The 72089-nt window shown below is 36.7% G+C and overlaps 1 pseudogene; it reads left to right on the top strand.

Annotated features, from left to right (window-relative positions):
- Positions 1-38738: 38738 nt before the first annotated feature.
- Positions 38739-59193, top strand: LOC133762882 (peroxisomal carnitine O-octanoyltransferase-like; annotated as a pseudogene).
- The last annotated feature ends 12896 nt before the right edge of the window (positions 59194-72089 follow it).

Raw genomic sequence — 72089 nt, 5'->3', positions numbered from 1 at the left:
AAAAGTTCATGGCATATGTGTATTATGAAAATATTTGCATGCATTGCAAATTTTTTATCTTTTCTTTCTACTTTACATGAATTTTTGAAGTACCCCTCTATATGCTGACAAATAATCACTAATTAGATAATATATTAAAAATTTTAAAGTATCATCATTTAATAGTAACTACTTTGATATCAATTAAGGGTATTATATCTTACTAATTATGTAATAACTACTGTAGTATGTCCCCCAGTCTTGTGGCGGGACTAATGTATTTATTCCAAGATCTCTGGAAATTGCCTTTGGAGCGATGCCTTGCCAAAATAGCTCTCCCTTCATAGCCTAAATCTAAATACTGCTTGGTATGAGATTGACCCCTCTTTTGCGCTACTTGAAAATCTTTGAAAGGCCACGTGGACTTTAAGGCTCCATATGGATTTTGCCAAGATCTTTTCTGAGGCTGCATTGCCTTCTACTTTTTCCTCTACAAATTACTGCTTCTTTTCATCACACAAGTGATGATTGCAATAAATTGTCTACATGCAGATCTCAATATTATAGTTGCTTCCTAATGAGCTCAAGCTGAAATATGAGTAATGTAATTTAATAAAGGATGCCACAATACTTTTAGATGATGAATTGACATGGTGAGTAGATATACAATGTTAAATAATCTTATTTAGAGCTGAGTTTCTAGAGAAAGCAGATTTAATGAGTTTTATCTTAAAACTTTAGTTATCTTTCTAAAGACTAGGTGGTTCATCTTTAAGAAAAGGCATAAAATTGGTCATGAGCCGACTCTAGTGTGAAGAATATTCTTCAAACAAACCACAGTAGAGGGGAACCTTGGTTTCTCACATTTGTGAATAACGGAAGTCAATTTTAAGATTAACCACACACCTTTTAAATGACGTTATAACGGACAAGAGTTTAGGTAGGCAATTTATTCATTCAGTTAAAACTTATTCAGTATCTATCATGTTTCAGCACATCTGTTAAGAGCTGTGATTTACAAAAAAGTACTAACACATAGTCGCTAACAAGAACACACTTGCTGTGTACAAGAGCTGCTGATTTGAAGAATACTTTGAACAATGAGATGAATATCATATAATCTAGAGCACATTTTCTCAAAATGTGGTCCTCATATGAGCAGTATCAGAATTCAAAATTTTGGAGAACCAGTTCCCAATAGTAATAAAAAGTGAAATTTTGATGGCAGCAATTCAGTCATAATTTCCATTTATGAATAGAAAATCTAAGCAGGATTAAATTCACCCATCACTGTGATATATAACTACATTCTTAGACAACACTGAATAACAAATATAGTTGAAGAGCATAATGATAAACCTGTCATTTACAATTTTTTTAAGATTTTTGTTCATTTATTTGAGAGGCAGAGTTACAGACAGAGAGATCTAGAGAAAGCTCTTCCATCTGCTGGTTCACTCCCCAAAAGGCTTAAATGGCTAGAGGTAGGATATACTGAAGCCAGGAGCCAGGAGATTCTTCCTGGTTTCCCAAGCAGGTGCAGGGGCCCAAGCACTTGGGCCATTTTCCACTGCTTTCCCAGCCCATGGCAGAGAGCTGTATCAGAACAGGAGCAGCCAGGACCTGAACCTGTGCCCATATGGGATGCCGGCCCTTCAGGCAGAGGCTTAGCCCACTACTCCACAGTGCTGGCCCCAACTATGGATCTTTTTGCACAGACTACTTTAATCCCTTTGAGGCAATTTGAGGACCATAATTTGAAATAGATGCTAACTTAAACTCTTTGTGTTACCAAGATCTGAGCCCAGGTTCTGAGCGTACAGCAGGTTTCTGATGAACTTTGAGAATCCGTGGGACACTCTGAAACAGTGCAGTATGTTTTTCTCCTGATATGATCTAGACTGAAAATACAACTTAGATTATTGTCTGAGGCACCCAAACATATTTTAGACAAGAAAGTACCTATGTATATTTTTGTTTTCATTGCAGTAACTCTTGGATATACTACAAATATTAGAATCAAGATATTATTATACTATTCATTTATTAGATTAATATTTTTGGAATGTCTACAATGTATTTTGGGAATATAACAATGTGTAAGACAAAAACCCTCGTATCTGGAACTCACATTTTATTAGATAAAAATTAATGTCAAGGAAGCACAAAATATATGTTCATGACGTGGTGCTATGCTTTATAAGTAAGATGGCATATTGTTTCCTCCATAAAAAAAGAAGGTAACCTAGAATTTAGAGAAAACAAGATTAGGAATTCTTAATGTTTTAGAGTAGATTTACAATGATGCATTTTGATTACATATCATCATAGTCCTTTTAAAAATTTTTGTTTTGAAAGAATGACAGAGAGAGAGAGAGAGAGAGAGAGAGAGAGAGAGAGAGAGAGAGAGAGAATCTTCCATATTCTGGTTCACTCTCCAGATCACATCAGGCTGAAGCCAGGAACCAGGAGCTTTTTGCAGGTTTTCCATGTGGGTGGCAAAGGCTCAAACACTTGGACATTTTTTACTGATTTTCCAGGCCATTAACAGGGAGCTGGATTGGAAGTGGAGTATTTAGGACAAAAACTAGTGTCCATTAGGAATGGTGGTTTAACCCACTATGCCACAATGCTGCCTCTAGTACTCTTTTGTTTAAAGATTTATTTTATTTATTTGAAAGGCAGAGTTACAGATAGAGGTAAAGACAGATAAAGAGGTCTGCCATCCGTTGGTTCACTCCCCAGATGACCGCAACAGCCAGAGCTGCACCGATCCAAAGCCAGAAGCCTGGGGCTTCCTCTGAGTCTCCCACATGGGTGGCAGGGGCCCAAGCTCTTGGACCATCTTCTACTGCTTTCCCAGGTCATAGCAGAGAGCTGGATCATAAGAGGAGCAGCTGGGACACAAACCTGCGCCCATATGAATGCCAGTGCTGCAGGCTGAGGCTTAACCCACTAAGCCACAGCACCAGCCTCTCTCCCTCACTCTTTGTAACTCTTCCGTTAAAATAAATAAATCTTTTTTTTAAAAAAAATTGAAGATTTTAGAGTTCAGGTCATAAGAACCAAATTTTTCTTTAAGACTGGTAGGTAAAGGCATTACACAAGGCTTTATTCAATAATATAATGTAATGCATGTTCTAATTATTAGAAAATTTCCATGAATTAGCTTAGTATGAAAAATTACAAAGACCTAACTCTCACATGCCTAAAGAACAGCTTGTGGAAATCTTACAAACTAGGAAAGATTTTAGCACTGTTAAATTTAATCCTATGGAACATCCTTTTCCAATAGGCAAAGGATTGGATCAACTGTGAGTTCCAGTTCAGAATCAAAATGTGACAATTGACATTTCAGAGAAATTTAGTAACTTAACTTTGATGTTGGATATGGTATATCAGAGCTTCTAAAAATTCTTCAGTTTGGTTACAGTTATCTTAGAAGCAGTATTGGAATGCCCAATTGAACATTAATCAGTGTGTGTGTGTGTATGTTTGTGTGTGTGTGTGTTTATGCTATTATGTTTGTCCTAGTATTGAATTAACTCCTTAAATTTGTGGTTCAATGTGTACAATTTAGAATCTGCACAGGAATCACAACAGCACAGTCACTTCCCAAGGTACTGTTAAGGGTAGTTAATCAGTACATTCCTCCTAGAACTACAAATGTGTTTTTTGATAAAGGAACATAGGACAGGGGCTAGTGCTGTGGCTTAGCAGGTAAAACCTCTGCCTGCAGTGTTGGCATCCCATATGGCTGCAACTTTGAGACTTGGCTGTTCCTCTTCTTTCCAGCTCTACTAGGCTCTAGGAAAGCAGTATAAGATGGCCCAAGTCCTTGGGCCTCTGTGCTCGCCTGGGAGACCCGGAAGAAGCTCCTGGCCCCTGGCTTCAGATTAGCTCAACTCCAGCCTTGGCAGCAAGGAGCCCTGCACTTAATCCAGGTGACCTATGTGAGTGCCTGGCTCAGGCCCTGTTATTGCCGCCATTTGGGGAGTGAAACAGAAGATGGAAGATCTTTCTTTCTCTCTGTAACATTGCCTTTCAAATAACTAAAAAAAGTCTTATTTTAAGAAAAAAGAAGCAGTGAAAACCCCTGTGGAGAGATAGACCATCTAAACAATGGTCTCATGATTAAATTATGGCTTTCATGTAGACTGCATCTTTCATGACTTTAAAAATCCTAATGATAATGGGATGTACAAACAAATAGACCGTTGGAAGTTTATAGCCCAGTGCTGTGTTTTGTTTGTCCTTTTCATGATGTCTGCACAAGGTTTTTTTTTGTTTTTGTTTTTGTTTTTGTTTTAAATCAGTGAATGTAAGTATTTACTATGCTTGCCAGGATACAAGCAACTTCATCTATACACACACATGTGCCTTAGAATCAGCACTAAAGCAGGGCCCATAACCAGTGGCTATCAAACATGCATTCATTTTAATATTGAACAATTGCAAGTCTCCAGAATCATAAAAACCAGTGTCTTTTTAAAGAAGTACAAAAAAAATGAGGAAAAGTTCATCAGGGACTAAATTGTTTGAAATTGAATACATTAATGTTGTAAAAATGGAGTCCATGCTCAAACTCAAGTTATTGTAGTTTAAAAGAATAGAGTTAAAAGGGAAAACAAAGAAGAAAAAAAGAGAGGGCATTTGTTAATGTCTTCTTAAAAACTAAAATAAAATCTTATATCATGAAAGGAAAATGATTGCAAAACTATTTCCAAATTGCCTTAAAATTAATGGAAAAAAAAAAAAAAAAGGAGCGACTCATGCAAATTGAATGAGATGAAACAGCTCCATCCTGACTCAGAGTTACACTCCCAGTGTGAAGTGCTGCAAAAATCTGCTAAATATATTTGGGTTACAGAAAAAAATCAGCAGCTAGTATTATTTCTTCAGAGGGGTAGGTGAGGAGATAGAATAGCCATCTGGGAGCAAAATCTTTTTAAAAGGACGTTTATCATTGGAACAGAAGGACTTTAGTTCTGCAATCTGGTTGCTATGTTTATGGAAAAAGCACCATTTAAAATGTAGACATTTTTCTATTTCATGGGTCTTTTTTTGCATGAAAAAAATAACTCTGGTTAGTGTGTTACTCTAAATAATTATTGTGTCCTTTGTGTCTTATACTAACCCACACTGAACTTTCATGGTAGACATCACTAGGTTGACCTTGGAGGTGAAAAGATATCAGGGGAGTAAAATATTTCATCACAGTGCTGTTCCTCTGCTGTCCATATTGTACATGCTAACATACACCTACCTCCTTTTCTCACACCGCCCCACAATGGCAACTTTCCTCTTCTTCCCTTCCCCCCACCATATGGCTCTAACATTGCTTGCAATTTTTTTCAATATGTTCCTACTCATCCCCTGAAGCGAAGGGTGGTTTGTCTTGCTTCCACTTTCCTTAATGCATCTTGATAATGAAGGCTAACTTTCAAATAAAGAAATTCATCAATAGGTAAAAATTAAATATCAGTATTAAATTCTAAAAGAAAATTTTTAGGATTTTAATATAAGGGATAGTTAGACTAAAAAGTATATTTTGTGTTGCATATCTATAGAAATGAAGACTGCCATGTTCTAAAAGTATAGACATATAGATCAATGAAACAGTGACCAAAATTCAGACTCTTATAATCAACTGGAAAGGGAGGAGATGTGCCATTTGGCACACGTTCCCTCAGACTTACCCCTAAGGGTAAAACTAAAAACTTGTCATGGGACTCCAAATCCCATTAAGTTGGCAGGTACCAGTGCCATCTTACTAGTTAAAGTGATCATTTTAAGTTCATAACTGACCATAAAGATTGGAATAAGTGTCAAAGGGATCCAATAAATAAGACCAAATGTCTGCTAATGATAATAGATAGAATTTAGAAGGAGAGAATGATCAAACATGGGAAGCAGGCCACACAACAGACTCATCGAATGACAAATACTCTAAACAGTACTCTGGTCTCAGAATCAACCCTCAAGGCATTCAGATTTGGCTAAAAAAGCCTATGAGAGCATTGCAGGTATGGAAAGCCAAAACACTGTGACAAAAAATGATCTATGGGAAAGATCTCTGTGAGTGAGATCCCAGTGGAAAGAATGAGCCATCAAAGAAGTAGGTACCTTTCTCTAAATGGAAGAGAGAACTTCCATTTTGATAATGGCCCTGTCTAAATAATGTCATAGTTTGTGGACTTAAGAGGCTTCCATAGCCTTGGCAGCTCATGACAAGAGCCTCAGGTGATCACTGACATCATAAATAAGAGTGTCAATTGTTAAATAAATAACAGGAGTCACTGTGCACTTGTTCCCCATGTAGGACCTCTGTCCTTAATGAGTTGTATTATGAGAATTAACGGTAAAACTAGTATTCAAGCAGTACATTATATTTGTCTGTCAGTGTGGATGTAAACTGTTGAAATTTTTATTTATTATAGTGTTGATCTTCTGTATATAAAGATAACTAAAATGAATCTTAATAAAGAATGAGATGGGAGAGGAAGTAGGAGGAGCGATGGTTTGGGGATGGGAGGGCAGGTATGGGGGGAAGAACTGCTATAATTCAAAAGTTGTACCTATGAAATTTATATTTATTAAATAAAAGCTTTATATAAAATATAATCAACTGATTTTTACAAATGTCAAATACAAGTCAGTGGAGAAAAGAACAGTCTTAAAACAAATGGTGATAGAACAATGGGATACCCATATGCAAAACAAAAAGTCAAAGAAACAAATTTTGCCAAATATTTTACACCTTACCAAAAAAAACTCAAGAGTCTTATGGCTGTATGAAAATTTATGGAATTTCTAGGGGGATGCGTTTGGTCTAGCAGCAACGTCCCATATAGTAGTACTTGGGTTTTATACCTGGCTCTGCTGCTGATTCCAGATTCCAGGTAATGTGCATCGTGGAATACAACAGGTGATGGCTGAAACGGTTGCATCTTTGCCACCCATGTTGGAAACAGATAGACTTCCTTGCTCCCAGCTTTAACTTGGCCCAGCTCCAAACTTTACCAGCATTTGGGGAGCAAACTAATGGATGGGAGTACTCTTCCCGCTGCCATGTGTATGTGTCTTCAGATAGCTTTTTTTTAAAAGGTGTACAACTTGTAGAAGAAAATTCAGGAGTAAAAATTTGTGACTTTGAATTGAGCAAAAGGATTTAGATATGACACCAAAACCACGATTCATTAAAATGTCATGCTAAACTGAACTTTGTAAAAGTTTTTTTAAACTTTTTGGCTTGCAGAAACACTGTCAGTAGAATAAAGAGGTAAGTTTTTCGGTGGAAGAAACTATTTGCAAATCATCTGTTCCCCAAGAATTTATATACATAAAATATTAAGGATGATCAACTTAGTTTTAAAAATGGACAAAAGATCTGAACATGCACTTTACTAAAGAGACATTTAGGTATCTAAAAACCCATGAAAGATGTTCAATAACATTAATCATTAGGAAAATGTACATTAAAACTGAAGTGAGATACCACTGCACATATATTATAATTGTTATAGTAAAATTTTAAAAATGAGCTGACAATAATAAATGTGAGGATGTAGAGCAACTGGAAATTTCATTCCTTGTGAATGAGAATGAAAAATGATGTGCTCATTTTGGATAGCAGTTTGAAAATTTCATGATTCCTTTGATTCTCAGATATGTCAATAATATTAAAAATTCCAGAGCATCTGTCCAGGTGTACATCCATCTGTACTACCCTAAAAAGGCACTGTTTATCCTCCAACTCAGAAGAACATTATAAAACCTAAAAGTGCTGTAGTTTGAAGCACTATCAATCCAATCTCAAGAACTTTTTTTGGCTAAGGAATTTTGTTACTTTTTGTTTGCTTCTGTCACATTGTTTGCTTTTAGGTTTCCTTACCAGGACATGTGGAATGTTGCTACTTTCTGGATCATTTACAAAATATGGAATGAATTGATTGAACACCGAGGAAACCAGTTCAGAAACATATGAGTATTTGAAGTTTGGATGCTCAAGTTGAAGACCAATTTTCTCCTTTCCCAATTTTACCTAGCGTAACTTGTTTCCAATGGGGAAATGGGTGAATCATAAGTGAACCTTGGGTAATATCAAGGGTTATTTGCATCAGGTTAGTCAGGCAACAAATTTTTGTCCAGTTGTTGGTAGTAGTCAATGGGATATTGATCTAAAAAAATCTATATTATGTTGGAGGGGTACCAAATGTTTAATTTTCATCTCAGTCATCTATAACTGGGTACCTTTTAAAATGCTAGTAAAACAATTATATTTCCTAAAGATTTGTACTTTCTTTGCTTACTGTACTAAGCTAGGGTCCAAACTGCTTCACAAAAAATACATAAGGGATAACATCCTAAGCACTTGGGCAAAATTACATATTTTCTAAAGTTCTCTGGGTTTTTATATATATATATATATATGGCTCTTAGTTCATCTTAATTATTCCTTTACCATGTCGGTTTTCACGTGAGATTTTTAACAGCAAATGAAATATTTGATACTGATCTGGGAACCATTGACATTCCTAGATCTATTCTATATTGGTCTGTAAACTTCCTATCTTATCTAGGCTTGGGAGGTCCTTAAAAAAGACTCTAAGCTGACTCAGAGATCAGGGCTTAAAATCAATCACAGTGGACTTGCTATGTTCTGAATGGCATTACCTTTAAGAGACAATTTTCTTTGTGAGTGTCTGGTCAGCATGAATTAAATTTAGTTGAGTCAGAAATAAAGGTATATACAGAGTGTAATGAAAAGTTTTATACTGAGGGTAGGATAAAACTAATATAAAGTCTGTTGGTTAATTGCTATGTGAAAGAATCTAAAACAGAGATAGTGGGTTTAAGTGTTCACAAATTTAACCTGTTAAATCCATAGGAAAATTTAATGATGTGATGTTATCTAAAATATTTTATGTTTCCTCATATCTTTAAAAATAGATATCATTAGGTTTTTGAAAATTTTTCCATATATATTTATTTACCTTAAGAGCAGAAAAGCAGGTCTTTTTGAAAGGCAAAGGGATAGTACACACTCAGACTTGAGTGTGGGCAACCTGAAAAGGAAGATTTGCTAAATTTTCAACTTTAAAGAAATCTCTTCCTAAGTGTGTAATATAATTTTTAATTATAGTTGGTAAAATTATGTCATTAAAGTAATAGGATATAGATTTAAAATGCGAGTTGATGTAAAAAACTAGATTCTGAACTAGCAAAGATATAAACTTAATGTGAATAAAAATCATAGTAGCTTAGCAGTGGTTGACCAATCTGTTGCTGATGTACTTCTCAGCTCTGGCTCCCGCTCTTGTGGCTGGCTGACTGTGATAATAGGTCCAACAAACACAGCACAGAAAAGCTTTGGAGAAAGTAACTGTCCTTGAATCATACTCTCATAGACCAAATACGCAAAAGAAGCCATGGAGAAAAGTTTTCATCCATTTTAAATAGAAGACTAAATTTGTTCTACGAGTACAGCCTACTGAAAAGGGAGAACATGGAACTGAAATAGTTTTAGTGGTTTCTGAGGACAGAGTTTTCAGTACATAATATTTGCAGAGATCTAGAATATGGACTGGAATTGTTTAACATGGATCTTCCAAGGAATGGAGGTAGCTGGGAAGGGGACAATTTGTGATATAGCTGTTTAGTATTGGATCCATCGAATCAATAGTCTTGAAGTGAACCCTTATAAGGAAATTGATGTTTGTTGGTGTTTGAAAAGTAAGTTGTTTTACAAGGTGAGCAATATATTGTCTTGAAAGGACATACTTTTGGCCGGAGGCAAAGTATTTCCTATGATAAATTGGCTTATAGTAATTTTGCAGAGCAAACAGTTAATCTATGTTAATTCTGATGCCTTCAATTCCAGTCCTGATGGCTAAGTGATGTGAATGAGTGAATCTTTTTTTTCTCACATTTTCAGTATGGGGGGAGGGATGCAAAACAAAAGAAACCACAAGCTTTGACACTTCAGCTCACATAACACTTTTTCTACTTTATGAATATCTACCTACCCACACATCAGTATGCTGAGGTCACACATACAATGAATAATATGACACTACCTTGCATGATGTTATCAATATTAACTTTAAAATACATGTAAATAATGTAAACCAGTACCAGTCACATAGAAGTTGTAGAAAGCCTCCTGGAGAGATATAAATTCAAAGAATGAATAGTCAAAATAATATTTCAAGTTCCCTGAAGGTATGGAATAATATAATACATCTCTTTTTATGTTTGCAATGCAACATCTTTATGTATTTTTGAGATATATATCTCATATATATCAATATCATATATATACATATATATATATTTGAGATATTCAACTTGTGTTTACTGATAATTGCTACACAAGAAAATGTATTTGTGAAAAAAGAATATTTGAAGTGTAAATTAAGAACAGTTTTATTGAGTTTTTTTTTATTTTATGGAATTGCATATCATACAATTCACATGTCGCAAAAATATAGTTTGATGAGTTTAGGTAGGCTTACATCATTGTTCAAACATTACTATGTATGAGTTTTAGAACACTTTAATCATCAAAATGACTTTCTTGCCCATTGCAGTCAATCCCTTCTACAACCCCCAGCAACAAGTAACCACTCATATATTTTCTGTGACTGTAAGTTTTGCCATTTCTAGAAATTTCATATAAATTAAGTCATACGGTTTTTGGTAATTTGCATCTGGCTCCTACATGGCATAAAGTTTTCATAAATCACTTATGTATGAGGGCTAAACATCTTTTCATATACTTCTGGCTACTTAGAGGCTACTTTTATTCTCTTTTATGAAAACTTCCTTTTTGTAGGGATGCTTAATATTTTCTGCTTACAAACTGTCAAATTTACTATGCAATTATTTTCTCATAGTTTCTATAACTGTGTGTCCATTTTCTTCTTATTTACTCATTTATTTGAGAGGCAGAGACTCTGAGAAATAGAGACAGACAGAGTGAGCTCCCATCCACTGTTTACTCCCAAAATGCCAACAGCGGCCATAGTTGGGATAGAACTGAAGCCAGGAGCTGAGAACACAATCCAAGTCTCTCATAGGAGTGGTTGAATTAAATTACTTGAGTCATCACTGCTGCCTCATGAGGTCTAGAGTGTCAGTTTGAGGGAATCCAGAGTCAGGAACTCCCTGGTTATAAATGCCAGGCTAAATACTTGCCCTTATCCATTGTCTTACTTGCTTCTTTAAAAGCGCAAAAGTTTTAAATTTGACTACGTTCATTCAGTTGGTCTACTTTTTCTGTGGTTCAAGTTTTGTTGTGTGTACGTGTTCTATTTGAAGAATCTTTCTGATATAAAGTTACATATGTTCTCCAGTTTCCTCTAATAGTTTTATGTTTAACTTTTATATTTGGTTTCGTGACCCATTTTGAGATAAATTTTGTGCATTGTGAGATGAAGTAGTCAAGATTCATAGTTTTCCATACTGATATCCAGTTATTCTAGTATGATTTGTTTTATTAAAAACTATTTTCCTGGCCGGCACCACGGCTCACTAGGCTAATCCTCCGCCTGCGGCGCTGGCATACCGGGTTCTAGTCCCGTTCGGGGCGCCGGATTCTGTCCCGGTTGCTCCTCTTCCAGTCCAGCTCTCTGCTATGGCCCGGGATTGCAGTGGAGGATGGCCCAGGTCCTTGGGCCCTGCACCCGCATGGGAGACCAGGAGAAGTACCTGGCTCCTGGATTCAGATCAGCTTGGAGTGCCGGCCACAGTGGCCATTGGAGGGTGAACCAATGGCAAAGGAAGACCTTTCTCTCTGTCTCTCTCTCTCTCACTGTCCACTCTGCCTGTCAATAAATAAATAAATAAAAACTATATTCTTTATATAAACACTTTGCATATTGGTCAAAAATTTGGCAAGTGAAAGTCTACTTGTGATCGTTCAAATTTGTTCTTTTTAACTATATGTCTTTGCTTGTATCAATATTTTACCATCTGATTACTGTGGCTTTAAATATAAAGTCATATCAATTTCAAGTAGCATAAGTCTTCCAACCTTTGGTTTTAAAAAAAATTATTTTGCTTTGGGGAAGACCTCATGGAGTAGTGGGTTAAGCCACTGTTTAAAACATCTACAAATTTTGTGAGCCTGGCTCACATCCTGGCTACTCTGTGCATCCCGTTCAGCTTCTTCTTGCCTGGAAGGCAGCAGATAATGGCTTAAGAACTTGGGTTCCTTCCAGTAACTTTGGAGACCCAGATGGAGTTCCTGGATTCTGTTAGGCCTGGCCCAATCCAGGCTCTCTGTCTCTCCCTCCCTCTCTTTCAGTCTGCCTTTCAAATAAATAAGTGAATATTTTTTTTAAAAAATGCTTCTTCTGACATTTCTATATAAACTTAAAAATGTTCTGCAAAAATGAATACTGGGATTTTAACAAGATTTTCATTAAATCGATATACTAATTTGACAAGAAATAATAGTCTAGCGAATCTGAATCTCTCAACTGAGAAAAACATGTTTATATATATTTATGTTTATATCTTCTTTAATTGTTGTAAGTTTCAGGATAAGCCTTATATATATATATATATATATATCTTGTATATTTCCAAAATATTTTGATGTTGTTTAAAATGGATTTTTAAATTTCAGCTTATATTTTTATTGCAAAATGTTAGAAATAAAGTTGATTTTTGTATATTGATCTTGTATCCAAAGCCCTTGCTGATATCATTCATTAGTTCGTGAAGCTTTTACTAAACTCAGTATTTTTCTTCATATATAATTATGTCACTGGTGCATAACATGATATTTAGCTTTGTTAGGACTAAGCTTTTTGTTAAACTTAAGAATGGTATTAGGAATGTGATATCCAGATGTATCTAAATGTGCATACTTCCTTTGTTGTATTTAGCTTACAGTCCCTTTGAGAGGATAGAACTAGAAAATATGTAATTGTGTTCATGTAGACACAGAACATATACTATTGCACATAAATTGTATTATATATATATTTGTAAATGAATGGATAAATGGATAAATTTGTTCATTATAAACTGACTTTCTTCAAAAAAGATACTTGGTTTAGAATTATACCAGAAAAGAATAAAAAGATTTTTCTCATAAGTTGACATAGTATTCCAATTTTTTTCAGATCTGATAAATAAGAAATGTTATTAATGTAGTTTTGAATTTTATTCCCCATATTATGCATAAATTTGGATTTCTATGTTTTGGAGTCATTTTTTATTGGATTTTTAAATTAACTTGGGGATAATTCATGTTTTTATAGTGGTCAGTATCTTAGTCCATTAGAGTTGCTTAAACTATCACAGTTTCAGAAGCTAGCAAGTTTAAAATCATGGAGAGGGCCTACTTTCTGGTTCATAAATAGTCTGGCCCTCTCATTAAATGGCAGAAAAAGGAAACAAGCAAACTTACTTGGGACTCTATAGACACTAATCCCATTCATAAGGATTTCATACTCATGACTTAATCTAATGATAATCACCTCATCTCCTAATTCCCTCATTTTTATAATGTTTTAATATATGAATTTTGAAAGGACACAAGCATCCACACCATAACATTCTGTCTTTACATCCCAGGATGTGAGAAGTTGTTCAAATGTCCCCTTGTGTCTTTTTGTAGTGCTTTTAAGGATTTCTTTTTGTAGACTTTTCAAAAAATTGTATATTTACAAATGTTTATTTTTATTACAAATGGAACGATTCTCTTATATTACATTTAAAGGCTATATTTGTTCATAGGAAAGCAGCTGATTTTTTATTCTAACTTCAGATATTTTAGTGTGATTTTTTATAATCATTTGAGTTTTATCATTCCATTTCTTAGCTTATCTAGAAAAACTGTCAAATGATCTGCAAACACTTCTTATTTGATTTCTGCTATGCCTAAAATTTCTTCAGTATATTTTTTCTTTCTCGATATGAATGTATTTCAAGAATGTTAGGTAATGTCTTATATGCTATGCCTAAATTATGTTTGTTTGAGGTTTGTTGTTGAGATTCCTGCATTTTTAGCAAAAATACCACAGTTGTATTCGTGTAATTTTTTCAACCAATTATTCTTGTAAAGAGGCACATGCTGTTCCTTTGGCGGATTACTAGCTTTAACATTATTTTGGGAGTTTATTAACTTTAACATGAACTTTACTTCTTTCTTTAATGTAGTATCTTCTAAAATTTCCTATGTTACAGTCAGAATTTTCCTTGTTATTAGAGTAAAAAAATTAAGGAGATGTACAGTTTTCCACTAACTCAACACTCATGGTTTCAATATGTGAATCAGTTTCCTTTATATTTCTTATTTAATTGGTATTTTTGTTCATAATTATGTCATATATTTTGGTCAACTTACTATACTATTTATGTGATTTTTTGTTTTTTTTTCTTATTTTCTTTTAATCTTATTAATATAAAGAGAACAGATTCTATGAATTTCATAGATACAGTTCAAGGAAGATAACCATATTTAACTCACTGTGTTCTCTCTCAATGACCGATTCTTTCTTTCTTTTTCCTTTAATTTTTGCAATAATACAATATCAATTTACTTTTTAATCACAGACTTAATGTCCCACTAACCATAATGTTCAACAAGTAAAATGTAGAAAGACCACCGTTCCACAGGAATATAGACAAGGGCTATATATTTGTATTTACAAGTACATTTAGATAATTCCCTTTATAATATATTTTATGATGATATTAATACCTTTAGCTATGTTATTCCATAGCTTTAAATCACATCCTTTAATATCAACCTATTGTGTAAAAAATGAACTTATTTTACTTTACCTTACCTCCTTGCTTTTTCATACTACTTGTTTAATTGTGTTATTTCTTCTTTTCCAAAGCATGTGGGATTTATATCCTAAACTGACACTCCTATCTCACTTTTTATATCATCATATAAATGCTCTCATAAGTCATTTGTCATGTTTCCTCTGTCATTTTTGGTTGAAAGATGTCATTTTTCTAACTTAGATCTTAAGTACAGTGATTTAAGTATATTGCTCCCTGAATTTTTATATATCTAAAATTATTTTACAGTAAGATGTGTTCTAAGATGATAGTTGAATTGGGTATATATTGGATTTTCATTTTTAAAGCATTATTTTATTTAAAATTGACAAATAATACATATATAAATTCACAGAGAATAATGTGATGTTTCATAGAAGTTTACATTGTGGAGTATTGGCAGATTGATGATAATTGAATCATTGTTATATCCATAATATAAAATAATATTTAAATAGCAGGTGATTTGTAATATACTCACATCCTTTCTCTTTGGACATAGAAGCAACTGCTTCTTATCTCTAACAAATTGTGTTTTGGTAGTCTCTTATACTTTCTTAGATTAGATTACTTCATTTATTGAATTGGTTAATTAATGCTTCACCTATCTTACTGTTGTGAGAGTAAGAATGAATACAAGTGAAAACTCATTAGAAAATGTGAATTAAAATTAGCCAAGTGATTGATTTCAAGAGAGTGAAAGCTTTAACATAATTTTCCTTAGAGGAAAAGTTTTCATACAACAATTGGAATAATGTTAGTTATCTATGTTTCAACTTCCCACCTTTTTTAGCAATTATATTTTTTTTAAAAAAGAAAACTATCATCTCTGCCAATAAAAAGTAGATTTCAAGTTACATGGTCTCCTCTTGAGATGTAAAGATTCATAAGCATAGTAATATGACAGAGTGTACTTACAATTTGGTTAGAATGGCCTACTTCTTACTTTGCTGTGGTAGTACAGATCTCTTGCAAGACCACTGAGATTTTGTTTGCCTTTGTCATATTCAGTTTGTTAACTTCATTTCATCTTCTTAGCTAAATGGAATATTGTATACTTCCTGTAAGAGCCATGAGACAGAACATCTAGGTCATCCTTTCTTACAGTAAATTAAAAAAAAATGCATCTTACCCACTGAAAAGTTTGCCTGATGGCATGATAGTTATACAGTGAAAAGTTACTTTTCCATATTGCCTTAGTGAATAAGAGGAATATGCAAGAATGTGCAACCTTGTGTCTCCCTAGGTATAAATGAGAAATGACCTTAATTATTTTAATAGCATATTAGTTGATCACTTGATTGATTTATTTTCTATTTTTGTTATCTTCAACAACAGTCATGGACAACAACAGTCATAAATAGCTGGAATTTATAAGCAAGACTAAGTAGCACATCTGTAAACTTGTTCGAAAATGTAGTGCAAACCCATAGACTGTGTAGGAAAAAAATGCAAAAGGGAATTATTTTTGAGCATAGTGGCACTTTGCTATTGTATGCAAGCTGTACTTTTTAGAAAACTGCATTTCCAAGAGCTATATCAGGAGCAGATGGCCATAAAATCAATTGTATTTTTTCAGAAATAGTACTACATGAAAATGGCATGCTCTTCTTCAAAATTTGTTCTTGTGGTAGCTATAGTAGTATCAATATGTCATAAAATTAAAACTCCAAGCCTGGAAATATATGATTATTTGGATCGAAGTTACATGTTATTGTAAATCCATAATTTCAAAGCTACTGATACGTAAAGATCAGAATTCAAGCTCTTAATTTTAACATAAGGGAATTTAAGCTCAATTTACTTATTTGCCCAATATCGAGTATCTAGATGGTGATGAATGTAACAATAGATTCTAAGTCTCTGCTCTCCAAATCTAATTATATTTCAGTTACTTTAGAGAACTCCCCCTTAGAAAAATCTGAAAACTTGCTTTATACTTCTGCATGTGAAATCAAGTTTTCCTAGCACCATTTGTTGAAGAGACACTCCTTGCTCCAGGGATTGGTGTTAGCTCTTTGGTCAAATATAAGTTGGTAATAGAAGCTTGGGTTGTTTTCTGGCATTTCTATTCTGTTCCATTGGTCTATCCATCTGTTTTTGTACCAATGCCAGCCTGTTTTGATTATAACTGCCTTGTAGTATATCTTGAAATCTGGTATTCTGATGCCTCTGACTTTATTTTTGTTGTATAAGATTGTTTTAGATATTTGAAGTCTCCTGTGTTTTCATATGGATTTCAGCATAATTTTTTCTATATCTGAGAAGAATGTCTTTCATGTTTTGATTGGTATTGCATTGAATCTATAAATTGCTTTCATAATAATGGACATTTTGATATTGATTTTTCCAATCCATGAACATGGAAGATTTTTCCATTTTTTTTATCCTCTTCAATTTCTTTTTTTAATGTTTTGTAATTCTCATCATAAAGTTCTTTGAAATCCTTGGTTAAATTTATTCCAATGTATTTTATTGTTTTGTAACTGTTGTAAATGGGATTTAACTTAGAAGTTCATTCTCAGATTTGGCATTGTCTGTGTATACAAAGTCTGCTGATTTTTATATATTGATTATATAACCTGATACTTTACCAAACTCTTCTAATAGTCTACGGCCATACCACCCTGAACACGCCCGATCTCGTCCAATAGTCTCTTAGTGGAGTCTTTTGTATTCCCTATATATAGAATCATGTAATCTGCAAATAAGCCAGTCCCAAAGGGACAAATACCATATATTCTCCCTGAGCTGTGATAACTAATAGAGCATCTAAGAAAATCTGTAGAAGTGAAATTGACACTTTGAGAAGCAATGACTTGAAGAGCACTTGTATTGACTGTCGAGGAACAGTTTTTTTTTTTTTTCTTACTATTTGTTGAACTCTGTACTTAACACAGAGTTAATCATATGTGTATAAAGTCAATTTAAAATAGGTCTCAGTAAAAAATAAGATCTCAGTAAAAAATAAGATCTCAGTAAAAAATAAGAATGGGAATAAGAGAGAGAGGAGGAAGTTTGTAACTGTAAAGCTGTATAGTTCTGCATACATTCCTATGGATTTACTTCTAAGGGATAGTTTTAAAACTTGCCATAGGACCCCAAATTCCCTTAATCTGGGTGGTAAAAATGCCTTCTTAAGTGCTAAAGGGATCATATTAAGTGTTAAAGTGAACATATAGATAGGATTAAGTATTAAATTGATCATATAAATAAGATCAAGTGTTTGATAATAATAATAGATAGAATTAAAAAGGAGAGAATTTTCCAACATTGGAAGTAGTCCACACAGCAGACTCATAGAATGACAATTGCTTTAAATAACTCTGACCTCAGAATCATCCCTTAAGGCATCCTGGTCTGGCTGTAAAGTTCATGTATGCATTTAAGGCATGGAAAGCCAAAACACTGCAGCTAAAAAGGTTCTACATGAAGGATCTCTGTGAGTGAACCCCAGCAGAATAAAGTGGCCATCAAAGAAGAATGTACTTTTCTCTGAAAGAAGGAAAGAACTCCTACTCTGCTTATGGCTTATCTAAATATTGATGGAGTTTGTGGATTAAAAAGGCTTCCATACCCTAGGCAGCTCATGTCAAGAGCCTCAGGCGGTCACTAATGTTATACATAAGAGTGTTCATTGTTAAATTAACAACAGTAGTCACTGGGCACTTTCAATGCAAGACCTCTGTCCTCAATGAGTTGTATTATGAGAGTTAACTGTAAAACTTGTTCTCACTTTTCTCTCTCTCTGTGTGTGTGTGTGTGAACTGTTGAAATCTTTACTTAGCATAGAGTTGGTCTTCTATGTATAAAATAAATTGAATATGAATCTTAATGGAGAATGGGACTGGGAATGGGAGAGGGAGGAAGAGGAGGATTGGGAAAGTGGGTGGGAAGGAAGAATCACTGTATTCCTAAAGTTGTACTTAGGAAATTTGTATTCCTGAAATAAGAGGTTTCTTTGATAAAAATAAATAAATAAATAAAAATCTGAAATCTAAAGCTATTTACAGATGAGTTTGAAGATGTATCATGTCTGGCAGCTGTGCTATTAGATTATGCTCATGTGTAGCTCTGATACATTTGAAAAACTTTATTTACAATGGATTATGACACATGATTTTTAAGGAACTATATCATTATCAAATATAAACAAGTTGCCTCAAAAAAGAAAGTTTATTACTTTTATTACTGATTTTTCTAGAAAAGAATGGTAGGAATAAGGCTTTCACTCATTTAACCCAATATATATATATTTATAAAACTTTCACATATGATAGACTTTGGGTTAATCTTAGGAATAAAAATGTTTATCAAAACTTAGTGAACATCCACATGAAAGACATTTAAGAAAATATAGTGAGCCCAGCAGTCAGCTGCTTTTTCGTCTTTTGTGTGAAAAATCGGTTGTTGCTGTGGCCTTTCTTACAATACAGACCTAGAACATTCAAAGAGAAAGAAAAAAGAGATTAATATTTGAGGTTGATTTGAGGTAGTTGTTTTATTCTCTTTTCCTTCTAAAAAGCCCTTTAATGTGGTTATTTAGTAGTACACATAAACTGAGATCCATTTTTGCCACCTTTTCTTAGAAGACCTATATAGGGAACACAGTTACTTTTAAATAAGCAGGATTGGTGAAGATCTATTCTGATCACATGTGTTAGGCGTTCTATGTGCTCTTTGTACTTGGATGTACCTATCTTTTTCCAAATTAGGGAAGTTTTCTACTGTTATCTCACTGAATGGGCCTTCCAATACATTCTCTTTCCAACCTACAGGGACTCCTAAGGTTGTTTAATAGTATTCCCAAAATTTAGAACACTATTTTTAATTTTTCTAGTATCTTCTCCTTCTCCTCCTCCTTTTTTTGTCTGACTGAGGTATTTCCAAGGATGTGTCTTTTGGCTTGGACAATCTTTCTTCTGCCTCACCATGTCTATTGTTAGGGCTTTCCCCTGTATTTTTTAATCAACATATTGAATTCTTCACTTCTAGTATTTCAGTTTGATTTCTCTTCAAAATCTCAATCTCATACGAAATTTTTTCATCTATGTCATGTATGGATTGCTTTACCTCATGAATTTGCTTCTCATTATTTCTGAGCAATCCTATAATCATTCTTCTAGATTCCTTTTTCAGACACTTCATCAATCTCTTCATCTTTACATTATAATATTGAAGTGTTTGTTACTTTTGGAAAGTCATATTTTCTTCCTTTTTTCATGTTCATTGTATTTCCATATTTATTTTTAGACATTTGTGGAAATGTTTGTAGGTTTCTCCTCTGATGGCTTTTAACTTTGAACTATACCTCTTTGGCTTAGTAAATTGTCTGCTGCATCAGTAGATATCCAGGGACATGTGCTGGCTGGGGCCAGAGAACTCTGGTCAGCACCTGAGGTTAAGACAAGAATTCTAGGTGACACTCACGTTGTGTGTAGTAGATATTCTCTATTGTCAACAGTAGGGAGAGTATGATCATTTCAGTTGGTGTATTCACAGCCTCACCTCTTCTCTGCCAAAGTGATCAATTCAGAGCAATCGAAAAAGAGGGAATCCTCCCAAATTCTTTCTATGAAGCCACCATCACCTTAATTCCTAAGCCAGAAAGAGACGCAACATTGAAAGAGAATTACAGACCAATATCCCTGATGAACATAGATGCAAAAATTCTCAATAAAATTCTGGCCAATAGAATGCAACAACACATCAGAAAGATCATCCACCCAGACCAAGTGGGATTCATCCCCGGTATGCAGGGATGGTTCAACATTCGCAAAACAATCAACGTAATACACTACATTAACAGACTGCAGAAGAAAAACCATATGATTCTCTCAATAGACGCAGAGAAAGCATTTGATAAAATACAACACCCTTTCATGATGAAAACTCTAAGCAAACTGGGTATGGAAGGAACATTCCTTAATACAATCAAAGCAATATATGAAAAACCCACGGCCAACATCCTATTGAATGGGGAAAAGTTGGAAGCATTTCCACTGAAATCTGGTACCAGACAGGGGTGCCCTCTCTCACCACTGCTATTCAATATAGTTCTGGAAGTTTTGGCCAGAGGTATTAGGCAAGAAAAAGAAATTAAAGGGATACAAATCGGGAAGGACGAACTCAAACTATCCCTCTTTGCAGATGATATGATTCTTTATTTAGGGGACCCAAAGAACTCTAGTAAGAGACTGCTGGAACTCATCGAAGAGTTTGGCAAAGTAGCAGGATATAAAATCAATGCACAAAAATCAACAGCCTTTGTATACACAGGCAATGCCACGGCTGAGGAAGAACTTCTAAAATCAATCCCATTCACAATAGCTACAAAAACAATCAAATACCTTGGAATAAACTTAACCAAAGACGTTAAAGATCTCTACGATGAAAACTACAAAACCTTACAGAAAGAAATAGAAGAGGATACCAAAAAATGGAGAAATCTTCCATGCTCATGGATTGGAAGAATCAATATCATCAAAATGTCTATCCTCCCAAAAGCAATTTATACATTCAATGCAATACCCATCAAGATCCCGAAGACCTTCTTCTCAGATCTAGAAAAAATGATGCTGAAATTCATATGGAGACACAGAAGACCTCGAATAGCCAAAGCAATCCTGTACAACAAAAACAAAGCCGGAGGCATCACAATACCTGATTTTAGGACATACTACAGGGCAGTTGTTATCCTTCTCTGTTTGTATAATTCTGACTTTCAAATAAATAAATCAATATTATAAAAAATAAAATAATCATGACTGATAATGTCAAATCAGGACAAACTTTTATACATTCCCATATAAATGTAATTTAAAACATATGATTTTATAATTTGACAGTACTTTCAATAAAATCCAAGTAAGCCAAACTAGTTAATCTCTCTAGGAGAGCTAAAATTCATGAGGATCTCCAGAAACTCAGCTGGAAATCCCAAGGCCAAAGGATTTATTTTGAAACTTTGAGGTGCTGGCACTGTGGCATAGCAGGTAAAGCCACCGCCTGCTGTGCTGGCATTCCATAGGAGTGCTCGTTCAAGTCCTGGCTGCTCTACTTATGATCCAGCTCTCTGCTATAGCCTGGGAAAGCACTACAGGATGGCCCAAGTTCTTGGACCGCTGAATTTGTGTGGAAGACCCAGGGGAAGCACCTGGCTCCTGGCTTCTGGCTCAGATCAGCGAAGCTTTGGCTACTGCAGCCAACTGGGGAGTGAACCAGCAGATGGAAGACCTCTCTGTCTCTCTCTCTCTCTCTCTGTCTCTGTCTCTCTGTCTCTCTCTGTTTCTGTCTCTCTCTCTGTCTCTGTCTCTCTCTGTCTCTGTCTCTCTGTCTCTGTCTCTGTCTCTCTCTGTCTCTCTGTCTCTCTGTCTCTGTCTCTCTCTCTGTCTCTCTCTCTCTCTCTGTCTCTCCTCTCTGTCTCTCCTCTCTGTCTCTCCTCTCTGTGTAACTCTGACTTTCAAATAAATAAATAAAATTTTAAAAAGAACTTTGATTCTGAGAGAATCTGCCTTTACCTCTCTGTAAATCTTTCAAATCAATAATAAATCTTTAAAAAATGCAGATGTCCAACCTCTATTTTAAAAATTAAAAATCAACCTAAATAGTCATACAAATTAATAGCTAAAAGTGTACTATAATGTTTTACATCTCAGATTTAGAATAATTTAAGCTAGTTTTGGCAATATTTTAAAGTACACAAGAGTATAGATTGGCTTAATATTTTTAAATGGCAATTTGGCAGTATCTAGCAATACTGAGACATTCTGTTCCACCAGTTCCATTGATCTGAAGATGTACTCACACATGTAAATAGGTTAAGTGCTAATGCTTCTATATCAGTTCAAAATTAAATCAAATTTTGAATCTATTTTATGGCTAAATACTATGGAAGACACTGACTCTGACACAAAGTAGTTACTGTAATTATACTAGTTAATATCATGACTGGTATCTGTGTTGACTAGTTTCCATTTTTCCTCCAGATTCACTCTTCATCCATCTCATCCTGCTGTGGATCTGGAGAGCTATGGACTACAACCACAGACCTCTTCTTGACATTTGCTTCCATTTGGATAACACCAGTAATTGATTTGAATGGTAAATTTAAAAAAACTTGGATATTTGTTATACTGACTCCCTCCATGCCAAACTGTCATGGTTTAGAATGCTCTTTCTAATCATGGCTACAGTTTCAACCAGACCCCTCTCTGGTTTCTGGTAACTATTTCCATTTCATGTTTCTTGAGACCTAGAGGTTGTAAGAACTCTTTGCTGCTGAGAGCCACAGGTACTGCATTATTCCTTATCTGTTTATATGTTTTTAAACTTATTTATTTTTATTTATTTGAAAGTAAGGCAGGGCACAGAAAGAGAATCTTCTATTTGCTCATTCACTCATCCAATACCTGTAACAGCTTGGGCTGGGCCAAGAGAAAGCCAACAACCTGAAACTCTATCCAATCTCCCACATGGGTGACAGGGACTCAAGTTCTTGAGCCACCATTTGTTGCCTTCCAGGGTGCACATTAAGGGAAAGCTGGCTCTAAGTGGAGGCGGGACTTAATCCCAGGCACTGTGATACAGGATGCTGGCACCCTAAATTTCACCTTAAGTTACTATACTACAGTATTCACCCCTCTTATCTGTTTTCTTAATTCCCATTCATGTCTTCGTAAATAGTCATATGGCTAACTTCTTCAAATTACCTTGTTTGAGTGAACCCAATACCTTGTTCCTGACAATATCCTTAACAATATTTAAGTTTCCATTATTGTTGGCTACAATGGACTGAATGATTGTGCCCTCCCAAAATTAATATTTTGAAATCTTAGCCTCTAAATTGATGGCATTAGAAGGTTGGATCTTTCTGAGAAAACTAGGTCCTCAGTGTGGGACACTCATGAGTGGCGTTAGTGCCTCTATGAACAAACCACAGAGGGCTCTGTCACTTTTTTCCCCCTTGCCATGTGAAAGCACAACAAAAAAGCTGTCTATAACCTAGATGAGGGCTTTCACCAAATTCTCACATGCTATCACTCTGATCTCAGATTTCCAATCTCTAGAGCTATGAGAAATGTTAGGGCCAGTGCTGTGGCATAGCGGGCGAAGCCACTGCCTGCAATGCTGGCATCCCTTATGGGCTCCAGTTCAAGTCCCGGCTGCTTCACTTCAGATCCAGCTCTCTGCCATGGCCTGGGAGAGCAGTGGAAGATGTCCCAGGTCTTTGGGCTCACGTGGGAGACCTGGAAGAAGCTCCTGTCTCCTGGCTTCAGATCAGTGCCGCTCTGGCTTTTGCAGCCATCTGGAGAGTGAACCAGCAGATAGAAAACTCTCTCTCTGCCTCTGCCTCTCTGTAACTCTGCATTTCAAATAAATAAATAAATATTTTAAAATAAGAAACACATTTCCATTTCTTATAACCTACATAGTCTTTGGCACTTCATCACCAACAATCCTAACTGCCCAAGACACTGGCTGAGCTCAGTTTTTAATCAATAATCCACCTTGTTACCCCTTACATATTTTTGTTCAGGGAACAATATAATGGTTTCTTGAATATTTGATCAATCTTGATTTTTCTGAATTAAAAATGGTAGTTCTATTAACTGTGAGAGCAGTTGGCATAGGAGTACTTAATGAGATGGAAGGGAGTTCTAATCAGAGACTTCTAGAAAAAGCTGTTTTGACATAAGAAAGAAGTATATAAGCAAACCAATTTTTGAAAAAAAATGTGTTTAAAGAAATTTATGTTGGGGTAATTTTATTTGAAATCCATGCATAATTTTCATAAAAAATATTCCATAACTTGTTTGAGAACTCTTTACATAAGAAGAATAGTATTGTGGTAGACCTTATCCAGTGTGGGTGTGATGTCTGACAACATCTTGTAATCATTACTAAAGCTGCATTATGGACCACACTATCATGCTAACATGGCTAAGCAGGTAAGTGGAAACAATGTGGGTTTTTAAATATGTAGATCAGCTGATAAATTAATCAATCTTAGGATTGTCTTATCTTGTATGTCATCTATGAAATGATGTATCTCTTCTTTTTTAATTCTTAAATTTTGAAGTGTTAAATGCAATACACATTTTATGGGGTACAATGTAATACTTTGACACAGATACTCTGCATAAACCAATCAAACTAGGCAACTGGGATTTCCATTCCTATGTCTGTGTTTGGAGCTTACTAGATCCCCTTTTGCAGTTCTTTATGCTGTATATTATATTTTTTTAAATGAAGTATTTATTTATTTGATAGTTAAGAGTTACATAGAGAGAAGTGGAGAGGGAGGGAGAGAGGGATGGAAGGAGAGAGAGAGGAGAGAGAGAGAGAGCAAGCACTCTTCCATCTACTGTTCGCTCCCCAGATGGCTGCAATGGCCTGGGGGCTGAGACTGGACAAAGCCTGGAGCCAGGAGCTTCTCCTAGGTCTCCCACTGGGGTGGCAGAGGGCCAAGCACTTGGGCCATCTTCTGTTGCTTTCTCCAGGCCATTTAGCAAGGAACTGAATCAGAAGTGAAGCAACCAACATTTGAACTTGTACCCAAATGAGATGTCATCATCACAGATGGTAGTTTTACCTGCCACACCTCAGTGCCAGCCCCTGAATATTATCTTGTTGTAAACTATATTTACCTCATTGTACTGCAGAACACCAGAAATTGTTACTCATTTCTGACTGTGCTTGGGTACCTGTTATCCAGCCTTCCTGTATCCGCTTCTCCCTACCTTTGCCACCTTATACTAATAACCAAGTACATGTATATATTTTTTTTCTCCCACATATGAAACAGAACATGTGCTTTGTCTTTCTGTTTCCGGCTTGTATCACTTAACAAATGACACCAATGCCTTTCTTTTTGATAAAAATCTCAGGATTTCAATCATTTTTACCTAAATAATATTCTGTTTATATGTATATATACATTATAAATGTGCTAGATTTTCTTTATTCATTTATCCGTTTGTGGGACCTATTTGATTCCATGTATTAGCTATTATGAATAGTGATGCAAAAAACATGGGGATGGAGGTATCTTTTATATAGTGATTTCATTTCTTTCAGATATATACTGAATCTGGACAACTAAGTCATATGGTATATCTATTTCTATGTTTTGAAGAAATATCTATACAGCTCTGCATAATGGCTACAGTAATTTGCATTCCCGTTGACAGTGTGTTAGGTTTCCTTTTTTCTCCACAGTCTCCAAACATCTGCTATGTTTTGACTTTTTAAAAATTTTAATTAGCTTTAACAGATTCAGCATGGCTTGTAGATAGAATTCTAAGAACATAATGATATTCCATTCATCCCGCCCTTGCTCCCTTATGCTTCCCTCTCCAATATAGTGTCATCTATTTGTGTCCATTTTGCTGCAAATGGTAGAATTTCATTCTTTTTTATAGCTGAATAATATTCCACTGTATATATACCACATTTTACTTATCCATCATCTGATGATGAACACCATGATTGATTCCAACTTTTGACTATTATTGATAGTTGTTATGCTGTATTGTTTAAGGAATGATGACAAGAAAAAAAAGTCTGCACATGTTAAGCACAGATGCAGATTTTCTATGAAAATTTTCAGACTGCAGTTGGCAGAACACAACAGTGTGGAACCCATGAGTAGAAAAAGTTGATTGTATATCAAAGCCTGCTAAGAATTCACTAGGTTTAGGAATTTCTTTAGAAGGAGATTTGATGGACTGTGGCTTGTTTTGTTCTCTTTTATAGAGGAGCAAGAAAGGATGGCCACCTGCCACCTAATGGACAAGTCAATCATTCAGCTTATAAAGTCACTCACTTTGCAGATGGCCTAAGAGTTAAACTAATAATGTGTTGTCAGTCACCACTTCATTAAAACAGTCTTCAGACAACCATGACTGGGTCTCCATTTAAAATAGTAGATGTAGAAAATTCCATTTTAACATCTTTTTCCTGGAAATGGATATGTAAGTGGTGGACTAACACTGAGTATACCAAAATGGTATAGTAGATAATTTAGGAGAAGGGGAGTATACGGGATGGGCAGTAGGTGAAAACAGGGGAACCATCTGGATTTGTACTGTATTTTTGTTCAGAATTTAAAATGACTATTCATTTGTTAAAAAATAAGCATCATTTGTGTACCTGTTAACAACAATCATAAATAATGAAATTAAAACTGTTGTAAAATTGCTGTATCATAAATTGCTTAACAATGGGAATTCTGCAATTTTGTATTATGAATTTCTTTTGCCTATGCTCATACTATATCCTATAAAAGTATTTCTATACTGTATACATATAAACCAAAAGCAAAATGACATACTTTGAGATCATAGTCATGGAGAATTTCATGCTTTAGACACATTGAGGGCAACTGTCATACCAACTAGACAGAAAACAAGGGCATACCACACCTCATTCCTCTAGGGTGTGTGTACAGGGCAGGGGAACATGTATCGTTTATCCCCAACTCTATGTGATTCATGTTCAATTAATTTTGGATCTCTTGAGAAATGAAAATGAACACCTGACCTTTGGCATGCTTAATATAGCATTGTGCAATTCTACAGATTTTAATGAAATGTTTTATCTAAGAAATCCTATAGTAAATTGAAAAAATCTTCCAAATCCTCACAGATGTGTGGGTGGATTAGATTATAGCAGTATTAACATGTAGAGTTTTATAGTTCTGTTTGAAATAAATACAAAATACAGTAAAATATTAATTATATAAGGTCTTCCCATTTATGAAAATATTAGTATCCATAAAATAAAACCATATCATAAAATTAAACCATATAAGGCAATCTACTGATCCCCAGATTTTTAAAATGTATTACTGAATCTTAGAATTTCAAAGGAATTTCTGGAATATTTTCAAAATCTATTAAAGAAAGAAAAAATATCAGAAAAGATTGCATTGTTATAAAGCAAGCTGACCTATTTTAAGTTATTGTTTTGAAAGCTTATTTGAATAATAATCCCTGCAGCAATCTAAATATTTAAAAGCAACACTAAAAATCATAATTGTGGTAAATTAGAGAAAGCTGTTATCTCTCACCATGTGGATCTGTTGATCATGACCTTTCCTACCCTGTTCTTTTCTGTTCTCCTCCGTGTTGAGAGGCAGAAGGGGGAAGATGTGATGATTTGTGTATTGCCAGCATGATTGCCAGCATGACCAGCACTGTGAGATAAAGGCAGAATATGGCAGCCGTCACCCTTTACTACAATGAAGGGGTGGCATAAGGATGGATAATGGACTAATTGGCCTTAGAATTTTACACCAGCTGTGGAAGCCCTTTTCTTGATCTTTATTGTGAGTCACTGACTGTAAGGGGCTCTGCTATAGAAACCTGAAAAGTGAAGTAGAACTGAGAAGTGACAATGTTGGAATACCATACCTAGAGGGGAAATTTGGCTGATGCAACAGAGTGCATATTTAGGACAGCCAAAGATACCTTTCTTGATGTTGAGACTTTCTCCTTGCCTCAGAGTTCCTTAGAAAGCACAGGGGTTTATCATTCTGCTGTTACTGTCACAGAAATAGCAAGGACTTTGAGACTTTGTACTGAACGTCACAGATGTTGGCAGGGCATTTATGTGGTCTTTAGCGATAAATGTGTAACACCAGACTTACATAAACACTATTAGGATGAATACAGCTTTTCAGCTACTTTTCTCTCTTTAGTGTCTCTGAGTTTGCAAATATTGCTTCTGAAATGTAAATGGGACTTCCTTATTCTCATACTGAGGCAGAGACTCTCAATTCTAATATTGAAACAAAAGATTATTCAGTTATGCAGCTGAGGTCCCATATTACAGATCATATAATGATCCTTTGTATGCTAAAAATTTTGACAGAGAAGTCTGAGAGGTATAAGGAACAATAGAAAGTCATTTCATGTACAGAATCCCCAGGCATTCTGGCATTTATAATAGGATTTTAAGGCGTAACATCTTACAGGAACACATCTGCACAGGAACAGTAGTGTTTCAATTCTAGTCTTTTATCATCAGCAAGAAACTAGAAATACTGCTTCCTATGCAAGGGAAAATTTGCTGGTGATTACAGTTTTATAGTTGAGCTCCTTATAGATGATTTCTCCCTACTTGTAAAGAAAGCAGTAGTAACTGTCTTGTATTTTAATGAGAGAAGTAGAAGGAAAGAGACCCAGTTGCATCACATTGCATTGTGTTGAGCTTGGGAAGATACTCCTCAGCTTTGATTATGTTTGCAAAGATAACTGTAATATGTTTGGCAATAGTGTGAGTAGCCCTAGTTCACAAGCCTTTGAAACTGAAGAACTTGATCATGTTCCTCAGATGCATCAGGGCAACTATTCCAGGAAGGCTTTCCCTTCTCTTTGCTCTTCATTTAAATTGGTGGGTAATGAATATTTTCAAATGGGTAAAGCAGTAATTATATTATAAAGTTTAAGCTGATATCAGTAATATTTTGCTAATATTTGATTGCCACAAAGAACAAAAGCAGGTGATATGCACATACATTCATACACACACATGGAGAGAGGCAGAAGGAGAGGGGGAGAGAAAAATGGAGAGGGAAATAGGGAGAGAGACAGAGAGAGAGAGAGCATTATAGAGCTTCCATCCACTGATTCATTCCCCAAATGCCTACACAGGCCAGGGTGGAACAAAGAAAGGAGCCAGGAACTCAATATGGATCTTTCATGTGGGTAACAGGTACTCTTGAGCTGTCACCACTGCTTCCCATGGCCTGCATTTGCAGGAAGCTGGGTTCAGAGTGAAGCTGTGACTTAACTCAGGTGGACCAATGTAATGAATATAATGCCCTTACCTTTTAAAATCTTGACATATAAACAACCATGTAGGTGATGATCAATTAAATACCACTTAAAATCATATAAGATTATTTTCAAAAATTTCTTAATTATCTCAAACAGTATTTTCCTATGGTAATTAAAACAGCATAGTATTGGCATAAAAGCGTATCCATTGATCAGTGGAACTGAACAGAGATCTTGGAAGCAAACTCATACATCTATAGGCAATTGATATTTGAGAAAGAGTTTAAGAACATGAATTGGAAAAATACAGTCTTTTTAATAAATTGTTCTGGGAAAAGTGACTATCCACATATAGAAGAATGATGCTAGATCTCTGTCACTATGTAGGAACATCAACTCAACATGGATTAAAGACCTAAATATAATACCTAAAACTTAGAAATTCCCAGAAGAAGACATGAGACATATACCTCTGTACTTTGGCAAGGGCAAGAAATTTTTGGATCACAGCACAAAAACAGAGCAAACAAAAGCAAAAATAGACAAATTAGATTTCATCAAACTAAGAACTTCTGGATGTGGGCATCTTAACTGTCCCTGAAAACCTTGCCATTTTATTTTATTTTATTTCATTTTAGTGCAGAACAGTAGAGAGGAGACGACAGAGAGAGAGAGAGAGAGAGAGAGAGAGAGAGATATTCCAACTGCTAGTTCATTCTCTTAATGGCTACAAAAGCCAGGTCTAGACCAGGCTTAAACCAGGAACTCCATTTTGGACTCCCACATAGGTGGCAGGGGCCCGTACTTATGGCCATCTTCCACTGCTTTTCCAGGCACATCAGCAGGGAGTTTGGTCTGAAACAAAGCACCTAGGACTCAAAATGGCACTCTGACGTGGATGTTGGCGTAACGGGCTGGGGCTTAATTCACTGTGCCACAATGCAGATCCTCAAAACACTATCTTTGTTTTAATCTTTTATTTAATGAATATAAATTTCCAAAGTATAGCTTATGGATTACAATGGCTTCCCCCAACCCCATAACTTCCCTCCTACCTGCAACCCTCCCCTTTCCTGCTCACTCTCCCCTTCCATTCACATCAAGATTCATTTTCAATTCTCTTTATATACAGAAAATCAGTTTAGTATATATAAAGTAAAGATTTCAACAGTTTGTCCTCACATAGCAACACAAAGTGAAAAATACTGTTGGAGTACTAGTTATAGCATTAAATAACAGTGTACAGCACATTAATGGCAGAGATCCTACATGATTTTTTTTTTAAAATTTGATTAATTTTCTATGTAATTTCCAATTTAACCCCGTTTGTTTGTTTTTTTTTCATTTTCAATTATCTTTATATACAGAAGATCAATTCAGTATATACTAAGTAACGATTTCATCAGTTTGCACCCACGCAGAAACACAAAGTGTAAATATACTGTTTCAGTACTAGCTATATCATTACTTCACGTTGGACAACCCATTAAGGACAGATCCCACATGGGACGTAAGTACACAGTGACTCTTGATGTTGATTTAACAATTTAACACTCTTGTTTATGGCGTCAGTAATCTCCGTAGGCTCTAGTCATGAGTTGCCAGGGCTATGGAAGCCTTTAGAGTTTGCCAACTTCGATCTTATTCCGACAGGGTCATAGTCAAAGTGGAAGTTCTCTCCTCCCTTCAGAGAAAGTTACCTCCTTCTTTGATGGCCCCATTCTTTGTACTGGGTTCTCACTCACTGAGATCCTTCATTTAGGTCCCTTTTTTTTTTTTTTCCCCCCAGAGTGTCTTGGCTTTCCATGCCTAAAATACTCTCATGGGCTCTTCAGCCATATCCGAATGCCTTAAGGGCTGATTCTGAGGCCAGACTGCTATTTAGGACATCTGCCATTCTATGAGTCTGCTGTGTCTCCCACTTCCCATGTTGGATCGTTCTCTCCCTTTTTGATTTTATCAGTATTAGCAGACACTTGTCTTGTTTGTGTGATCCCTTTGACTCTTAGACCTATCAGAGCCATCAATTGTGAGCTGAAATTGATCACTTGGACTAATGAGATGGCATTGGTACATGCCACCTTGATGGGATTGTATTGGAATACCCTGGCACGTTTCTAACTCCATCATTTGGGGCAAGTCCGATTGAGCATGTCCCCAATTGTACATCTCCTCCCTCTCTTTTTCTCATTCTTATATTTAACCGAAAAACCTATCTTAAACTGAAATAGGGGCCTTGCCAAAATTGAAGAGTCAACACTGATATCACAGGAAATATTAACTGCCTTTGATTGATGAAGGGCAGTACACAGAATTTTTTTAGTAAAAATATACATGTAAATTATTTTACTAAGGATGCACTCAGTTTAATCATGATGAAAATAAAAAGGAAATTGACCACTATTATAAAACATCAAGGGCTCTTTATACTTCAGATACTATAAGGAATACTTTACATACATTTCATTTATCCCTAAGCCAATTTAATGAAGTATGTAATTTTATTCAATTTACTATAATATAAAGAAAAATTTTAACACTAATAAGCAGTAAAGTTGGAAGTGAATACTAGTTCTCTGATCCATAGCCAGTAAATATTTTTGATTGTGAGGGGATACATGACATACCAATGCACCAAGTGGGCAAGTAGGTGATTCTTTGTGCATCTCTTGTGCACAAGGTCTCATGCTGAAGTAATCACAGAAGATTTCTCAATCACTGGTTTGCCTCTTGTCCAGGACCTTCGTGCAGGGTTTCTTCATGTAGCTTGGGTTTTCTCAAAGCAGGGCTGCTGGATACCAAAGATAAGTCTCCCAAAAGGAAGAATCTGGAGGCCTTCAAACAAACAAACAAAAAAAAATCATGTCCACAGCATTGTACATATTAGAAGTGTTCATGAGGGCCAGAATATTGCTGGGTAGAAGGCAACATGCTCTATGTTTTACTGGAATCAGAACCAAAGAATTTGTATATATCTTTAATTCACTTATTTTCAATTGCAGAAAAACATGCATAATGTATAAAATAAAAATGGACACATTAACCATTTTTAAGTGTATAATTTAGTGGAATTAAGTAAGCTCATTTTTTTAAATTTATTTTTTATTTATTTATTTTTTTGACAGGCAGAGTGGACAGTGAGAGAGAGAGACAGAGAGAAAGGTCTTCCTTTTGCCATTGGTTCACCCTCCAATGGCACACTGTGGCCTGCGCATCGCGCTGATCAGAAGCCAGGAGGCAGGTACTTCTCCTGGTCTCCCATGTGGGTGCAGGGCCCAAGCACTTGGGCCATCCTCCACTGCACTCCCGGGCCATAGCAGAGAGCTGGCCTGGAAGAGGGGCAACCAGGATAGAATCCGGCGCCTCAACCGGGACTAGAACCCCATGTTGCCAGCACCACAGGTGGAGGATCAGCCTTTTGAGCTGCGACGCCGGCCAAGTAGGCTCATGTTGTTAATAGCCATCACCACTGTCCATCTCCAGAACTTTTTCATTTTCCAAAACTGAAGCTTGGTAGCTGTTAAACAATAGCTCCTTGTTCTCCCAGCATGGAAATTATTGTCTTATTTTTTGTCTTAATAAACTTGACAACTCCATGCACCTCATAGAAGTGGAATCATATTGGCTTATTTCACTTAGTGTGATATATTGAAAGTTCAGACATATTATAGAATATTTCTAAAAATTTTAAGGCTATATAATATTTGATTATAATATTGTACTGTATTTTATTTATCCTCTCATTTGTTGGTGGATGTTTAGGTTGTATTTCACCTTTTGACTATTGTGAATAGTACTGTGTTTTAAAAATGGGTGTTCAGTAATTTCTTGAAGGAGTGGAAGTGCTGAGTCATATGGTAATTCTATCTACATGGTTTTAGAAACAGTCATTGTTTTCTACAGCACTTTTACTGGTTTATATTCCCAGCAACAGTATACAAATTTTCCAATTTATCCTTATCCTTGTCAATATTGATTTTCTGTTTTATTTTCTTTTTTTTTTAAGATTATTTATTTATTGAGAGGTAGAGTTACAGACAATGAGAGGGAGAGACAGAAAGGTCTTCCATCCACTTGGTCACTCCCCAGTAGGCCGCAACGGCCGGAGCTGTGCCGTTTTGAAGCCAGCAGCCAGGTGCTTCTTCCCGGTCTCCCATGCAGGTGCAGGGGCCCAAGGACTTGGGCCATCTTCTACAGCTTTCCCAGGCCATAGCAGAGCGCTAGACTGGAAGAAGAGCTGCAGGGACTAGAACCGGTGTCCATATGGGATGCCAGCACTGCAGGCAGAGGATTAACCTACTGCTCTACGGTGCCGCCCGCTATTTTATTTTCTTAAAGTAGCTGTCCTAATGTGTATGAGGTATTGTTTCACTCTGGTTTTCATTTTATCTCCCTGATCAGAGATGTTGAGTTTTTTTATTATTAAAAATTTCCTATAACTTCATAAATACATGTCTACTCAAATTCTTTTGTATTTTCAAATCAGCTTATTTGGTTTTGTTGCATCACAGCATTTCTTAATATATTCTGATATCAATTGTTTAATATACATGTGTGAGTATCAGTAGATTGCATCCTTTGAACCACAAAATTTTATATTTTAGTACAGTTCAGTTTATCTATTTTTTATTTGTTGCTTGTGTTTTCAGAGTCATATCCAGAAAAGTATTGCCAAATATAATATCATAAATATTTTGCAGTTTTCTTCTAGGAATTTTCTAATTTAAGTCCTACCTTTAGGTCTTTGATTCATTTATGTATGTGGGGAAAAGTAAACATCCAACTTTATTGTTTTCCCATTAGCATTTGATGAACAAACTGTCTTTTTCCTGTTTTATGGTCTTAACACCCTTTTGAAGAGTATATATCCTTACATATGAGTGATTATTTCTGGGACCTCTATGTTTCACTAGCCTGTGTGTCTGTTGTTAACACCTGTACTACCTTGTTTTGATTAATGTTCATTTTTTTTTAAATTTGGTGTCCCTTGAGTTTCCATAGGAGTTTTAGAATTTTTCATTTTTGTTTTAGAAATGTGACTGGGATTGTAATATTAACTTTCCTGTGAGAAACTGTTAGTACATGGAAATTCACTGATCTTTGTGCTTATTTTGCATTTTATAACCTTACTGAGTTAATCTAGGAGATCTACCAGAGTTTTTTGTTTTTGGATCTGCAGGGCTTTTGATGTGTAAGATTGTACTATCTTTGAGCAGTGATAATTTTACCCCGTCTTTACAATCTACTGCCTTTTATTTCATTTTTTTTTTTGCCTTTATTTCTCTGATTAGAACTTGTGGTACTACAGTTAATAGAAGTGACAAAAGTAAGCACCTTGACATTTTTCTGATCATGGAGGAAAGTTTTCAGTCTTCCACCACAGAGTATGATGTTCAGTGTTGTGTCTATCTCTTAAATAACCACATTACCTTTTGATATTTTGCTTAAATAGCATTCTCTTTTCACATGAAGACATTATGTTTGAGCCTCAGTGCATCAAGAAGTGTAACTTTTGGCAATTATGCCATGAGGCAAGGTAAAGAAAACAGTCCAAAGATACCTCAGACAATGATAAAAATGCTAGCCAGCTAACCAGTTTGTCAGAAGTGGAAATGTAAAAATAAAGTTAGTATTATTTTACTAAGGGAACACTAAGTTACTGATAATTATTTTAAATCTCCCCAATATTAGAGCTACTTCCTGGGGCCAGCACTGTGGTGCAGCGGGTTAAAGTCCCGACCTAAGGCTCTGGCATCCCATATGGGCAACAGTTCTAGTCCTGGCTGCTCCTTTTCTGATCTAGCTCTCTGCTATAGCCTGAGAAAGCAGTGGAAGATAGCCTAAGTCCTTGGGCCCCTAAACCCACTTGGGAGACCTGGAAGAAGCTCCAGGTTCCTGGCTTCAGATCGGCTCAGATCTGGCTGCAGCAGCCATTTGGGGAGTGAACCAGCAGATGGAAGACCTCTCTTTGTCTCAAACTCCCTCTGTGACTCTGTCTTTCAAATTAATAAAAGTAAAATCTTAAAAATATAGGAGACCTACGTGGAGTTCTTGGATCATGGCTTCACATTGGCCCAGTGTTGGCTTTTGCAAACATCTCTCTCCCTGCCTTTTCCCCTCTCTCTGTCACTATGCATTTCAGTAAAAGAGTAATTAAATAAATAAATATATATATATATATATATATATATTTGGACAGGCAGAGTGGACAGTGAGAGAGAGAGACAGGGAGAAAGGTCTTCCTTTTCTGTTGGTTCATCCTCCAATGGCCGCCGCGGCCGTCACACCACTCTGATCCGAAGCCAGGAGCCAGGTGCTTCTCCTGGTCTCCCATGCGGGTGCAGGGCCCAAGCACTTGGGCCATCCTCCACTGTACTCCTGGGCCACAGCAGAGAGCTGGACTGGAAGAGGAGCAACCGGGACAGAATCCAGTGCCCCGACCGGAACTAGAACCCGGTGTGCTGGCGCCACAGGCAGAGGATTAGCCTACTGAGCCGTGGTGCCGGCCAGTAAATCTTTAAAAAATGAACACAGTTAGCAGTTTAAGATGACCCTTTAAAATATCCTTTACAAATGGCAATGGGAGCAATTCAAATAAGTGAGAAAAGAACAGATAATGGAACATACTATGTTGTGAAAACAGGATATTGATTTGTAAAAAAACTTAATTCACATCTTTAGCTAACACTGCCCCTAAATCTATTCCAAAAGAGCTAAAATATTAAAATGGAACACTGCAGCCATCAACATACAAAAAAAAAAAAAAAACCAGATAACAGTTTTTATAATGCCAGGGTTCAGAAGACCTATCAAAGAGGATGATAGTAAAGATTGACAGGCTTCCATAGCCCTGGCAACTCACGACTAGAGCCTAGGGAGATTACTGACGCCATGAACAGGAGTGTCAAATTGTTAAGTCAGCAACAGGAGTCACTGTGTACTTACATCCCATGTGGGATCTGTCCTTAATGTGTTGTCTAATGTGAAGTGATGCTATAACTAGTACTGAAACAGTATTTTTACACTTTGTGTTTCTGTGTGGGTGCAAACTGATGAAATCTTTACTAATTATATACTGAATCGATCTTCTGTATATAAAGATAATTGGAAATGAAAAAAAAAAAAACAACCTGGTGTTAAATTGGAAATGGCCTAGAAAATTAATTAATTTAAAAAATATTATGTAGGATCTCTGTCATTAATGTGCTGTACACTGTTATTTAATGCTATAACTAGTACTCCAACAGTATTTTTTTCACTTTGTGTTGCTATATGAGGGCAAACTGTTGAAATCTTTACCTAATATATACTAAACTGATCTTCTGTATATAAAGAAAATTGAAAATGAATCTTGATGTGAATGGAAGGGGAGAGTGAGTGGGAAAGGGGAGGGTTGTGGGTGGGAGGGAAGTTATGGGAGGGGGGAAGCCATTGTAACCCATAAGCTGTACTTTGGAGATTTATATTCATTAAATAAAAGATTAATAAATGAAAAAAAATTAAAACTTATAAATGGAAATTGCACAAAATTGAAAGAGAAAATTATCACATATTTAACGAATGGTTGTCCACAAATAGACAAAGAAACTGTGCCAAAAATAAGGAAGAGTCCATGAACAACAAAAAATAATGAATTAAAAATAAAATAAGCAGACAACTTAGAACAAAAACACACAAATAACCAAAGGACATTGTTAATTGTCTGACCCAACTTAAATTAAAGGAAAACAAACATTATTTATTTTCATATTGAAGTAACATATATTTATCAATGGATTTCAGTATTTTTAAATAAAAGTAAGCTTATGTTTTCATTCTATTTTCTTTATGTTGAAAGCTTTGAGGAGCTTTAGCACTGAAGTGTGTTGGTTGTCTGTTTCCTCGTTGATCCATTCTTTTCTCTCTGTTGTATTCTTCATTGTAGGAGGACTGGTTCTTACAGATTGCAATATGCAGAATCCCTTGTCAGTTGCCTTCTGGCTGAGTTTGACCCAAGAATGTATTGAGTTGGTAGAGACTAATGGTTTGACAGAGGACAGAGGTTATTTCTCCCCCTATCTCCCTCAGGTACTGGCTTTGACCTAGAACACTGGTCTTTGGCTCTACTTGCTAACTCTGGCTTCCTGGCTCTAAAAACACCTCTTCCTCCCACTGTCTCTCCACCTACTCAGCACAAAGCACTGGCACCAGTGGGTGCTGGCAATAAGAGGGTGCATTTTGTGGAGAGAAATGAAAAATCATATCAAAATCAATGAAATCCTAGTCTGTCTTTGCTAGAATAATGTGCCAGGAATTCTAAACAATATCAATGATAAGTAATTCTCTACCAAGACCACCACTTTCAATTTACCCACTTCTACCTCCAGCTTGTTTTGCTACTGTTCTCGTCCTAGGAATGACAGCAGACTTTCCTGCTGTTACTAATCATAGGGTTACCTCACCATCTTTGGGTTGTTTCTTAACTATGCCATTATCCATGCCACAAGTCAACAATTTTCCATTAGAAATTTAGAAGTTACTTTTTTCCTGTTTGAACCCTAACAAATGTAGTCAATATATGTGGAAACTTCGTTGTTGTGTTTGTGAAATAGATATAAATTCTTTAGGTGCAAATTTGCTAATATTTATCTCATTTTTAATGCAGATTTTCTTACTGTAGAAGTAAGAGTGAGAGGCAGAAAGGCTTTTGGTTTCAAGATTAAATTCTTTTATATTAATTACTTGAATTACTATGTAAGTAAAACTATTTGTTTTTTAATTTGATAAGGGAAATGAAGTCCTCTACTTTAAGTGTATATTGTACTCCATCAGGCTGAGGGAATAAATGTGCATCTCTTGTTATTGGGGTGTATCCAGATAGAAAACAGTCTAAATATCTTTTAAAAATTAGTTAAAAACAAGCATGACTAGAATAAATCAGAGAGAAGTAGAAGGAGAGTTATAATCAATGGTGTGGGATGGACCTGCTGCTAGGATGCAATTTTCCAGCAAAAGACATAATGACTTGAAGTGTTACAAGATATGTTCTACAACCTGATATAAAGAAATCAAATGCAAGTAATGTACTAGCTAGGAAGGAATACCTTCTGGTTTTGTAAAAGTCCAAGTGCAGGCAGGCTTTCAAGGATTACATTTGTGTGGCTCCAGGAAGTCAATGAATTGGGGGCCATGTGTGTTATTCTAGAGTTGATATGGATAATTCACAGCCAGACAAGGCACGTGGTGCTGAGTAGTGCAAAACATCAGTTCTCAGAGTGCATGACAAAAATGCTAGCGAATGCAGCTATTGCAAGGGTTCTACACAGGTAAAATGGTTTGGTTGTGGACTTAATAGTACATCTTACACATAACCATAATATAACATTTTTAAAAAATTAATTTACTTATTTGAAAGGCAGAATTAAGGAGAGAGGATAGGAGGAAGGAAGGGAAAGAGAGACAGAGAGGGAGAGAGAGAGAGAATAAGAATAAGAATGGCTACAAGTGTAGCTACAGTGGCCAGGGCCAATCCAGGCTGAAGCCAGGAGCCTGGAACACCATCTAGGTCTCCCATATGGGTGGCTGGGTATAAGCACTTGGACCATTTTCTGTTACTTTTCCAGTCTTATTAGCAGGGAGCTTAATGGGAGGTGGGGCAGCCAGAACCTGAACCAACATCCATATTGTATGCCAGTATTGCAAACCATGGCTTAACCCACTATGCTACAACTTCGGCCACAGAAACAACGTATTAATGACTCTGGAATCAGGCAGACCTGAGTGAATCTGTACACTAACAAGCAGTGAAGCAGTGAGCCCCTGGACATATGACTTAGGTTCCCTTCACAACCTGCTTTGCCACAGCTCTGGCCCCAGGAGCACTTATTATAATTACCAAATACTCTTCAATTATCCAGATACTCACTTTTTTATTAATAAATAAAAAAAATCATTAATGTGATCCTGTATTTAAAATTGCTTTGTTGTGATTCTGAAATTTTTCAGTAATTGTGGAAAGTATGACTAGTATTTTTTTCCTTTTTTTTTTTTTTTGTTAACAGGCAGAGTTAGACAGTGAGAGAGAGACACAGAGAGAAAGGTCTTCCTTCTGTTGGTTCACCCTCAAATGGCTGCTACGGCCGGCGCTGCGCTGATCCGAAGCCAGGAGCCAGGTGCTTCTCCTGGTCTCCCATGCGGGTGCAGGGCCCAAGGACTTTGGCCATCCTCCACTGCCTTCCTGGGCCACAGCGGAGAGCTGGACTGGAAGAGGGGCAAGGGGGACAGAATCCAGTGCCCCAGCCGGGACTAGAACCCGATGTGCCGGCGCCGCAGGCGGAGGATTAGCCAAGTGAGCCACGGCGCTGGCCAGTATGAGTATTATTAAGTTATGTTCTACAGAAATATATTTTTTTTGCAGTTCAGACAAATTGGAATCAATTAGATGTAAATATTATGAATATATAGTGGTGATACTAATATTTTATTTAGCAGATCCACATAGTACAATAAATAAAAGCAGTCATTTTAGATGAAAACAAATGAGATGAGAAAAATCTCAATGAAGTAACCATTTAGAGAGAGAGAAAAATGTTGGCAATCTGACTGATAGTGGGTGTTCATATTCAAGTTCTGTGATATGAAAGGACATTATCAGTTTCACTGAAGAATTATTGTATTATTCATAATAAGTAATGCACAAAGCACCTACTATGTAGTAAGTGCTAATCTAAGCTTCTCATGTAAATCAACTCATTTCACCCTTACAAAAATCTCTGTGATTACTATCATTATTCCCATTATACAGATGAGGAAAAGGAACCAGAGTCTAAAAGCTACTTCAAAAAGTTCACATGAAAATGAAGTTAAAAGATAAAGTTTATTTGAGTTGAATAATTTTAAATTTATGCAAATTTTTTCATATCATGAGTTGTTGAAATCAAGAACGTCTAGAGGTACAAGTATTTTTTATTTGAATTGTTAGCTTAAGAATAAATGAGCACAATAGAAATATACAAAGCAAAACTGTGAGGCCTGGTGGAGTCTATTTCCAGTGTTGTATTTCTGTCATTAGCATTTGAATTCAAAATGATATCACTATAGCAACTCTATTTTGGTGTGTCTGTGCCTGTGCAAGTTTTTCAGGATTCCTTTTTCCAGAATAAGGACGCTCCCATTAATTACCACTTTTCTGATAGTCATTAAATAGTTTTACTGCATTTATTAAATTACTTGCAAGGTTTTTCCCTATTCTATTATGACAAATTATATTGATTGGTTTTCAAAGTGTTTTAACACTTTCATTCCTGGGAAATATCTCAGTTGGTTATTGTGTGTTACCCTTTCAAAACTATATACAGTACTATATTTGATTCACTAATACGTTGCTGTGGATGCTTGTGTTTTTGAGGGATATTGGCAGTCTGTAGAATTACGTATTTAAAAGTTTTTTTTTTTTTTTCTGGCAATGTCACCATTATAAAATTCACTGTAAAATATTTCTCTGCCTTTCTATCTTCTGAGTTTGTATGGAATTAGTATTATTTCTTTCTTAAATATTTGGTAGAATTTGCCAGTGAATCATTTTAGCCTAGATCTTTCTTCATAATTTTCTGTTTTGAATTTAACTTCTTCAGTAGAGGCAGAGATATTCAAGATATCCGTTTCCTCTTCTCAATTTCAAATAGTGGTTTTATGTAGCTTAATTATTGATGGCATAAAGTAGTCCATGATGTTCTCTTACAATTTTTTAAAAGATTTTATTTGAGGGGTGGAGTTACAGTGAGAGGGAGAGACAGAGAGAAAGGTCTTCTGTCTGTTGGTTCACTCCCCAAATGACCGCAACATCTGGAATTGCTGATCCTAAGCCAGGAGCCTGGAGCTTCTTCCTGGTCTCCCACGTAGGTGCAGGGGCCAAAGGACTCGAACCATCTTCTGCTTTCCCAGGCCATAGTAGAGAGTTGGACTGGAAGAGGAGCCACCGGGACTAGAACCGGCATCCATATGGGATGCCAGTGCTGCATCAAAGGATTAACCTACTGCACCACCATGCTGGCCCCACTCTTATAATTTTTTAATTTATAAGATCTTTTAATACAACCTCTTTAATAATTTGTGTTTTCTGTTTTTTATTGATTTTTCCAACTAATTGTTTATCAATTTTGTTGATTATTTTTCAAAGAACTAGGTTTCAACAAGAATAACTTTCTTTACTGTCTTCTAGTTAATTTGTTTCTTTTTTTAACTTTTATTTAGTAAATATAGATTTCCAAAGTATAGTTTATGGATTACAATGGCTTTTTCCCCCCCATAACTTCCTTCCCACCCACAACCCTCCTATCGCCTGCTCCCTCTCCCATTCCATTCACATTAAGATTTATTTTCAATTATCTTTATATACAGAAGATCAATTTAGTATATATTAAGATTTCATCAGTTTGCACCCACACAGAACATAAAGTGTAAAATACTGTTTGAGTACTAGTTATAACATTAATTCATACTGAACAACACATTAAGGACAGAGATCCTACATGAGGAGTAAGTGCACAGTGACTCCTGTTGTTGACTTAACAAATTGACACTCCTGTTTATGGCGTCAATAATCTCCCTAGGCTCTTGTCATGAGTTGCCAAGGCTATGGAAGTCTTTTGAGTTTGCTGACTTCCATCGTATTTAGACAAGGTCATAGTCAAAGTGGAAGTTCTCTCCTCCCTTCAGAGAAAGGTACCTCCTTCTTTGGTGGCCCATTCTTTCTACTGGGATCTCACTCGCAGAGATCTTTCATTTAGGTCCTCTTAGGTGGCATGTACCAATGCCATCACACTAGTCCAAGTGATCAATTTCAGTTCACAATTGATCATACTGATAGGTCTTAGAGTCAAAGGGATCACATAAACAAGACTAGTGTCTGATAATACTGAGAGAATTAAAAAGGGAGAGAATGATCCAACTTGGGAAGCGGGATACACAGCAGACTCATAGGATGGTAGATGTCTTAAACAGCAGTCTGGCCTCAGAATCAGCCCTTAAGGCATTCGAGTCTGGCTGAAGAGCCCATGAGAGTATTTTAGGCATGGAAAGCCAAGGCACTCCTTTTGTTTTTATTATCTTTCCTTCTACTTGATATGGATTTACTATGCTTTTTTCCCTCTGGTCTCTGGAAGTAGAAACTTAGATTGTGATATTAGACTTTTCTTAACTTAAAAATAAAGTGACACTAATACATTTCTTCTACATACTATTTTACCTTTATCCCACAAAGTTTGATATACTTTGTTTTGATTACTTATTTGTCTTGACATATTTTCTATTCAGTAAGTTTTGTTCCTTTGACCATTGTGTTATTTAAAATAGTATGGTTAATTTATAAATCTTTGTTGATTTTCTAAGCATCCTATTATTCTTTGTTATCAATATAATACCAGTGTGATCTGATAATATATTTTATAGTATTTGAATCATTATAAATTGAGACTTATTTTATGATCTAGCTTCTTAACATACATTTGTAAAACGTGTAAACAAAATTTTTAAATCTGATATTTTGTAATATCAATTAAATTGTGTTAAATTGTAATATCAATTAAATTATGTTTCATAGAGTCCTCTATGTCCTTATAAGTTTTTATTTTTAATTTTATTCTTTTTTCTAATTGTGCATCATGAAATCTGCATCCTGTGATTTAGAATTTGTATTTCTTCCCTTAATTTTGTGAATTTTAGGTCATGCATTTGAGGTTCTCACTAGGAGTATTAATATTGGGTATGGTTACATCTTCCTGATGAATTGACACTCCCCCCTGACTTTATGATTCTGAAATTTGCCTCTTTGACTTGAAATCCATTTTACCTGATATTAACAAAACAATTCAGTCTTCTTATTATTTCCAAGGCATATGTTTTTTTCTTTCCATGGACTTTCTTTTTTAAATTTTTTTATTAAGTTATACAAGTTTCATGTATTTCATATATACAGATTCAGGAACATAGTGATACTTCCCATCGTACTATCCTTCCTGCCTAAGATCCCATCCTTCTTCCTCCTCCCTCTCCTATTCCCACTCTTAATTTTTACAAAGATCTATTTTCAGTTAACTTTATATTCATAAGATTAACCCTACACTAAGTAAAGAGTTCAAGAAAGAAAAAAAAAAAAAAGCACTGTTCTTCGACAGTAGACAAAGGCTGTAAATGACTATCAAATCTGAAAATGTCAACTTCATTCTTATACATTACCTATAAGGTACTCTATTAGTTACCACAGATCAGAAAAACCATATGGTATTTGTCTTTTTGGGACTGACTTATTTTCACGGACTTTTGACCACCTCTGTATCTATTTGCAAAGTGCACCCCTTGTTGACTACAGACAGGTGGGTCATGCATTTATTCAATCTTATCCTTTGGTTTTCAACTGGTGTTTTTAATCCATTAGCATATGATGTGATAATTATCATGGCTGGATGTATGTCTAAAATTTCACTATTTGTTTTTGTTTTATCTTTTTCATACTCCATTTCCATTTTCTGTCTTCTATTTAATAAATTAAAAATACCTTTCCAGTATTTTTGGTATTGTAGCTGTATCTTATTTTTCACTGATTAGTCTAAGAATCACACATCCTAATTTTTTCACAACTCAAATTAGAGTTAGCATTTTTTTAGTTTCCAAAAGTGTAGAAACTTGAATCTAGGCCTTTGAAACACTTGCTTACAAGCCTTTATATTCCTTTTTCATATATATTATTCTTACATTTATTATAAACTATGAAAAATATTAATAATTGTATGATATGTATTTCAAAGTACCTAAGAGCAAATGTATTTTTATTTTTTACTATTTTAATGTTCATTATTTAATATCCAAGTGTCTTCTACAATTACTTTCCTTTAATCTCTCACATTTCCTTCAGCATTTTTTTCTGTAAGACATGGTAGAAGCAACAGTGTTTAATTTTCCTTTACATGAAAAATGCAGAAGCCATTGTATACTGTTTTGTTTGTTCTATTTTTTAATGATATTAGTACTTTGTCATTAGAAAAAATTCCCACAGCCTTCAGGTAGTTTCATGTATTTCACTTATAGTTTGTGATTCATATGCATGAGTATTGGTTCAGAGTTACAAGTGATACTTGTGGGAAGAGCCATTACTCTCCCAAATTGGAGGCAGAACTTTCTCTTATACTTCTTTTAATTAAAATTTGCAGTGGAAGAATTAAAGGTAGTGAAAGATGTGACGTTTACCTATTCAGGCTGGAGCCCATACTTCCAGAGTAGAGACTGATACCTGAGCTCTGAGGTGGAAACTATGTGAAATGCTGATCCTACTATTCAGTGGGTCCATCTATTAGAAAGGAAATTATATAAATAACTCTATTCTAAAAAAATGCAAACCCATCCTTTGTCATTGTCTGTACATTGAATAATTCAAGGTTATGAACAGTATTCTCACCTCATTCCTGAACTAGAAGTGGAGTCATTATGAAGTATTATAAAGAAATGGAACTGAAGAAAGAAATGACATTATTCTCAGTTTCTACTACTGCAAGTTTCCCTATCCACCACTCTGTATGATTCCAGAATTCCTTGGGCATGTTTTCTTTTCAACTTACATGCAGTTTCCTGGTGTTCTGGGTTTTTGTATTTCTGCCCTCCAGATCCATTCTTCAATCTGCCTCTTTTCTCTCTTGCTCATACTGTTTAAATAGTTGCTTCATTAAACTGGGATCATTTTCTACTTAGATTGCAGCATTTATTTCTTGCACAACCCTACCCAATATGCCTACTTTTGTATTTCTCATCTAAAATGCTGAGTTCTTTGGGAATGGGTTAATTAGATTTATATTTCATGGCCTATCATACTTCCTGACTCATGAAATGACTGGAACAATGAGTGGACTTCACAGTACATTAAACTTTTAGTAATTATTTTTTTTTGCACAATACATATTTAGTTCATACTGACTGATCATTTCAGTATTTGTCATTTACAATATACATTGTTCTGAACTGTAAAAGAATAGAAAACAGTTGTCTTCTTTGTGCATTAGAAATCTAGTTAGAACAATATATCAAATCTGCAGTCAGTATGTCTTTTCATTATGGTGCCTATCTCTCAGGATGTTTCCAAAAGACCATTTGAGATTAAATTTAAAAAGTTGATAGAGTTTGTTGTTTAATGATGAGTTGCATTGAGGGGTGAGGAGCTGAGATATCAGACTGGATTTTCTGTGATATTATGAGATGATGAAGCAAATGAAGATACAACAAGTAAACATTAGGAAAGAGAACAAGAAGTAAAACCAAATTATCAGATTATAAACTGAGCTAGAAATGCCAGGATTAAATATTTATCGTGATATATTAACTCGTGTCCTCTAATTTTGAAATAAATTATATTTCCTACTTTTTCATGAGTAAATACATTTTATTCCCTTTCACCATCATCCCATGCTCTACAGCACATGCTTCAAAATGTTTGTAAATGTAATTTGGAGTTAGAAGTTGGTATTAATATATATTCTTGTGTATCATTATGTTAGATTCTTGTGCTTGCAAATTGTATATACTATTTGATCACCAATATGTCCATCCTCTCAGCTCATGAAATAAAGCTTTATAAAAACAAATGATGGCCACAAAAGTTAATTTCTATTTTGAACTTAGGTTTATCTTTCTCTGCATTGTAAAAAAGTTACTACATTTACACTTTGCCATCCATAAATATGTGTTTCTGTACATACACAAACTGTATAGGTTTTGCATAACATGTTATTCCTGTACTTTGCACAATGCTTATTTCACTCAAAATTGTTTTAGAGATTATTATATTGATATGTGTGCCTTCATTTAAATAATTTGAATAATGTGTTTATTTATTCATACTTTCTAGTCTCAATTATCTGTTAGGCCTATATTTCTAAAGTGAGATCATGTAGTTTACTCACATAAATGCTGTAATGTGACTTCATGCAGGGAGGCATCAGCAAGAGAAACAATGTACATTGCGATGAGTATCTCTGTAAAAGTTATAATGGCCCTTTGAGAGAATATATACAGTTTGGGTACTCCTAAGCAGATCTACTAGGAAAAGGAGTAACTGTGATACTTACAGATAAATCCAACAGCACTGCTGATCTAACAAGTTAACTGGAACATCCAACTATTCCTTATCTGAAAATGCCCCCTATAAAATTATGAATATGATTCATATAAAACAGTTTCGTTTGAAGGAAAAGACATTTTAACATTAGAGAAAAATTATTCTAGTTTGTCTGAAGAAAACAAAAGATGATTAGTCAATCCATAGTACCACAGATTTGTTCCCATGATAAGTGGAAACTTTTACTTATAAATAAAAATTGGAAAATAGTTTGGTACTTAAAGCATGTAACCCTTTTCTCCTCCTTTCTCTCTTCAGCTTATTGTTATTATTTAAGAAATGCTGTAGTATTCCATGTGACATATCGGCTTTTATGACCTGGAGAGCATTTCCCCCATCTAATTGAACACCTGTGTGTTCTCCTGGATTGAACCAGGTCTGGTAGCCTCATGGAGTGAGCCTACATTTCATGTAAGAGACAGAACATGCAATTCTGATTGAGGAATTCACTCATCAAGCTATCTCACCACAACATGTTAGCATGTTTCTAAACAGAAAAATTATTTATCTTAAATATTCAGCATTCCTTTTGTTCCCTGGGAAATGAAGGAATTTCTGATTCCAATATCATGAAAAGCTAAATTAGAACTGTAACAGCTCAGCTGCATAAAGTGTAATATGTAATGAAGTTGCTATGTTAAAATAGAGATCTAATGATACCTTCATTAACTTAATCATTGAAATGGCAAGCCCTTTTCCAACATAACAGTTTCTATAGATACCACATGCTTATGATCAGAATTGCTTCTCTGAATGTGTTTTGCTCCCCTACTTGATTGTATTTTACATCTTCTTTCTGGCTGTAAGTTACAATTAAACATAAGGAAAAATAGTGCAAGGCAAAATATACTTTGCATCTATTTTACTGCTCAAATAAATACACAATCTGTACAAAACAGACTTTCCTAGTGGGCAAATTGCAAATGACTCCCTGGATAGATTCTAGACTTTTTAATACCATTAGGTTCCTAACGAGTGTTGTTGAAAAAACTTCCTTGTAATCTAGCTACCTACCACACGGCATTTTTGTTTTTCATTTGTTAAACTTTTATTTAATGAATATAAATTTCCAAAGTACAGCTTATGGGTTACAATGGCTTCCCCCAACCCCATAACTTCCCTCCCACCCGCAACCCTCCCCTTTCCCACTCACTCTCCCCTTCCATTCACATCAAGATTCATTTTCAATTCTCTTTATATACAGAAGATCAGTTTAGTATATATTAGGTAGAGATTTCAACAGTTTGCCCCCATATAGCAACACAAAGTGAAAAAAATACTGTTGGAGTACTAGTTATAGCATTAAATAACAGTGTACAGCACATTAAAGACCGAGATCTCTGTGAGTGAGATCCCAGTGGAAACACGGCATATTTTTTAAAAAATCCTGTTTAAGCTGTCAAAATAATTTGGTAACATAAAAGACGGAGCATGCCTAATAAATGTATTTTCATATAAATCAATTTCCTTATTACCTGTGTCTTTGAAACTTTGAGGCTTGAAAACATTTCTTTTAAGATTTTATTATTTGAAAGTCAGAGTTACACAAAGAGAGGGAGAGAAAGTGTGATCTTCATCTGCTGGTTCACTCCCTAGATGGCTGCACTGGCCAAAGCTGGGCCAGGATGAAGCCAGGAACCATAAACTTTTTCAGGGTCTCCCACATGGGTGGCAGGGGTCCAAACACTTGGGCCATCTTCCTCTGCTTTTCCTGGGCCATTAGCAGGGAGATGGAATGGAAATGGAGCAGCCAGGACACAAACCAGCACCCATATGGAATGCTGGCATTGCTGGTGGTGACCCACTATGCCACAACACCAGCCTGAAACCTTTTTAAAATTAATGCTGAAAAATAAGGCTTCAATCAGCAGGACAGCTTGACAATCTTCAAAACAGCCATTAATTATCTTCTCCACTATATAAAGCCAACCAACTGCCTCCCAATGCCAGTAGGAACCAAGAGGTTTGCTCTCCGAAGATGAACCAGAGAAGTCAGAATCATGGATTCCAGCCCATATTCATCTGAAGAGTGAAGCCTTTCGTAAATGAGGAAGAATATAAGAAAACTGAAGAAATAGTTTGTGAAAATTTCAAAATGGAATTGGAGCAATATTGCACCAGAAATTATTTGAAAGAGCAAAAAGGAAAATAAATGGACTGGAGGGATGGTGGCTGAATGTTGCCAACATGGGTGTTCATAATCCATCACAACTGAATGTCAACTATGTAGGTCCTTTCCCCCATCTTGAATACTTCCAAAAGAAGGTACTCAATTAGAAAGTGGCAGTACAATTTTTTGGCATAACTTGAACTGCTGGCAGATATTAAGGCAAGAAAAAGCACCCTTTATAAGATGAAAACAGTCCTCTAAATATACATCAATTCTGAATGCTGTTTTCTACCTGTAAGTTCCAAGAATTACTAGAGATTCAGTTATGAATAATTTTAGGACTGAAAATGAAGAGCCTTCCCCAAGTCAACTTGCAGTGCTGTGTCATGATTGAGTTTTGTCCTTGATGTATTACATGAAGGATGTGTGGTCACCCTACCAGAGTTTCTCAGACAACTGATGCACATCTACATGAAGTGCTACAGTACACCTGATGGACCTGGCATAGCAGTGCTAACTAGTGAGGAACAGACCCAGTGGGTTAACGCATAAGACAATCTGATTGCTCCTGATCCGGAGAACTTGACTTTGCTAGAAAAAATTCAGGACAAGCCATATGTAATACCAAAGGGTTATTCTCAGATAATTGCAATGTTCTTTGGTGGAGAGCCTATGGTGTGCTGGGGTGAAAAATCCTATAACTTGATTTTTTTTTCTAATGATGTCTTTGCAATTGTTATCATGCTCCATATGAGGCAATGGTACTTGTGCACATTGCCAATTCACTGATGAGAAAATTGTACAAAGTAAAAGAAGACGGGAAGACTTAGAGAAAGTGTGGAAATTGCCACTTCCAGAGGAAGTCTTCAGGGTGGATGAGAAAATATATAATGGCATCAACCAAGCCAAAGCTTAATATCTGTCTCAAGGAGGCATGTGATCTGCAGATTGCAGCGTATGACTTCACGTTTTTGGCAAAAAGCTAAGACACTTCTCAACGATACATTTGTTCCACTTGCACTTCAGCTGGCCTATTACAGACTTCATGGATGCCCTGTTTGCTCTTTTGAAATAGCTATAATGAGATTATTTTTTTCATGGCCATATGAAGACTTTGTGATCATGTAGGATAGACTCAGTAAGGAGGTGTCAATCCATATGGAATCCTTCTACTTGCCTGCCTGAGCAGCAGCAAAGCATAATAAAATGATGGAAGAGTGCTTGGCTGAAAAAGGATGTGACCATCACCTTTTAGGGCTCTTACTTTTAGGTCATAGTAAAAGAGGAAGGTCTTCCTGCTCCAGAACTCTTCTCAGATCCACTTTTTTCCAGACGTGGCAGAGGTGGAAATTTTGTTCTCCCAATCAGTCTGGTTAGTTGTTTGTGAATCTAGGAAGCGGTGGTTCCCATGATTTGCAGTGGATATAGATTCTTCTTCCACATCAGAGACAGATGCTTTGTTGTGGGTTATACAGCTTGAAATCATGTCTGAAGACAGATGCAAAATGCTAGTTCAGCTAATTTATCATATTTTCAATGATATGATACAACTGATGAACACCATTCATCTTTGGAGACTTGTATTTGTTAAGCACTTGCCAAAATATACTAAACTAGGTGCTGAAAGTAGGTTGGTGATGTGAGATTGGAAGGAACGTTGACTTGAAAAGGGAATATGCCAAATGCAAAAATTAACAACATTTTCCTGGACTTATTCTGCATTAAAAGGTAGAAATATCTGTATGCTTTCTCTGATGCAGCAACAGTAGAAATTATGATATAGTGAATATAAAATTTGTGCAGTATTACAGAAAAGCCTTAACAGTGCAAATCTACAAATTTTAACAATACAAGCTTTACTGTAATTTTTTTTTTTTTAATTTTTGACAGGCAGAGTGGACAGCGAGAGAGAGACAGAGAGAAAGGTCTTCCTTTTGCCGTTGGTTCACCCTCCAATGGCCGCCACGGTAGGCGCGCTGCAGCTGGCGCACCGCGCTGATCCGATGGCAGGAGCCAGGTGCTTCTCCTGGTCTCCCATGGGGTGCAGGGCCCAAGGACTTGGACCATCCTCCATTGCACTCCCTGGCTACAGCAGAGAGCTGGCCTGGAAGAGGGACAACCGGGACAGGATCGGTGCCCCGACCGGGACTAGAACCCGTTGTGCTGGCGCCGCAAGGCGGAGGATTAGCCTAGTGAGCCGCGGCGCCAGCACTTTACTGTAATTTTTAAATATTTATGTTGGCACTTATATGCTATAAACCTTCTCTAAACATCAGTGTAGAGTCCATATTTCATGCACTTTAACATTTTCTAATTGCCAACGTTTATGGAATTCATGATTGGATGTTAATTCCCATGAAATCAATGTCTTCCATATTCACCACAGGAATATATACTATTAGGTTGGATGGGAGAGTCCATTCTGATTTATTTGTGATCTAAATTGATTTATTTACAACAGAAAGGGAGATTTACACACTTCAACACCTAAAAAATCTTAAAAACCTTAATAAAATCCAGTATACCATGTTTCTGTAGTTTTGTCACTTTAGTAACTTTAATAATTATAGTTTGTGGTTTTTGAATTCAGTGTTGAATCAGATCCTCAGGATTTTAAGAGTTCGCTTTTCCTCCCTGTTCAATTTTGTAGTTTCTATTTTCAGAAAATAAAATCTTCAAAATCATATAAAAAATAATGAGAAAATTGTAAACCAGACCAATCATGAAGAACTCAACAAGATTTTGTGCTACTTATGAACCGGCAAGTTTTATGTTTCAAATTTTGTACATACAATTTCCACCTAAGTTATGGAGAAAATTATGGCAAAGACCCATGGAGTGATGAACTGCATTAGAGCCTAAGGCAAGAAAAGAAAATTCAGTAATACTGAATCTATTTTAATGAAAATTTTGATATTTTGTTCATCACAGATTTTTGCATTAATTTTAGGTTTTTTGAAAAGATTGCATTAAAAATGATTTCTTTTGATTACTGACTTTTTGTCATCCCCTTGAATTTTGCGCCTAAGGCAAGTGTCTCACTCACCTCACTCTCCTCACTAAAGTCACAGTTTTGCCAAGAATGATACATTGTAGTAATTAAAATTATTAAATTATAATAAATTATAATTTAAATGGAAAAGTACTATGAAATTTCACAATTCTGGTTCATTTTGATTTGGGTATTATAATGCTGCTGGTCACTTTACCCCTAAATGTCTTTAAACAATTTGCCTTGTGTTTTTGGCAGAAATTATATCATGAGACTTACATTTTGTGTACTATAGTAAACTATATACATTATAATTTATGAAATGCAAAACTAAACACATTGATTTATTTAATAAATAAGAATGTTTCTAACTGACTTATTCTTCAGTTAGAATTTTTTTTTATACTGTGACTCAAGGCACATTCAAATCTTTTATGATATTAAAAGTTCTTAGAGAAGCATACATTTTGTCTGGCAGTTAAGATACAGATATTAATCCTCACATCTCATGAATTTGCCTGGGTCAGCCCCAGCTGTGCTTCTGATTCAGGCTTCTTGCTAATGTATACCCTGGGAGACAGTAGTGATGTTTGGAGCAATTCCACCCACAGAGACTTGGACTAAATTCCAGAATCCTGGCTTCTGCCTCTTAAAAAAAAAAAAAAAATGGTCGGCACTGTGGTATAGTGGGAAAAGCCACCACCTGCAGCACTGCCAGCCCACACGGGGACTGGTTTGAGACCTGGCTGCTCCACTTCCTATTTATATCCCTGCTTATATGCATGGGAAAAGCAGCAGAAAGGTGGCACAAATACTTTGGCCCCTGTACTCACCTGGGAGAACTGGATAATACTGCAGGCTCCTGGCTTCCACCTGGTTCAGCCCTGGCCATTGGGGCCATTTGAGTAGTGAACCAGAGGATGGGAGATCTCTCTTGCTGTCTCTCTCTCCTCTCTCTCTCTCTGTGTAACTCTGCCTTCCAAATAAAGAAAATAAATCTTTGAAAAAAAATAAAAATTTTTCCAAAAATATTTTCCATGCTCAAACGATATTTTGAAGAGTTACACAGGACATTCTTCATTAAAAGTTTTATAAAAAAAAGTTTTATAAAAATACTTTTTAAACCTTGATTAATTAGTCTTTTCCCAAATTGTAGACTCTGAAATCTTCTAGTGCCCTTATAGTGTTATGTAACCTGTTAACCTCTATAAGTAGTACTTATAATTTTACAGAACACAGTTTAGGAAATGCAGCTCAGTAGAAATTATTGTCATTAGTTGTATTTTTGTATGGCAGCATTTTTGGTTTTTTCTTAGCCTTGACATTATTAGATTTCAGATATGTATATATTTGGCAATACTTGACCTGCTTATCACCTTATTTTATAGCTTTGAACACTAAACAGGGCAAACATTGATAAAATACTAAATTAAGTGTTCTATATCCTTCAGGTATATATTAATTTAACAGAAAATGATCTTTTGAAAAACACAAAACCTGTCAAATATTGAATACTTGATGTGAAATGTATACTGTCTTGTATGCTCTTAGTTCTACTTTACATAATTTTTAACATCTTCAGATATCTAGACTTCAGATATCTAGACTTTCTAATAAATATCCTGTACTTTATAAGGTGATTTAAAAAATCTCCCATGCTTTCCTATCCATTTTCAACTTTTTCTTGTCTTACTGCTTATGTTTATTTCTCAGAGAAGTGTTTTAGGGATGATAGGAGCCCTGTAAATATCTCACATTGCAACATAGTTCCCTCAAATCGTGATTTCCTCAAAGGTACAGGTTACTCTTACTCGGACAAATAACCTACCCTAAATGCATACACCTAAATAAACAATAAGTGCACTATAAAAATTTCTGAGCCAATTAAAGTAGAAAAATAGTGTGTATGTGTGTGTGTGTGTGTGTTTTAATATTAATGGTATTCTCCATTAGGAAGGAATTTTACATATCTTTTTTTAATTTATTTTGAGCAGTTATCAGATGATGTAACAGTGGGACACTGCCAAGCGTAGAGGATAGTGTCTGCACTGAAATGGCAGTGCACCAGAGTTGAGTCCATGCTCTTCTATTTACGTGTGGCAAGAAGTTGTGAAATACTGCCATTGCATATTCCTATAAAATGGAGATGTTACTGCACGTATAAGAAGATCAAATGGCACTATTTGAAAGAGCCTAATAACGCCTGTCAGTTCAATTCTCGTGAATTTTCTAATAAAGAATGTGCCATTTCCAAATGTTGCACTTGAGCGTAAAGATTAATTTGAGCTACAGGAACTTGAGAAACAACAGGTGCAAGAAGGACAATCTAATTTCCAGTTTACTTCCTGAAAACATGAGATTAAAAAGTCCTATGTGAAAGACCCTCCTGCCACCCTTTGTATACAAGGAGAAAAGAAACGTTTTTGACAATGAGTCATAGCTGAAAGAACTTTGTATAAACAGATCTTGTTAAAATATTTCATATCTTCTTTCAGCCTCCTCACATAATAGAGTTACCTTTCCACAATAGCTTCTTTCTGTTCATCCTAATATAAAAGTATTTACCTTTTGACTCTTCTTCAGGTCTTCATTTCTTTATGAAGATTTCTTTGCTGTGTGCAACTTATACAATTTTTTATGCTGTTTCACCTGTTACTAAGTCTCGTGTCAGTGTAATTCTCCGACTGAGAATAATGTTCACATATCACTCTCCATTATGTAAAGTCAAGCTTCAAGGTGTTCCCAGTTGTGGTACTTGGCTAAGGCTGCCATAAACCGGTACCAGACTGGGTGGCTTAGACACCAGAAGTAGACTCCCCCACAGTTCTTCAGGCTATAAAGCCTTGGCCACAGCAATGACAGTGTTGGTTTCTTCTGGGGCTTCTTGGCTTACAAAATCGCTCTTTGCTTCTAGTATCCTCATATGGTTACTCTCTCTCTCTGTGTGTGTGTGTGTCTGTGTACAAACAACCTTTTTAAAATAATTTATCATCGTGATTTAGGTTTTTAATAATTTCAGTTAGTCTTAATTTCCTTTTTAAAGACCTCATTTCCAAATACAGTTATATTCTGATTAAATGGGGTTGGGAATTCAGCAAATGAATTTGGGGAGTTGTGGAATATAACATAGCTAATAACACCAGTGACTTACAATCTGTCCCTTTCTTCTCTTCTTTTCCTCTTCTTCTGCTTTTCCCTCTTTTCTCTCCCTCTATCTTTTTTTCCATCATTATCTACTTGGCTAGCCATAGCATACATATTGTATATTTAAACTTCTCAGGTCTCTGTCAAAACCAGGATTCTGTATCCTGCAAACAGCAGGAAATACATATTAAGCTTTTTGAGTTTCCTCCTGGTCATTTCTCCTGCTTTTCTTCAAGAGAAAAGAGGAAAGTGTCCAAGGCAGTCCGAAATTATGTTCAAGGAAGTTCTCTTCTTTGAACTTGTTTTTCAGTTGTCTATTTACCACATTTGTGGTTATTAGGCCAAGATTTGCAAAAACCAGTTTTTTCAAGCCCTAAATAAGTGGTCTAATAAGTCAGATTGAAATATATCTCACCGATTATTTTGTTACCATACATTTAAAGATTCCACTACATCGATGAAAAACATATTGAGTAGATAATGTTTTGGGGTGGAGGTATTTCAGAAACACTTGACCAGCTTCAAAACTTTTGTTTCTGGTTTAAACAGAAAGATAAAGAAATACACAGACAAAGGTTTTTCTGTTTACAAAGATTTCATGATGCTCCAATAACATTTTGTTTTCCTCTACACGATTTTTGTTCTTGGTCTTGGACATTACGAGGATCTCACAGTTTGCTAAAATCTTAGAGTTTGTATTTTTCTAAACATTATGGAAGACTTTAAGTTCTTTAAGATTATTTTGTTTTGCAGCTACTCATCCTCTGGATAAGCCAGGGAGATTGATTGAATATAGGCAGAAATATGAGCAGAATCCACCAGTTGCAGCTCCCTCTCTCAGATATATACCTTTATGTGTATATATATAAACATATGTATATATTTGTGTTAGGGGGTATGTATATATAAATATATGTATATATAAATATATATGTTTACATATGTAAGGATATATATATTTACACACATGCACACACATACAGGATATGTATCTCCTAACACAAACTTGATGTTGCAGATGCACTTTTTTCTGGAGACTTGGAAAAGAGAAAATAGTGACAAAAATGATCAATAATATTTATCAGTTTAATACCTATACATATTGCCCTGATGGTGAGCACATGATTCTTTGATTTGGAACACTTTTGGATAGAGGATTGTTATTAGCAATATATACATTATAACTTAAGTGTTTCTTCAGAGTATTTTCCATAAACATCAATATAAATAATTTATTTGAGAGGGATAGAGATAGATGATGGATAGAGAGAGACAGAGAAACTGTTCATCTACTGATTCATTCCCCAAATATCTACAACAACCAAGGCTTAGACCTGTCCAAAACTGGGAGCCCGAATAGTTATCCAGGTCTCCCTGGCAGGGATTCAATTACTTTACCTATCATTTGCCACTTACCAGAGTGCCCGTTACTGGGAACTTAGAATTGGGAATGAAGCCAGGACACAAGTACAAGATTTAATTGTTTATAGTTGAATTAATTGACATATCTGGGGAGATAAGGGTTTTATTTCATATTTTTACTTGTGGATGTGCAATTATCTCAACACCATTTATTGAAAAGATTGTCCTTCTTACAAATGCCATCTTGGTACCTTGTGAAAAATCAATTGAGGGCAAATGGATTTTTTTCAGCGTGTTCTGTTCTATTTCATTCATTGTTGTGTTGATTTTATGTCAGTACTGTGATGGCTTTGCTCCTATTGCTTTGTAGTATACTTTTGTTGGACCCTCGAGGGTCCAACACAATCACGACACAGTCACTGTTCATCGGTTCTCAAGGAACTTTCACCCTTTCTCGGTTCTCAAGGAACTTTATATATGTGGGGAGAGAAGGAAAGTGGGGAGAGGAGAAAAGAAGAGGAGGGGCCGCGGCAGCAGCCACCAGCAGCGGAGGCCGCACCAGCCCCCCCAGATCCCAATGTCCCTTTATGCTGATATCGTCCAATCAGATGAAAGGGCGTGTATAGCCTCAGGTCGAAAGTTCATCTGTTTCACCTGGTTCTTCCTAGTTGTTTATGCAGAGTCCATTCTGTTTCATCTGTTTCACCTGGCCGTTTTCATAGGACTTGTGGTCGACCGATTGCTGCAAACCATGTAGAGGAGGTTCCCACAGGTGGCAAGCCTGTGGTTCCCCACAGCTCCCCCTTTTTATGTATGGCACAGAGTTGTGCCTGTCTTAGGTTCCCAGGGACGCGCCACCTGTAGGAAATTTGAAATTCAAGTCCTCAGGACAGCAAAAGTGATTAAGCAAGACCTCAAGTAACAATGTTAATGCCATTTACAAAGGAAAAAACTGATGCAAAAACATTCTTATTTACATTACACAAAGCTTAGGTGTTAGCCTTAAATGTAACTTTCAAAATACCTTCAAATATATCCAACTCAGGTCACTTTGCTGATTTACTGCAGTACAAATCACGTGCAACGTCTTTTTTCCTTAAGACAAAACAATTATTCAAACAATACTGCAAGTACATCACTAAACACCATGAACTCACTAAACACCATGAACTCACTAAACACCAGGTACTCACTAAACACCATGAACTCACTAAACACCATGAACTCAGGAGTTTTGCCACACTTTTTCCTATTCAAAAAATTTATAGAGCTATAGTCAATGCATCGCAATTAGCTACCACATATTCTATTCCCCCTTTTTGTTTATTAAAGTGTTTAAGTACAGGTGAGTCTGTTCAATTATTGCCTGCCCTTGGGGATTATAGGGCACACCCTTAACGTGCTTTATACCGAATTCTTTTAAGAATGTAGCAAAATGGGCTGAGGTGTACGCCGGCCCGTTATCTGTTTTGATAATTTTGGGGACCCCCAAGCGGCAAAGGACTGTAGACAGTGTTGAATAACCTGTTGAGTTCCTTCTTTGTTTAGAGCCGTGGTTGACACAATTCCAGAGAAAGTGTCCACCAACACGTGCAAACAGCTCTGGCGTCTTTGCATCTGCGTGTTTTTAAGGCGTTCTTCAACCTTCTGCAAGATTGCAGCTGTACAAGGTGAGGGGAGCTGTGAATTGCCTTCCAAAATGTTAAACAATGGGCGCATTTCATCAGTGCTTAGTTTACAATAAGGCCGTATCCAGTTTAAGTTACCACATAATTTTTGGAAGTCATTTAAGGTTTTAAGTCCTGCGGTGGATGTGACAAAATCTAAAGGAGCCACAGTGGTTGGTGTTAACCTTAGCCCTAGGTACTGGACCACGGTACCCTTTTGAATCTTCTCTGGTGCAATTTGTAACCCTGCCGTCTGCAAGCATGAGGTTAGCATGGTAAACACTCTTTCTAGGGTGTCCTCTCTCGCAGCTTCCAACAACAGGTCTGCAAATGAAGTTGCTCTAAGACATCCCACCCCCATAAAGTTACAGGGATAGCACACACGTAAGGTTGTACTTTGCCTGTGGTGCCTTCTTGATCTTTCCAGTCTAGCACTTGCACTCTTTGAGATGGGGCAACAGTGGTGCCTAATCCTACCAAGGTGTTATCTCCTTCCTGGAGGGGCCATGAAGGAGGCCAGTCTTGTTTGGAGATAATACTAACATCTGCGCCCGTGTCTAACAGCCCCTTGATTGCCTTTCCTTTGATAATAAGAGTCCATAGTGGGCGCTCTCCAAGAGTCATAGTGAGGGCTGCAAAATGCTTTCCTTGATTACCTCTAGTATCCTTTACAGGACTTATTATTAGCAGCTGAGCGATGGGCTGCAATGGCAACAGCTGCACTGTCCCCTTAGTAGATTGGAACATTACATCGAGCTGTGAGCAAGGCAACTGAATAAGCCCCGTTAATGAATTTGTAGCCCTTCCTATAGTAACGCCTAAACCGTTGATATCATCCATGGGCTCCCGAGGTTCCACATTTATTGCCTGGATTCCCATTTGAGGTGTTAATACTAAATAGTTGGTGGCTCACAGCTCTGTGCAGTAAACGCTTGGCCATTTAATCTGGTGGGCGATAGGAGTGAATTGCCTGCCTTATCTTGCTTGGAATAGCACTCCTTTGCCCAATGGTTGCCTTTACCGCATCGAGGGCACAGTCCTGGTTGGCGTCCCGATTGTCTTTTCTGTACATTCCTTTTTCATGTGACATTTTCCACACTTAAAACATTTTCGTCCTAGCCTGTTATCGCGTTAATTTTGGCCCTGGCAACTGCTGCGTGCTCTCCCGAGGCTACTTCATCCATGACATCCCTACAGATGTTTTTTAGAAGGTGGGAATGTCCTTGTGCTGCCAAGGTCTTAGAGCCTCAAGGCAGGTTTTGTTTGCTTGTTCATAGGCTAACCTTCGGACTAAAGGCATAGCCTCATCCATGGTCTCAAAGATATTGCCAGCAGCCTCCATTAATCTGTTCACAAAATCAGCATAGGGCTCTGTTAGGCCTTGTATAATCTTGGATAAACTGTGTCTGATCTCCCCTTTCCTTGGGATGACCTTCCACGCCCTCCGAGCTGGTTCTCTCACTTGCATCAAAACTTCATTAGGGCAACTAGCCTGGGCATGTTCCTCATTAAAAGCTCCTTCCCCGGGGGTGGAGCCAAGATGGTGGATAGTGAGGACGTGCGCCGATAGTCTGGAAAATAAAGTTTCATAAAAGTGGAATTACTGTAGCCTCAGGAAAAGATTCAAGAAAAAAACTGCAGAGGAAACGCTTCCAGGTCTAGTGGATGTGACACAGAGGACCTACAAGGAGCCCACCACGTGGAAACCCAACCGCGGGAGCTAAGCCACAGAATCTCCCCAGCGAGGGAATGAACAGGAGGTAAGACAAAAGCCTCAGAAACGCGAGACATTAGCGGGGAAAGGCAGAGGCCCCTCCCTCCACTTGAGCAAAACAAAGAGCAGGCACCATTTTACATATGTAAAGTGGCAATGAGTACACAATCTCAGTAACTTTGGGTCTAAGGTGAAACTTGAGAACACAGTGAGGGCTGCATAAACTCTTTGTGTGGTCTCAGGAGTAGATCAAACGAATATTCACAGAGGCCAGATTTCAACTACCCTCAATTCCACTCAGCCATTCGGAATTACTTCCCAACTGAGTCAAAAAAAAAAAAAAAAAGAGAGAGAGAGAGAGAGAGAGAGAAAGAGATCCAGCAAGGAGCAAGGTGAGTCACTTTTTGCACAGCCTTAAACCTGAAGAATCAAGCAGAGCTTTCTGGCCACACCCATCACAGCCTCTAAGGATCCATCAAAGCAGACAGCCTACTTAGAGGCATAGTATAACGAGAAAAAATCACCACAGCAAAAAAAAACAAAAAACAAAAAACAAAAACAAAAACCATAAATTATCTCCAACATGCCAAACAACAAACGTAGAAGCCGAGGTAACAAGACCAAGGAAGACACTATGATGCCTCCAAAAGAACAAGACACCCCAATCCAAGATTATGAAGATGAAGAGATAGAGGAAATGCAAGAAGTGGATCTCAAAAAACTGATAAGAACATTAAGAAGTTCTCAAAAACAAATTCTTGAACTACAGAAATCCTTAATGGACAAGATAGAAAATCTCTCTCGTGAAAATGAAATATTAAGGAGGAATCAAAATGAAATGAAACAACTAGTACAACATGAAACTGTGATAGTGACAAGAAACCATAATGAAATGAAGAACTCAATAGATCAAATGACAAACACATTAGAAAGCCTTAAAAACAGCATGGGTGAAGCAGAAGAGAGAATATCGGAATTAGAAGACAGAGAACAGTAAAGGAAACAGGCAAATCAAAGAAAAGAAGAAGAAATCAGAAATCTAAAAAATATTGTCAGGAATCTACAGGATACTATTAAAACACCCAACATTCGGGTTCTAGGAGTTCCTGAAGGCATGGAGAGGGAGAAAGTATTAGAAGGCCTTTTTAGTGAGATACTAGCAGAAAATTTCCCAGGTTTGGAGAAGGACAGAGACATCCTAGTACAGGAAGCTCATAGAACCCCTAATAAACATGACCAAAAGAGATCCTCACCATGACACATCGTAATCAAACTCACCACAGTGAAACATAAAGAAAAGATCCTAAAATGTGCAAGAGAGAAACGCCAGATTACTCTCAGAGGATCCCCAATTAGACTCACAGCTGACTTCTCATCAGAAACTCTACAAGCTAGGAGAGAATGGCGAGATATAGCCCAGGTACTAAGAGAGAAAAACTGCCAGCCCAGAATATTATATCCTGCAAAGCTCTCATTTATGAATGAAGGTGAAATAAAGACCTTTCACAGCAAACAGAAATTGAAAGAATTTGTCACCACTTGTCCAGCCCTGCAAAAGATGCTTAAAGATGTGTTACATACAGAAACACAGAAACACGGTCACCAATATGAGAGAAGGTAAAGGAAGGAAACCTCATAGCAAAAGATCACAGGAATCTCAAACCATATATTAGAAAATATCTTTGGCAAATGGCAGGGCAAAGTTATTCCTTCTCAATAGTCACATTGAATGTTAATGGCTTGAACTGTCCAGTTAAAAGACACCGATTGGCTGATTGGGTTAAAGAACAAAACCCATCTTTTTGCTGCTTACTAGAAACTCATCTTTCCAACAATGATCCATACAGGCTGAAAGTGAAAGGCTGGAAAAAGATATACCATGCCAACAGAAATGAAAAAAGAGCGGGCGTAGCCATCTTAATATCGGACAACATAAACTTTACCACAAAAACTGTTAGGAGAGACAAAGAGGGGCACTATTTAATGATTAAGGGATCCATTCAACAGGAAGATATAACGATTATCAATGTATATGCACCTAATTACAGGGCACCAGCTTATTTAAAAGACTTTTTAAGGGTCTTAAAGGGAGACTTAGACACCAATACAGTAGTTCTGGGGGACTTCAATACTCCACTCTCAGAGATAGACAAACCAACAGGACAGAAGATCAACAAGGAGATAGTAGATTTAAATGACACTATAGCCCAAATGGATCTAACAGATATCTACAGAACATTTCATCCTACATCTAAAGACTTTACATTCTTCTCAGCAGTACATGGAACCTTCTCTAGGATTGACCACATACTAGGCCATAAATCAAGTCTCAGCAAATTCAAAATAATTAGAATCATACCATGCAGCTTCTCAGACCACAAAGGAATGAAATTGGAAATTAGCAACTCAGGAATCCCTGGAGCACATGCAAACACATGGAGATTAAACAACATGCTCCTGAATGAACAATGGGTCATAGAAGAAATTAAAAGAGAAATCAAAAATTTTCTGGAAGTAAATGAGGATAACAGCACAACATACCAAAACCTATGGGATACAATAAAAGCAGTGTTAAGAGGAAAGTTTATATCAATAGGTGCCTACATCAAGAAATTGGAAAGGCACCAAATAGATGAGCTTTCAAGTCATCTCAAGGATCTAGAAAATCTGCAGCAAACCAAACCCAAACCCAGTAGGAGAAGAGAAATAATTAAAATCAAAGAAGAAATCAACCGGATTGAATCCAAAAAAAAAAAAATTACAAAAAATCAGCCAAACGAGGAGCTGGTTTTTTGAAAAAATAAACAAAATTGACACCCCGTTGGCCCAACTCACTAAAAAAAGAAGAGAAAAGACCCAAATCAATAGGATCAGAGATGAAAAGGGAAACGTAACAACAGACACCACAGAAATAAAAAGAATCATCAGAAATTACTACAAGGACTTGTATGCCAGCAAACAGGGAAATCTATCAGAAATGGACAGATTCTTGGACACATACAACCTACCTAAATTGAGCCAGGAAGACATAGAAAACCTAAACAGACCAATAACTGACACAGAAATTGAAACAGTAATAAAGGCCCTCCCAACAAAGAAAAGCCCAGGGCCAGATGGATTCACTGCTGAGTTCTACCAGACATTTAGAGAAGAACTAACTCCAATTCTTCTCAAACTATTCAAAACAATTGAAAAAGAGGGAATCCTCCCAAATTCTTTCTATGAAGCCAGCATCACCTTAATTCCTAAGCCAGAAAAAGATGCAGCATTGAAAGAGAATTACAGACCAATATCCCTGATGAACATAGATGCAAAAATACTCAATAAAATTCTGGCCAATAGAATGCAACAACACATCAGAAAGATCATCCACCCAGACCAAGTGGGATTTATCCCTGGCATGCAGGAATGGTTCAACATTCGCAAAACAATCAACGTAATACACTACATTAACAGACTGCAGAAGAAAAACCGTATGATTCTCTCAATAGACGCAGAGAAAGCATTTGATAAAATACAACACCCTTTCATGATGAAAACTCTAAGCAAACTGGGTATGGAAGGAACATTCCTCAATACAATCAAAGCAATATATGAAAAACCCACGGCCAACATCCTATTAAATGGGGAAAAGTTGGAAGCATTTCCACTGAGATCTGGTACCAGACAGGGATGCCCACTCTCACCACTGCTATTCAATATAGTTCTGGAAGTTTTGGCCAGAGCTATTAGGCAAGAAAAAGAAATTAAAGGGATACAAATTGGGAAGGAAGAACTCAAACTATCCCTCTTTGCAGATGATATGATTCTTTATTTAGGGGACCCAAAGAACTCTACTAAGAGACTGCTGGAACTCATCGAAGAGGTTGGCAAAATAGCAGGATATAAAATCAATGCACAAAAATCAACAGCCTTTGTATACACAGGCACTGCCACAGATGAGGAAGAACTTCTAAGATCAATCCCATTCACAATAGCTACAAAAACAATCAAATACCTTGGAATAAACTTAACCAAGGATGTTAAAGATCTCTACGATGAAAACTACAAAACCTTACAGAAAGAAATAGAAGAGGATACCAAAAAATGGAGAAATCTTCCATGCTCATGGATTGGAAGAATCAATATCATCAAAATGTCTATTCTCCCAAAAGCAATTTATACATTCAATGCAATACCAATCAAGATACCAAAGACATTCTTCTCAGATCTGGAAAAAAATGATGCTGAAATTCATATGGAGACACAGATGACCTCGAATAGCCAAAGCAATCTTGTACAACAAAAACAAACCCGGCCAGCGCCGCGGCTCAATAGGCTAATCCTCTGCCTAGCGGCGCCGGCACACCGGGTTCTAGTCCCGGTCGGGGCACCGATCCTGTCCCGGCTGCACCTCTTCCAGTCCAGCTCTCTGCTGTGGCCAGGGAGTGCAGTGGAGGATGGCCCAATTGCTTGGGCCCTGCACCTCATGGGAGACCAGGAGAAGCACCTGGCTCCTGCCATCGGATCAGCGCGGTGCGCCGGCTGCAGCGCGCCTACCGCGGCGGCCATTGGAGGGTGAACCAATGGCAAAAAAGGAAGACCTTTCTCTCTGTCTCTCTCTCTACTGTCCAGTCTGCCTGTCAAAAATAAAATATAAAAAATAAATAAATAAATAATAATAAAAAAACAAAGCCGGAGGCATCACAATACCAGATTTCAGGACATACTACAGGGCAGTTGTTATCAAAACAGCATGGTACTGGTACAGAAACAGATGGATAGACCAATGGAACAGAATAGAAACACCAGAAATCAATCCAAACATCTATAGCCAACTTATATTTGACCAAAGATCCAAATCTAATCCCTGGAATAAGGACAGTCTATTCAATAAGTGGTGCTGGGAAAATTGGATTTCCACGTGCAGAAGCTTGAAGCAAGACCCATACCTATCACCTTACACAAAAATTCACTCAACATGGATTAAAGATTTAAATCTACGACCTGAAACCCTCAAATTATTAGAGAGCATTGGAGAAACCCTGCAAGATATAGGCACAGGCAAAGACTTCTTGGAAAAGACTCCAGCAGCACAGGAAGTCAAAACCAAAATTAACATTTGGGATTGCATCAAAATGAGAAGTTTCTGTACTTCAAAAGAAACAGCCAGGAAAGTGAAGAGGCAACCAACAGAATGGGTAAAAATATTTGCAAACTATACTACAGATAAAGGGTTGATAACCAGAATCTACAAAGAAATCAAGAAAATCCACAACAACAAAACAAACAACCCACTTAAGAGATGGGCCAAGGACCTCAATAGACATTTTTCAAAATAGGAAATCCAAATGGCCAACAGACACATGAAAAAATGTTCAAGATCACTAGCAATCAGAGAAATGCAAATCAAAACCACAATGAGGTTCCATCTCACCCCAGTGAGAATGGCTCACATTCAGAAATCTACCAACAGCAGATGCTGGAGAGGATGTGGGGAAAAAGGGACACTAACCCACTGTTGGTGGGAATGCAAACTGGTTAAGCCACTATGGAAGTCAGTCTGGAGATTCCTCAGAAACCTGAACATAACCCTACCATACAACCCAGCCATCCCACTCCTTGGAATTTACCCAATGGAAATTAAATTGGCAAATAAAAAAGCCATCTGCACATTAATGTTTATTGCAGCTCAATTCACAATAGCTAAGACCTGGAACCAACCCAAATGCCCATCAACAGTAGACTGGATAAAGAAATTATGGGACATGTACTCCATAGAATACTATACAGCAGTAAGAAACAACGAAACCCGGTCATTTGCAACAAGATGGAGGAATCTGGAAAACATCATGCTGAGTGAATTAAGCCAGTCCCAAAGAGACAAATATCATTTGTTTCCCCTGATCAGTGACAAATGAGCACCAAAGGGGAAACCTGTTAAGTGAAATGGACACTATAAGAAACAATGACCTGATCAGCTCTTGTCCTGACTTTAGATGTACAATGTAATACTTTATCCTTTTTAGAATTTGTTGTTGTTGTTGTTGTTCTAGTACTAGTGGTTGAACTCTGTAATTAACACACAATTATTCTTAGGTGTTTAAATTTTAACTGAAAAGTGATCCCTGTTAAATTTAAGAGTGGAAAAAGAGAGGGAGGAGATATACAATTTGGGCCATGCTCAATCGGACTTGCCCCAAATGGTGGAGTTAGAAATCTGCCAGGGGATTCCAACACAATCCCATCAAGGTGATATGTACCAATGCCATCTCACTAGTCCAAGTGATCAATTTCAGCTCACAATTGATGGCTCTGATAGGTCTAAGAGTCAAAGGGATCACACAAATAAGACAAGTGTCTGCTAATACTAACTGATAGAATCAAAAAGGGAGAGAATGATCCAAAATGGGAAGCGGGATACACAGCAGACTCATAGAATGGCAGATGTCCTAAACAACACTCTGGCCTCAGAATCAGCCCTTAAGGCATTTGGATCTGGCTGAAGAGCCCATGAGAGTATTGTAGGCATGGAAAGCCAAGATACCATGGAAAAAAAAAAAAGACCTAAATGAAAGATCTCTGTGAGTGAGATCCCAGTGGAAAGAACGGGGCCATCAAAGAAGGAGGTACCTTTCTCTGAAGGGAGGAGAGAACTTCCACTTTGACTATGACCCTATCGGAATAAGATCAAAGTCAGCGAACTCTAAAGGCTTCCATAGCCCTGACAACTCATGACTAGAGCCTAGGGAGATTACTGACGCCATGAACAGGAGTGTCAAATTGTTAAGTCAGCAACAGGAATCACTGTGTACTTACACCCCATGTGGGATCTGTCCTTAATATGTTGTCTAATGTGAAGTGATGCTATAACTAGTACTGAAACAGTATTTTTATACTTTGTGTTTCTGTGTGGGTACAAACTGATGAGGTCTTTACTAATTATATACTGAATCGATCTTCTGTATATAAAGATAATTGGAAATGAAAAAAAAAAAAACAACCTGGTGTTAAATTGGAAATGGCCTAGAAAATTAATTAATTTAAAAAAAATATTATGTAGGATCTCTGTCATTAATGTGCTGTACACTGTTATTTAATGCTATAACTAGTACTCCAATGGTAGTTTTTTCACTTTATGTTGCTATATGGGGGCAAACTGTTGAAATCTTTACCTAATATATACTAAACTGATCTTCTGTATATAAAGAGAATTGAAAATGAATCTTGATGTGAATGGAAGGGGAGAGGGAGCGGGAAAGGGGAGGGTTGCGGGTGGGAGGGAAGTTATGGGGTTGGGGGAAGCCATTGTAACACATAAGCTGTACTTTGGAAATTTATATTCATTAAATAAAAGTTTAAATGTGTAAAAAAAAAAAAAAAAAAAAAGCTCCTTCCCCACTTAGCATATCCTCGTTCCAAGCTGGCTGACCATTCTTAGCGTTATCATGGGCCTGAGCCCTTGCGAGCTCTCTGTAAGCCGCGGACCAGAGAAGGAAGTCACCAAGCACTGCCTTAGCTAGGTTCCTCCAGTCCTCTGGGACTAGTCCATTGGTGCCTATGTTATCTAGGACTGCTTTAGTAAAGTTAGCATGTGGTCCATGTAGTTGTACTGATTGTTGTAATTCCTTTAACAATTTATGGTCCAGGGGCGTCCATCCCAGGTTGCTCTGCATGTCCACTATCACAGGGAAAGCCTGATTTATGTGGTGATATTCTTCCCACTTAGAGGGAGTGCCTCGTCCTCCTGCCCGTTTTTCTTGAGGAGGTTCCTGGGAGAAGCCCCCACCTTTTGTCTCGTGGAGGAGTCCTCCGAAGGGGGGAGACTCTTGGTTCGAATAGGGGGGTGCAGAAGGAAGGGGTCTCTCATCCTCCCTATTTCTGTCCCGACCCATGTTGGTCCTCTCTGTCTCCATCCTCTTTATCTCCATCTAGGCTCCCAGATTGAGATTCTCTGCATTTCCTCTATAGAGAGCTTGGTCAATCAGTTGCCATAACCTAAGGGCTTCAGGCGATTTCTCTGCTGCCCTCAATTGTCTTCTGACCCTATGCCATTGTTCCTGTTCTAACTCACCGCTTTAACAGCAGCTGCTTTCACGGGCGTCCCTGCTACTTTTTTAAAAGACAATTTGATTGTTGAGGGATCCTTTTTTCCCGGTACCAACCCTAGACTTTTACCGCCTAGATTCCCGTGTATGCACGTTCTAATTTTTTTCTTTTTTTCCTGCTTCCGGCGACCGGTCCGACTATCCGAGTCACGGCACCATTTGTCGGACCCTCGCCTGCGAGGGTCCAACGCAATCACGACACAGTCACTGTTCATCGGTTCTCAAGGAACTTTCACCCTTTCTCGGTTCTCAAGGAACTTTATATATGTGGGGAGAGAAGGAAAGTGGGGAGAGGAGAAAAGAAGAGGAGGGGCTGCGGCAGCAGCCACCAGCAGCGGAGGCCGCACCAGCCCCCCCAGATCCCAATGTCCCTTTATGCTGATATCGTCCAATCAGATGAAAGGGCGTGTATAGCCTCAGGTCGAAAGTTCATCTGTTTCACCTGGTTCTTCCTAGTTGTTTATGCAGAGTCCATTCTGTTTCATCTGTTTCACCTGGCCGTTTTCATAGGACTTGTGGTTGACCGATTGCTGCAAACCATGTAGAGGAGGTTCCCACAGGTGGCTAGCCTGCGGTTCCCCACAACTTTGATGTCAGGTATTGCAGTACCTCCAACTTGTGCTTTTTTACTCAAGATGATGATGAGGAGGAGGATAATCTTGTTATTCTGAGTCTTTGGTGGTTGCTGTATGATTTTTTTCTCTATTTTTTGAAGAACACAATTGGTATTTTGATGGGAGTTGCATTGAATCTGTAAATTTGAGTGGTATGAACATTTTAATAATACTTCCTCCAGTCTGTGAACATGAGATATCTTTCCACTTATTTGTATTCTTTGATTTCTTTCATCAATGTTTTACAGTTTCTTTTGTACACTTCTTTCATCTCCTTGTTTAAACTTGTTCCGGTTTTCTTGTTTTGAGGAACACCCTGTGGCACATCTTTTAAGCCTGGTCTGGTGGTTATAAATCCCCTCAGGTTTTGTTTGTTTGTGAAAGTCTTTCTTTTATCCATCATTAATGAATGACATTTTTTTCTGGTAACAGTTTTTCCAGTGGCAGATTTTGTTTTGTTTTGTTTTTGTCCTTCAGCACTTTAGATAGATAATCCCAATTCCTACTGACATAGTTTCTCTTGAGAAGTTTGATGTTACACATATTCAAGCTCCTTTATATGTTATGTTCATTTGTCTTGCTCTTTTAGCATTCTGTTTTTATTTTTGACCTTTGACAGTTTCTATATAATTAGTCTCATAGAGGTCTTATTTAGATTGAATTTTGAGTTTCCTGTATCTGAATATTAATATCAATCTTGAGTCTTAGGAAGGTTTTTGCTATCAGTTATTCAAGCTTTTTTTTAAAGATTTTATTTTATTTATTTGAAAGTAAGAGTTACACACACAGAGAGAGAAGAGAGGCAGAGAGAGAAAGAGAGAAAGAGTGAAAAAGAGAGAGGTCTTCCATTTGCTGGTTCACACTCCAGGTGGTTGCAACAGGAGCCAGGAATTTCTTCCAGGTCTCTCACGTAGGTCAGGGGCCCAAGGACTTAGGCCATCTTCTGCTGCTTCCCCAGGCCATAGCAGAGAGCTGGACTGGAAGTGGAGCAGCTGGGACTCAAACCAGCACCCATATGTGATGCCAGCACTGCAGGCGGCAGCTGTACCCACTAAGCAACAGGGACGGCCCCCCAGTTCTTCAAGCTTTCTGTCCCTTTGTCTTTCTCTACTTCCTCTTGTTCTTCAGTGACCTGAATAATTGCTCTTTTGATAATGTCCTGTAAATCCCATCATCTTTCTTCATTCCTTTTCATTTTTTAAAAATGTTTTCTCTTCTGACTAAATCTTCAAATTCATGGATGACTCTCTAACAGCATTTTTATATTGTTTGTTGTATTTTTCAGCCAGAGAATTTGTTTGGTTTTATTCTATTTATTATTATATCAGTTCAATGTCTCCAAAACCTTCTGAACTCTCCTCTGTATTTTCACAAAATTCACTGAGCTTACTTATAACACTTGTTTTGAATCCCTATCAGGAAAGCCATACATCTCTAGCTCTTTAAAGTCAGTCACTAATACCTTATTTTGTCTGTTTGGTGATGTCATGTTCCCCTCATTGTTCTTGAACTTTGTGATCATGCATTGAAGTCTGTGTACTGAAGATGTAAGTATTTGTTACTGTCTTCACCGTCTGAGTTTTTCTTCTTCTTCTCCTTCTTCTTCTTCACATTCTTACAGTATACCTGTCCAGAAATCCTGAGGTATTTTGTCCTAAGCTCATGAATACTATATCCATTTTAGCACCAGAGGGCATCATAAGCCCACTTCACCACAATTCGTTCTAAAGCTCACATGTATTGTTTGCTATATGCCTCACCCAAAATCTTTGTTTCTAATATATCTCTTGTGAGCTAAACATATCAATACTTACAAAGGATCCTATGGGCTGATACCAGAACTAGCCTCTTGTGAAAGGTCTTGGAACAGTAAGAAAGCTGAATATCTAGTTTCCGAATCCCCTTCTCCATCATAGAAACCAAGAGTCCAGGGAAATTCTCCATATATGATACTGTGTGGGCTTGGTGGGGAGGTATTGCCATCAAGATAACTCATCAAGTTGATTACTTGATCTTGATTACTCTTTTTGTAATCAGCTCTGGGGTCCAAGGGGAAGTCATACCTTCACTGCTGAGTTTTAAGGTTTTCAAGGTGATTATCCTGCCTCTCTATAGTTTCTAGCAGCTACTCTGGTTAGTGGGGGAGGAAGGAGAGAAAAGCTAGGGAAATCCTACTGCACCATTTTGCTGATGTAATTTAACATTATTTTAATAATTATTAACATCACAAATATCCCATTATGTTTTAAATTACCTATTCCTGTACAAATCTTTTCAGAAAGGCCAGATGAGTTAACTCTGCTGCTGTTATTCTATCATATCAAATTTGAAATGAAAGTGCAGTTTAATGGCCTATATTGTGTTAGAGTCAACAATAGAACATGGTGAACTTAGTTGAATCTAAAGAGAAGGAATAAAAAAAATTAACAGTTGTGTTTTGCTGTAGAGATTAGAGATTAATATGTAGAGATTAATATGTAGAGATGAATATATTTGTTTCAAAAATATTGTTTGATAACTGTGAAGTGACAGCTATTCGATTATTTCTTCTTTAAAAGAAAAGGTAAAACCTAACTGAGGTATTTATGTAGCACTGATATCAAACATGTTCTATCATTCATTAAATCATGTAAATACTACCCCTCAGCATCTGGGCTATTCAGTGAGTGCCTCCTGACAATGTGTCAAGTAGATTTGTTTCCTACATTTCAGACACCCAAACCTAGCTCCTGGTAAGGTTTTGTGTGATAAAAGGAAGATAGATTCTCAATTATAGAAATGAAATTCTGTAAGTTACCACTCTTGCTTTATCATTCATTTTTTTCTTTCTTCCTTGATTTCTCAACAAATTAAAACATAGCTGAAAAATCTTTTAAGTGGATAAACACTAAAGATAAGCATAAAATACTTGGTATTTTTTCATGCAGTGTCACTCTCTCTTCTATTAGAGTACTCAGTAGTATGCAGAAGATATAGAAACACAGAGTCCTATAGCCTTTCTTTTACTCCTCCAAAAGTATTAAATGTAGTATTTTATGTTTTATTAAATTTATTTATTTATTTGAAAGGCAGGGTTATAGAGAGGGAGAAGGGGAGAGACAGAGAAAGAGAAAGAGATGTTCCATCTACTGGTTCACTCCCCAAATGGCCACAGTGGCCAGAGCTGGACTGGTCGGAAGCCAGGATCTAAGAGCTTCCTCCAGGTTTTCACATGAGTGCAGGGGCTCAAGGATCTGGGCCATCCTCTGCTGCATTCCCTGGCACATTAGTAGGGAGCTGGATCAGAAATGGAGCAGCCAGGACATGAACTGGTGTCCATATGAGACACTGGTGCTGCAGGTGGTATCTTAACCAGCTACGCCACAGGGCCAGCCCCATATTTTTTGTTTTGAGTTATACATCCAAAATAAGGGTACATTTGTTTATACTTATATTATTCATTTCACGCATATTACATGGTGCTAAATGAGTTTAGCATGCTAGGCCCATTTTTGAATTCTCAAGATGCCCAAACTTTACAAGAAATTAAGAGAACCTTATCTGTATGGCTTGACTATAAAATGAAGTTAATTTGATTATAAATAAATTAATTGTGGATATATGAGTTGATAACATCCTGAGTACAGGAAATTAGACCCATCAACATGTCTCAACTAATCCCGGTGCTGTGAAGTAGTAGACTAAGCCTC

This window comes from Lepus europaeus, chromosome 1 (genome assembly GCF_033115175.1).
Source record: "Lepus europaeus isolate LE1 chromosome 1, mLepTim1.pri, whole genome shotgun sequence".
Taxonomy (NCBI): Eukaryota; Metazoa; Chordata; class Mammalia; order Lagomorpha; family Leporidae; genus Lepus; species Lepus europaeus.
Note: the sequence above shows the minus strand (reverse complement) of the source record. Positions and strands in the feature narration are given on the sequence as shown.